This window comes from Hordeum vulgare, chromosome 1H (assembly GCF_904849725.1).
Source record: "Hordeum vulgare subsp. vulgare chromosome 1H, MorexV3_pseudomolecules_assembly, whole genome shotgun sequence".
Lineage (NCBI taxonomy): Eukaryota > Viridiplantae > Streptophyta > Magnoliopsida > Poales > Poaceae > Hordeum > Hordeum vulgare.
In genome coordinates, this window is record NC_058518.1 from 367,554,925 (window position 1) to 367,627,013 (window position 72,089).

The following is a 72,089-nucleotide window of genomic DNA, read 5'->3' on the forward strand; positions in this document are numbered from 1 at the left end:
TTGTGACGTTTGATACACATAAGGCATTCGTCTGGTGCCAGTGAGTTATATGATCTCATGGTCATAGGAATAAATACTTGACACACAGAAAAACAGTAGTAACAGAATGACACGATCAACATGCTACGTTCATTAGTTTGGGTCTAGTCCATGACATGATTCTCCTAATGATGTGATCCCGTTATCAAGTAACAACACTTGCCTATGGTCAGGAAACCTTGACCATCTTTGATCAACGAGCTAGTCAACTTGAGGCTTACTAGGGACAGTGTTTTGTCTATGTATCCACACAAGTATTGTGTTTCCAATCAATAAAATTATAGCATGGATAATAAACGATTATCATGAACAAAGAAATATAATAATAAATAATTTATCATTGCCTCTAGGTCATATTTCTAATAGTCTCCCACTTGCACTAGAGTCAATAATCTATGTCACATCACCATGTGATTCTAACGAATCCAACACCCATATAGTTCGGGGGTCTGATGACGTCTTGCTCGTGAGAGAGGTTTTAGTCAATGGTTCTGAAACTTTCAGATCCGTGTGTTCTTTACAAATATTTATGTCATCTTATAGATGCTGCTACTACGTGCTATTCGGAAATACTCCAAATATCTACTCTACTATACGAATCCGTTTCACTACTCATAGTTATTCGGATTAGTGTCAAAGCTTGCATCGACGTAACCCTTTACGAAGAATTCTTTAACCACCTCCATAATCGAGAAAAATTCCTTAGTCCATTAGTTACTAAGGATAACTTTGACCGCTGATCATTGATTCAATCCTGGATCACTCTCTATACCTCTTAACAGACTTGCTGCAAGGCACACACCAGGTGCGGTACTCAGCATGGCATACTTTAGAGTCTACGGCTAAGGCATAAAAGACGACCCTCGTCTATTCTCTTTATTCTGTCGTGGTCGGGTTTTGAGTCTTACTCAAATTCACACCTTACAACACAATCAAGAACTTCTTCTTTGCTGATCTATTTTGAACTCCTTCAAAAACTTGTCAAGGCATGCATCTTGTTGAAACTTCTATTAAGCGTTTCGATCTATCTCCATAGATCTTGATGCTCAATGTTCAAGTAGCTCAATCCCGGTATTCCTTTGAAAAACTCCTTTCAAACAACCCTTTTATGCTTCATAGAAATTCTACATTACTTCTGATCAACAATATGTCAACCACATATACTTATAAGAAACTCTATAGTGCTCCCACTCACTTCTTTGGAAATACAAGTTTCTCATAAACCTTGCACAAACCCAAAAGCTTTGATCATCTCATCAAAGCGTATATTCCAACTCCGAGATGCTTACACCAGTCCATTGAAGGATCGCTGGAGCTTGTATACTTGTTAGTATCCTTAGGATCAACAAAACCTTCTGATTGTATCACATACAATCTTTCCTCAAGGAAACCGTCGAGGAAACAATGTTTTGACTTCCTATGTGCAATATTTCACTAATAATGCAGTAACTACTAACATAATTCCAACAGACTTTTAGCATCGCTATGAGTGAGAAAGTTACATCATAATCAACTCTTTGATCTTGTCAAAACCATCTTTGCGACAAGTCGAGCTTTTCTTAATAGTGACTTATCACCATCATCGTCTGTCTTCCTTTTAAAGATCCATCTTTACTTAATAGTCTTACTACCACCAAGTAGTTCTTCCAAAGTCTACACTTTGTTTTATACATGGATCCTTTCTCGGATTTCATGGCCTCCAGCCATTTGTCGGAATCCGGGCCCACCATTGCTTCTCGATAACTCGTAGGTTCATTGTTGTTCAACAACATGACCTCCAAGACAGGGTTACCGTACCACTCTGTAGTAGTACGTGACCTTTGTCGACCTACGAGGTCTGTAGTAACTTGATCTGATGCTCCATGATCACTATCATCAGCTTCCACTTCAATTGGTGTAGGCGCCACAGGAACATCTTCCTGCGCACTGCTACACACTAGTTGAAGTGATAGTTCAATAACCTCATCAAGTTCTATCAATCTCCCACTCAATTCTTTCGAGAGAAACCTTTCCTCGACAAAGGACCCGTTTCTAGAAACAAACACTTTGCTTCCGGATCTGAGATAGGAGATGCACCCAACTGCTTTGGATATCCTCTGAAGATGCAGTTATCCGCTTTGGGTTCGAGCTTATCAGACTGAAACTTTTTCAAATAAGCGTCGCAGCCCCAAACTTTCAAGAAACGACAATTTAGGCTTCTCCAAACCATAGTCTATAATGTGTCATCTCAACAGAAATACGCGGTGCCCTATTTAAAGTGAATGCGGTTGTCTAATGTATAACCCATAAACGATAGTGGTAATTTGATAAGAGACATCATAGTATGCACCATATCTAATAGGGCGTGGCTATGACGTTCAGACACATCATCACACTATGGTGTTCCAGGTGGCATGAATTGCGAAACAATTTTCACTTTGTCTTAACTGCGTACCAAAAACTCGTAACTCAGATATTCATCTCTATGATCATATCATAGACAGTTTATCTTCTTGTCACGACGATCTTCAGTCTGAAAATGCTTTGAACTTTTCAATATTTCAGACTTGTGATTCATCAAGTAAATACTCTTGTATCTACTCAAATCGTCAGTAAAGTAAGAACATAACGATATCCACTGCGTGCCTTAGCACTCATTGGACTGCACACATCAAAAATGCATTACTCCCAACAAGTTACTCTCTTGTTTCATGTGGCATGTTTTGCATGTCTCAAGTGATTCAAAATCAAGTGAGTCCAAATGATCCATCTCTATGGAGTTTCTTCATGCATTTTATACCAACAGGTATGGTTTGCATGTCCCAAACATTTCAAAAATGAGTGAGTACAAAGATCCATCGGCATGGAGATTCTTCATGCATTTTATACCAACATGACTCAAGTGGCAGTGCCACAACTAAGTGGTACTATCATTATTACTTTGTATCTTTTGGCACCAATATTATGAACATGTGTAACACTACGATCGAGATTCAATAAACCATTGAGGGTATTTATTCAAGCAAATAGAATAACTATTATTCTCTTTAAATGAATGATTGTATTGCAATAAACACGATCCAATCATGTTCATGCTCAACGCAAACACCAAATAACAATTATTTAGGTTTTACCACCAATCCCGATGATAGAGGGAGCATGCGATGTTTGATCACATCAACCTTGGAAACCCTTCCAACACTTATCGTCACCTCGCCTTTAGCTAGTCTTCGTTTATACCGTAGCTTTCATTTTGTGTTACTAATCACTTAGAAACCGAACCGGTATCCAATACCCTCGCGCTACTAGGAATACCAGTAAAGTACACATCAACATCATGTATATCAAATATACTTCTGTCGACTTTGCCAGCCTTCTTATCTACCAAGCATCTAGGGTAGCTCCGCCTCAGTGACCGTTCCCCTCATAACAGAAGCACTTAGTCTTGGGTTTGGGTTTAATCTTGGGTCTCTTCATTAGTGCAGCAACTGTTTTGCCGTTTCATGAAGTATCCCTTCTAGCCCTTGCCTTTCTTGAAACTTAGTGGTTTTACTAACCATCAACTATTGATGCTCCTTCTTGATTTCTACTTTCGCATTGTCAAACATCGCGAATCGCTCAAGGATCATTGTATCTATCCTTGATATGTTATAGTTCATCAGGAAGCTCTCACAGCTTGGTGGCAGTGACTTTGGAGAACCATCACTATCCCATCTGGGAGATTAACTCCCACTTGATTCAAGTGATTGTCGTACTCAGACAATCTGAGCACACGCTCAATGATTGAGCTTTTCTCCTTTACTTCGTGGACAAAGAATCTTGTCGGAGGTCTTATATCTCACAACAAGGGCACGATCATGAAATCTCAATTTCATCTCTTTGAACATCTCTTATGTTCTGCGACGTTTTCAAAACGTCTTCGGCGCCTTGCTTGTAAGCCATAAAGTATTGCGCACTGAACTATCACGTAGTCATCAAGAACGTGTATGTCAGATGTTCGCAATATCCACAGACGACGCTCGAGGTGCAGCACACCGAGTGGTGCATTAAGGACATAAGTCTTCTGCGCAACAATGAGGACAATCCTCTGTTTTACGGACTAAGTCCGCACAGTTGCTACTATGAACTTTCAACTAACTTTTCTCTAGGAACATATAAAAACAGTAGAGCTATAGCGCAAGCTACATCTTAATTCGCAAAGACCATTAGACTATGTTCATGATAATTAGTTCAATTACTCGTATTACTTAAGAACTCCCACTCAAAAAGTACATCTCTCTAGTCATTTCAGTGGTACATGATCCAAATCCACTATCTCAAGTCCGATCATCACGTGAGTCGAGAATAGTTTCAGTGGTATGCATCTCTATGCTAATCATATCAACTATATGATTCATGCTCGACCTTTCGGTCTCTTGTGTTCCGAGGCCATGTTTGCACATGCTAGGCTCGTCAAGTTTAACCCGGGTGTTCCGCCTGTGCAAATGTTTTGCACCCGTTGTTTGTGAACGTTGAGTCTATCACACCCGATCATCACGTGGTATCTCGAAATGACGAACTGTCGCAACGGTGCACAGTGGGGGAGAACACAATTTGATCTTGAAATTTTAGTGAGAGATCACCTCATAATGCTACCGTCGTTCTAAGCAAGATAAGGTGCATGAAGGATTAACATCACATGCAATTCATAAGTGACATGATATGGCCATCATCATGTGCTTCTTGATCTCCATCACCAAAGCACCGGCACGATCTAGTTGTCACCGGCGCCACACCATGATCTCCATCAACGTGTCGCCATCGGGGTTGTCGTGCTACTTATGCTATTACTACTAAAGCTACTTCCTAGCAATATAGTAAATGCATCTGCAAACACAAACGTTAGTTTAAAGACAACCCTATGGCTCCTGCCGGTTGCTGTACCATCGACGTGCAAGTCGATATTAACTATTACAACATGATCATCTCATACATCCAATATATCTCATCAAGTCGTTGGTCATATCACATCACAAGCATACCCTGCAAAAACAAGTTAGACGTCCTCTAATTGTTGTTGCATGTTTTACGTGGTTGCCATGGGTATCTAGTATGATCGCATCTTACTTACGCAAACACCACAACGGATATGTATGAATTGCTATTTAATATCTCTCCAAGGACCTCCTCGGTCAAATCCGATTCAACTAAAGTTGGAGAAACCGACACTCGCCAGTCATCTTTGAGAAACGGGGTTGCTCATAGCGATGAAACCAGTATCTCGTAAGCGTACGAGTAATGTCGGTCCGAGCCGCTTCGATCCAACAATACAGCGGAATCAAGAAAAGACTAAGGAAGGCAGCAAATCGCACATTACCGCCCACAAAAACTTTTGTGTTCTACTCGAGATAACATCTACGCATGAATCTAGCTCATGATGCCACTGTTGGTGAACATCGCACGGGAAACAAAAAATTTCCTACGCGCACGAAGACCTATCATGGTGATGTCCATCTACGAGAGGGGATTTCCGATCTACGTACCCTTGTAGATCGCACAGCAGGAAGCGTTAAGAAAGGCGGTTGATGTAGTGGAACGTCCTCACGTCCCTCGATCCGCCCCGCGAACCGTCCCGCGATCCGTCCCACGATCCGCTCCGATCTAGTGTCGTACGGACGGCACCTCCGCGTTCAGCACACGTACAGCTCGACGATGATCTCGGCCTTCTTGATCCAGCAAGAGAGATGGAGAGGTAGTTGAGTTCTCCGGCAGCGTGACAGCGCTCCGGAGGTTGGTGGTGATCTATCTCAGCAGGGCTCCGCCCGAGCTCCGCAGAAATACGATCTAGAGGAAAAACCGTGGAGGTATGTGGTCGGGTTGCCGTGGCAAAGTTGTCTCAAATCAGCCCTAATACCTTAGTATATATAGGAGGGAGGGGGAGGTACGTGCCTTGAGGCTCAAGGGAGCCTCAAGGGGTCGGCCGAAGGGGGGGGGGGGAGGAGTCCTCCTCCAATCCTAGTCCAACTAGGATTGGAAGGTGGAGTCCTTCTCCACTTTCCCTTCTTTTCTCTTTGATTTTTTCTTCTCCTGCGCATAGGGCCTCTTGGGCTGTCCCACCTCCCCACTAAGGGCCGGTGCGGCAGCCCTAAGGCCTATGGGCTTCCCCCGGGTGGGCTCCCCCCCCCCAGGGGGAACATCCTGAACCCATTTGTCACTCCCGGTACATTCCCGATAATGCCGAAAACTTTCCAGTAATCAAATGAGGTCATCCTTTATATCAATCTTCGTTTCCAGACCATTCCGGAAACCCTCGTGAACAACATTAGGTAACCAACCATATAACTCAAATACGCATAAAACATCGCCGAACCTTAAGTGTGGAGACCCTGCGGGTTCGAGAACTATGTAGACATGACCCGAGGGACTCCACGGTCAATATCCAATAGCGGGACCTGGATGCCCATATTGGATCCTACATATTCCGAAGATCTTTATCGGTTGAACCTCAGTGCCAAGGATTCATATAATCCCATATGTCATTCCCTTTGTCCTTCAGTATGTTACTTGCCCGAGATTCGATCATCGGTATCCGTATACCTATTTCAATCTCGTTTACCGGCAAGTCTCTTTACTCGTTCCGTAATACAAGATCCCGTGATATACAATAAGTCACATTGCTTGCAAGGCTTCTGTGTGATGTTGTATTACCGAGTGGGCCTAGAGATACCTCTCCATCACACGGAGTGACAAATCCTAGTCTTGATCCATACTAACTCAACGGACACCTTCGAAGATACCTGTAGAGCATCTTTATAGTCACCCAGTTACATTGTGACGTTTGATACACACAAGGCATTCCTTCGGTGCGAGTGAGTTATATGATCTCATGGTCATAGGAATAAGTATTTGACACACAGAAAAACAGTAGCAACAAAATGACACGATCAACATGCTACGTTCATTAGTTTGGGTTTAGTCCATCACATGATTCTCCTAATTATGTGATCCCGTTATCAAGTAACAACACTTGCCTATGGTCAAGAAACCTTGACCATCTTTGATCAACGAGCTAGTCAACTAAAGGCTTACTAGGAACAGTGTTTTGTCTATGTATGCACACAAGTATTGTGTTTCCAATCAATACAATTATAGCATGGATAATAAACGATTATCATGAACAAAGAAATATAATAATAACTAATTTATTATTGGCTCTAGGGCATATTTCCAACAGTCTCCCACTTGCACTAGAGTCAATAATCTAGTTCACATCACCATGTGATTCTAACGAATCCAACACCCATATAGTTCTGGGGTCTGATCACGTCTTGCTCGTGAGAGAGGTTCTAGTCAACGGTAAATCACCGCCACCTCACCGACATTACCCAATCACCGGCAAACCACCGCCACCTCTGTTGCGACCTCTCCCTCTCCCACGGCGAGGCCGGCTAGCCTGATGCAGCCGGCCGGCCCGGCAAGCCCGACACTGGCAAGCCCAACACTGGCAAGCCCCGCACCGGCAAGCCTGGCACCAGCAAGCCCGGCAAGCACGGCAAGCCCAGCAAGCATGGCAAGCCTGGCACCGGTCCAATTACCCCTCCCACCCAACTCCGTACCCATTCCACCACCCACAAATGATCATGTCATGTGTACTCATGGCAAACATGGTTTCCATCTCCCTACTCGTCGTCTTAATCTCACGGCCACACCGACTACTCCCCTCTACCCACCTCATACAAACAAGCTCTTCTTGATCCCGTTTGGTGCCGATGGTTCTCTTGCTGTTAATATTGTCTCTGGCAAATGGGTTTTTCGCCACAAGTTTCATGTCGATGGTTCTCTTGGCCGCTACAAAGCCCGCTGGGTTTGTCGTGGTTTTTCACAGCAGCACGACATTGATTTTGATGAGACCTTTTCTCCTGTGGTAAAACCTAGCACCATCCGTGTTGTTCTTAGTCTTGCGGTCTCCTCTTCATGGACCATTCTTGAATTGGATGTCAAAAATGCTTTTCTCCATGGAACACTGAATGAAACTGTGTACTGCCAGCAACACTCTGGTTTTGAAAATCCCTCCTCCCCGAATCTCGTTTGTCTTCTTAACAAATCGTTGTATGGTCAGAAGCAGGCTCCTCGAGCCTAGTTCCAATGTTTTGCTACCTTCGTTCATACCATTGGCTTTGTCCCTTCTAAATCTGACTCCTCTCTCTTTGTTTTTCATTCCTCCAATCACACCTCCTATCTCTTATTATATGTAGATGATATTATTCTAACCGCTTCTTCCAATACTTTCCTATACCAAATAATATCTTCTCTCAATCATGAATTTTCTATGACTAATCTTGGTCCTCTACATCATTTTCTTGGTATTAATGTTTCTCGTACTCCCTCTACTCTTTTTATCTCCCAACGCTAATATGTTATAGATTTTCTCTCCCGTGCCGGCATGTCTGATTGTCAACCTTGTCGAACACCTGCTGACAATGGTGCCGAATTATCGGCTGATGGCGACCACGTTCCCGATCCCACTTATTATCGTAGCATTACCGGTGCCCTTCAATATGATACTCTCACTCGTCCTGATATTCCTACTCTATTCAACAAGCCTGTCTTTTTATGCACGACCCTCGTGCTCCTCATCTTGCTCATATTAGACGCATTCTTCGCTATCTCAAAGGTACTCTAGACCACGACCTCCTTATTAAGTCTTCCTCTCCAACAGTATTGACAGTATATTCTGATGTAGAATGGGCAGGTTGTCCCGACACTCGATGATCCACATCCAGCTATTGTGTTTATTTGGGTGATAATGTTGTTTCTTGATCTTCGAAAAGGCAGGATACAGTTTCCATGTACTCCGCTGAATCTAAGTATCGGGCTGTTGCACATGCTGTAGCCAAGGCCGTCTGGCTTCAACAACTCCTCGTGGAGCTTCATCGACCACTCGAGCATGCTACCATTGTTTACTGCGACAACATTTCAGCAGTCTATCTCGCATCTAATCCACTTCAGCATCGTCGCACGAAGCACATTGAGATCGACATCTACTTTGTTCATGAGAAGGTGGCTGTTGGCGAGGTTCGAGTTCTACATGTTCCAACGAGTGCGCAATTTGCTAATATCTTCACGAAAGGGCTCCCCAATGCATCCTTCACCGACATATGCTCCAGTCTCAACATCGTCACGCCCGAATTTCCTTCTACCTACCTTGGGATGACGTTTTCTGTCAAGAAGCTACAGAAAATTCATTACCTCAACATCATGTCCAAGTTTGACAACAAAATGGCGGGATGGAAAGGCAAGCTAATGTCCAAGGGGGATAGGATGATCCTAGCGAAAGCGGTTCTTCAATCCCTGCTTGTCTACATGCTCTCATCGCATAAACCTCCAAAATGACTCCTAAACTGGTTTGACCAGCACACTAGGGCTTGGTTTTGGTGTGCCGAAGAAAAATGCAATGGAGGGCAATGCAGGGTAAGATGGGACGTCATCTGTCGCCCAAAACAGCTTGGAGCTCTTGGGATGCATGACATGGAAAATTTTGCACGTGCACTCAGGTTAAGATGGATTTGGCTACGATGGACCGATGCCAAAATTCCGATTGCTGGCGCGGGAGGACTATGTGATGATAGAGATTTCGCTATATTTTCCGGTGCTACTAAAGTCATCATAGGAGATGGAAAAACAACACTTTTCTGGAAGGATGCATGGCTACATGGGATGGCACCAAGGGATGTTGCACCAAAATTGTTTGAGGGCTCATCCAGGAAAGGAAGAACTGTCCATGATGCACTGTCGCGGGATAACTGGGTCCACGATCTCGAGCGCAACTGGCGTGATGATATGATTGATGAGCTTATTAACCTCTCCAATATTTTAAATCAAACTCATCTGAGCCCGACGGTTAGTGACTCCATTGCATGGAAGTTGACAACTGATGGTACATACTCTGCCAGGTCAGCCTATCACTTTCAATTCGAGGATATGATCAACTACAAACTATACACCTCGGTATGCGGACCTGGGCGCTTCCCAAGTGCAAGATATTCCTCTGGATGGCCATGCAAAACAAGATCCTCACCGCAGACGTGTTGCTTTTGCGAGGTTGGGACAATAATTATTTCTACCCTCTTTGTATCCGTTGTCTCGAGACAACCGCGCATCTCCTCTCTGAATGATTATGGTCGAGGAAGGTTTGGGATGCAATGGCTGTCTTCACATGTTTGCCATCCTTAAAATCTGCTACCTGGATGGCTGAGGGATCCCTCAGCGAATGGTTTCAAACTCTAAGTCCTCCTGGTTTAGACGCAGGACGAAGGAAAGGAGCACATGCACTTGCAATGTTGATCTGCTTGGAGCTTTGGCTTGAACGAAACCGTAGGATTTTTCAGAAAAAAGAGCTTCCGGTTTCAATGTTGATTACCCCTATTAAATATGAAGCTGCAGCCTGAAAACTTGGGGCTGCCCAATTATTTTTGATCTAGGCTGAAATCACACTATTCGATCCCTTTGTTGCGTGACAAAGCCGGCAACAGTTGTCTTTTTTCCAGTGTACACTTGATCTGACATAACATTGTATTTGGCCGTCGGCCTTTCTCCTTCTTAATAGAATCAGAGCAGATCTCCTGCTGTCTTACTAAAAAAAGACCAGTGCAGATCGTGTACGCAGTGGAGCTGTGCGAACAGAAATTTCCGTGTTCGTGCATGCTAGTGCAGTATCCGAACTACAATAAAAAAAAGACAGGGGAAAGCATTTTATTACGCTTATTATTACACGATTCAAATGATCTTTCGACGGCAACAGCAGGAAGGCAGGGGCGAAACACCCATGCCGATGAAGAAGAACGCAACGTATACGAGATTATTCAGAACAACGGAAAGGGCAAAGATATCAATCGAAACTGTGAAGCGCAGGAACGGAAATGCCACGGATATGGTGTTGATGGAGCTGTGGGCAGCACCTTCTCGACGGCGATCGCGCATGGAGATCAGAATGGCGCCTCGGCGGACGACGGGCGCTGCAGGCTCTTGACGTACACCCAGGACCCGCGGCTCGAGACGGCAGTCCACCAGCGGCTGACGTTCCTGCGGGACTGGATGAGGCGGGCAGTGCGCTCGTCGGAGGCGAGGCGGTCGGCGTTGGGCATGTGGGAGAGGTCGGCGAGGGTGAACTTGTCGCCGGCGAGGTACTCGGCCTCCTCAAGCCGCTGGTCGTAGATGTCCAGCACCTTGCTCAGATCCCTGCTGCTCTTCTCGAACAGCTGCTTCATCTCCTCCACCTTCTGCATGTGGGCCGGACTCATCATAATGTCCCGCTGCTGCTGCTGCTGCTGCCTGGCAGAGTCGCGGCCGGCGCCGGCGCCGCCGTCCTTTCTGCCGTCGAGCGGCATGGTGCGCGGCAGGTAGGCGAGGCTGTAGATCATGTCGGCGCTGGGCACGTCGAAGCTCTGCGCCTCCGTCTGCAGCCACTGCTCGATGGACGAGCGCTCCAGCGCCCCCATCCCGATCAGGTCCGGGTTCCCCTGCCTCTTGTACTTGTCGGCGATGTGCCTCAGGATCTTCCTCGACTCTACGCCCACGCGCATCATCCACACATGACACATTTCATCAACATATACTAGTGTGCGTCACGGAGATCAAAATCTACTGACATTGTTGCGTTGCTTACCAACGAGGGTGACGTTGCCGTCCTCGAAGGTGAGCGCCTCGCCGTGCGGCTGCAGCTTGAGGTACTGGGGCATGCGGTTGGGGCCGCGGAAGGAGTCGACACGGATGAGCTGGAACTCGACATCCTTCTCGAAGAGGCACGTCAGGACGCGGGCGACCTCCGACGACGTCGGCGACCCGAACACCTTCACGGCTCCCGGCATCGTCGTCGCCGGTCACTCCCTCTACTCTGCTGCTCAGTTGATCGTTGATCGATGGAGGACGGGTGATGTGTGGCAGATCTCGTTGTTGTTTTTTAGGACCGGTCTATAATGGCCATATATATAGCAAATGCTGGAAGGTTGTGTAGCCGGGAGCGTGGGACTGGGAGCAATACCTTGCTTCGCGACAGGTTCATGCAAAAGAGAAAGCAAAAACTAAAGAGCAAAAGCGCTCAAAGTGTGAGTATGTATCATGTCGTCCACAAGGAATCCTGGGAGAAGAAACTGAACTAGCATTAAAGCGTAATCTCTACCATGTAAAGAGCATTAACAACTGGATATTAGTCCCGAACTGAGAGTAGATCAGATGGTTAGCTTTTTTTCTAGAATCAGCCCATTGTGGTTCAAGTCCTAGACTTGCACCGGTGCTCGTTTTTATCTTGTAGCCGTCTGCCTGCCCTAACTTCATCAATCTTAATATGTTACTAGGCTCAATATCAATACTTATATAGAGTTAAAGTATGCGTATGTGCATTCATAAAAAAATGTGTCTATGTACATATGTAAACGTCTTCGATTGTGCTGTGTTGGAACAACTGACGATTAGTCAAAAATATATTCATGGTAATTAACCATATATATCCCTAGCATATCTTTGGATAGATTTTTCGTTCCAAAAAGATCAGATCTATTATAAAAACTCATCGGAAGTACAAAGCTTCTCAGACATAATAAAAATGCATTGAGATTCAAGACTATCGAACCCACTACTGTCATGTGAACGAGTCGCCGATGCACCGCTGTCATGCTCTTCTATCGGAGTCGATTTGATCATGTCGATGACAGCCGGAAAGTCTACGTGCATGTGCCCCTTGTTAGAATTTTGCTAATAGGCCTTTGGCCCAAAGCCCAACTAAAATCTAAATTCCATTTTTGCTAGGTTTTGTGTGTAGTGTGAGTGAAACTAATGTTTAGTCTCATACCGTTAGTTGCAAGAGAGTTGCATCATCTTATAAGGTGGGCTCTTCTAGCACTTGTACGAGCATGAGAAGAGGAGACCTACATGCGCGCTCCTTCTCCTCGCTCGCCTCGTCACAGGATTGAGCCGAACCGAACTCATACCTACGCGCTTATTTTTGCTGGTCAGGAATGAAGAATCCGTAACAGACACGCCATGATCTGAGACATCGGATCGTGGGCTATTACCGACTCGGACGTGGGTCCAGTCCACATCTCTCCATCCAGACGCGCATGTATATACGTGAGGTCCCTGCCAACCATAGCGGACGTCACATCATATGACTCCGCACCGTTCCAGGTCATTGCGCCGCCACCCAAGTCTTCTCCATCCCTCCTTTTGGCATGCTCCATGAGAAAGGATAGCAGGCCTCCGGAACCCCACCTCTCATGGTCCTGTACGGGAGAGGGGAGATCGGGTTTTTGGGGAGCGCACTCGTGCGACTGCTGGCAGCAACTACTTCCCGGACGACGACTTCTTCCCCGATCTCGCAACCTCTTTATCATGGCAGACAACACCAACACTGGCGGTTCTGCTCCCGCTACACCATATGCAATCTTATCCTCTTTGTTTGAGGTAATGCTAGAATTTTTGTATCTAGTTTGTGTCGTAGATTTGATCTATTCATCTACTATGCTAGTCCGCATGATTAGTTCAATCTTTGTTATTGTCGTCATGATTTATTTACTGTTAATTTGGATTAAATCTTGTAGTAGTTTGCTCATATACTCAACAACCCTAAGGACAAGCGCCCTGGAGCCACAGTCTTTTTCATTAAACCCTTGCATAAACCTGAAGCATGTGACACCAAATCCGTCCACATGACAAAAAATCCTAACCTCATCGTCCAAGGAGATGACATAAATCTACGCTAGAGCACCGTCAACTATGTCCAGACGGACAACCTCAAAAAGAATCGAAGCCTAGAAAACAAACTCAAAGCAGAAGCGTCACCATCCATCAAAACGTTGCACCCGCAAGGACTAAAAAATCCTAACCTAAATTACTAACCAGAGAGAGAACAAAAGGATTTCCTTCGCGCCACCGGCCGTCGAAACCACAGGCAGAGGTGAGACGAATCTACGGACTTACTTGTGAAGTTTGGAGGAAAAGTTTGCCCTAGCATCTAGGGTTAAGGAAGAAAAATCCTCCAAACTTCTAGACAAGTCCTAATAGTACAGATGTGACACTTCTGCTTTTTGTAGGTAAACCTATCGTGAGCAAGATCTGAAACGGGTAAAGAATGTAGTAGCAACAAATAGACAAGTCATACAATACCACATTAAAGATATTGGCTACGTTATACTAATCCTATGATTGTAAGTTCTGAATATATTCGTGTCGTAGCACTAGCTGCCCCGAATCTGCATGCACGCTGACAGGTTTTTAGTATCAGATGCAGTGGCGTCCATCAAGGTAAAGCATCATCGTGTACTGTACTGTACTGACTAATGACTGATGTTTGACAGCTCTTTACTCTTTCCGTGGATCTGCCTGCAGTCTGACGAAAGGCCTGGACCATATCGCGGCCACAGCTTTTCTTGGGGGCGCACCGGCTGCTCTCGGATACGGCCCGCGTCAAAGCCTCTCTGCTCGGCATAGTTACATTACATATCGCCCGTATCGATTTTTAATGGGAGTCGCTTACGAGCGATGCATAACGGGCTCCATTAGTCCGGTTCCTAGCTAGGATCTAGTAGGTTCGAATTGTTTCGGTGTCGGGGTTTTCTCCTTTTTTTCCTATGGTTTTTCTATTGTTCTTCATTTTACTTTTCGTGGGATACTTCATTGTTTGGCTTCTTTGTTTTCTCACTGGTTATTTCGTTCTTACTTTCATTCTCTGTGTACTTTGGTTTTCTTTGTTTTTTTTCTTGGTTTTCTTCTCCCTTTTTCATTTTTTTTGTTTCATGTCAGGCATTTTTCAAACAATTTATAGGTTAACACATTTCTACTTTTTCATAGTTTTTCATTTTTAGAGCATACCTGAGACATCTCTCTGATTCATATTGGGCATTTTCATTTCTTTCAAAAATACCTGATTTGAACACTTTTTAATACACCATAAAAAATAAAATACATGTTGTACAATTTTAAAATATTATTCAAAGATTTCTAAACTAGTAAAACATGTTTTACATTTTATAAATAGTTTTATAAATTAATGGACTTTTGTTTTGCTACGCATGGTTATTACTTTATGATTTCACGTACATTATTTTAAGAGATAAATATGTTTTTAACTTACGTGAACAAATTTCTAGTAGAGTATAGAACATTTTTTAAAATATCATAAATATTTTTTTGGAACTTGGTAGTCTTTTTATAAAATTTTGCTTACATTTTTAGTTAAATTAAAAAATCTATATTAATCAATCATTTTGTTACATTATATTCAAAAAAAATTATAAGTTGCATACATTTTTGTGAAATACATGAACATTTTTTGATTGTCACGAACATATTTTATGAAACATATAAAAAGATTAGAACTGCGCTAACAATTGTCTAGTGCGATCAAAGCCCCTGGAATAATTGAGAACAGCGATCAACACACAAAAAGGAAAACATTTTCTTTGAATGGGCTAGCTAAGCCTTAATCTTAACTAGTCGCAGCCAGCAGCAGACCCCCTTAGTTTGATGTTTGCTCCATGAGATCATCTACAACAGAACCCCTCAAACCCGAAAGCAACTAGTTAGCGAGCGCTACTTCAAAAGCCTTTTAACGAGCATTCTCACGTGACACCACTTACGCGTTTTCAACCACCACCACATGTCGAGTTATAAGCGCTTCCCTTCGATTTTTTTCGCACGTGTTTTTTGGCTTTTTAGATAGGTTTTTTCGATTCTTTTTGGTGTTTCGGTTTTTCACCGGTCTTTCTGAGCTTTTTGATGAAAAAATTGCGTGAAAAATGTGTTTTCTGTTTTTTTTACGTAAGAGACACAATTTTGCTTTCGCGGGAGGCACAATTTTACCTTCACGAGAGGTACGCCCGTGCCCCTCGGGAATTAAAAAAAAAGTGTTTTTGCGAGAGGCACGATTTTTCTTTAGCGAGAGGCACTGTTTTGCTTTCGAGAGAGGCAAGGTTTTTCCTTCGCGAGGGGCACGGTCATGCCTCTTGGTAAGGCAAAAACGTGTTTTCTGTTTTCTTTGTGAGAGGCGCGTTTTGCTTCTGCGAGAGGCACGGTTTTGCCTTCATGAGAGGCATGCATGTGCCTCTCGAAAAGGGAAAACGCGTGTTTTTTTCGCCAGAGCTACGACCATGCCTCCCGGAAAGGGAAAACGCAAAATAACACTTTTTTTGTTTTTTTAACGCGAGAGGCACGGTTTTTTGGTCCGTTTTTTCGTGAAAAAAAGTTCGCCAAAACCTATCAATATGGGATCTAGTTTTGAAGATTTCGACGCGAGAAGCCCAACGATGAAAACGGTTCGAGATTTGGACACATAGTGTAGTAGATTAAACGGTTTTAAAATACGGATCTACAAAAAAAGGGAAAACTCGCGGTTGTGACAACTCGCACGCATGCAATGAGTCACGTGTCGCAACCTAGGAGGTGGGAGTGATCTTTAAAAGGTGTACTCCTCAATTAATGATTTCGCTCAAACCCTCGTCAAACGTCCGGACAAGCCGCTCGATTACTGATCGGTCACGAAAAAGCGACCCAGACGGACCCCTCAAACCGGCCTCAAACACCTGTGCTGGTCGGCACCCCTCATTTCCAGCCCAAATATGGGGCGGATATGGGGGAGCCGGGTGCGCCCAGGCACGACCGTCTGGCCCGCATCTATCCCACATATATCCGTCCTCATCCGCTCGGCAGACCAAACCCTAGGCACTTCACTCCCCTCTCCTCCACTCCCCCCACTCTCATTCGCCACGTGTAAGTGCATCTAGTGCCCCTTAGTGATTTTGATGTATGGAAGACTTATAGGTTAAGAGACTAATGTGTTTGTGAGTGTACATAGGCTCTATAAGTCGTTGAGGAGTTTGAGTTATTCAAAGAATATCTATCCCTAAAAATGAATGTCTTCAAGTGAAGACTTTGATACTTTCGTGAAGATTTTGAAAGTGAGAAAATTGGTGTGTCCTTGAGGATATTGATGCAATGACTTTGAAGCGTGAAGACTTTTGTTTTCGTATTTTCATTTCCTTTCTTTTGAGTCATAGGAACACCGTATTGCTAAAGGGGGTCGAGGTAATACTAAGGAAAAGTTTTCAAGTGATGCTCACCTCAAAGCCTACACATACCCAATCCTTCGAGTGAAGCCTTTGGAAATCTTTTACAGTTTAGTCAATTTCTTGAGTGACAGAGACGAAGGTCTTATGTTCTCTGAAGTGAGAAGTTAGGATTTTGCCAAGGAAAATTGCCTACAAGTGAGGAAGATGTGAGACATGAGGACTTCCATAGCTTGAAAGTGCCGACATTGCCGCGCCAAGCGCGAGCTGTCCCCAAACCTTATCCACATAACGGTCATATCATTGGGGCATTTATGTCAAATCAAGCTAGGATTGCTCCCTGGCTATAAATAGCCGCCCCCATAACCACTAGCTGGTTGGTTGCTCCGAGAGAGATCTTGACAGTTCTCATTTAAGGGCATCCCATCCTATGAGGACTTTGAGAGAAAATCATCAGTGAGGAAAAATCCAACTGATGGTCCTGGGAGGCGGTCGCACTACGACAGCGCTCGGACTTGCAACACCGGGAATCCATTGCGTCCACACAAATGGTCCTTGGATCCGGTGTCGCTGCCTCACCGGAGGCGGTGTGGCCCGTCTGGCATCCGAACACCGTGGCGGAAGCGCAACCCCTCTGTTGGCGCATCGAGCACGAAGCATGGCTGTCCTCGGACAATGTCATGGCGTGGCGTGACTGCTGGGCGAGGTAGCGGGCATGGATGCGGCAGAGGCCCTCGTGACAGTGGATGTTGGAGAGGCAGAGTCACACTCTCCAACGCCTCGTAGGGTGCACCAGTGCGGGAAACACAACCGCGTCATGGTGGAAGTCGGCTCCTCCGAGGAAGTATCTGTCATAAGTCTCATGTTGACTATCAATGTCTGGGTTATGGGCTTCGATGAGGAAGAGTGGGGAATGGGAGACGGCAGGAGCTCGACTCCCATGAGCCAGCTACTGTCACATGTCCTACTCTTCCTCGCCGACGACCAGACCGGTATTGTGAGGGGCGCAGCTGCTACCTCTTGAGCTTGCGTTGGTTTTTCCCTTGAAGAGAAAAGGGTGATGCAGCACAGTAGAAGTAAGTATTTCCCTGAGTTTGAGAACCAAGGTATCAATCCAGTAGGAGTATCAAGCCAAGTTCCTAAAGTACCTGAGCAAAAACAGCAAACTTGCACCCAACGCTACAAAGGGGTTGTCAATCCCTTCACGATTGATTGCAAGGCGAGATCTGAAGGCGGAAGGTGCAACAAAGTAAAAGTGTAGGGTTGAAAATATGATGTGAAGTAGACCCGGGGGCCATAGTGTTCACTAGAGGCTTCTCTCATGATAGAAAATATTACGGTGGGTGAACGAATTACTATCGAGCAATTGATAGAACCACGCAAAGTCATGACGATATCTAAGGCAATCATCATACATATAGGCATCACGTCCGAAACAAGTAGACCGATACTTTCTGCATCTACTACTATTACTCCACACATCGACCCCTATCCAGCATGGATCTAGTGTATTGAGTTCACGACAAACAGAGTAACGCCTTAAGCAAGATGACATGATGTAGAGGGATAAATTCATGCAATAGATATAAACCCCATCTTTTTACCCTTGATGGCAACAACACGATGCGTGCCTCGCTACCCCTTCTGTCACTGGGTGAGGTCACCGTAAGGTATTAACCCAAAACCTAGCACTTCCCCCATTGCAAGAATCATAGATCAAGTTGGCCAAACAAAACCCACAACTCGAAGAGAATTACAAGGATATGAAATCATGCATATAAGAGATCAGAAGAAACTCAAATAAGATTCATAGATAATCTGATCATAAATCCACAATTCATCGGATCTCGACAAACACACCGCAAAACAAGATTACATCGGATAGATCTCCATGAAGATCGTTTAGAACTTTGTATTAAACATCCAAGAGAGAGAAGAAGCCATCTAGCTACTAGCTATGGACCCGAAGGTCTATGTTGAACTACTCACGCATCATCGGAGAGGCAATGGTGTTGATGAAGAACCCCTCCGTGTCCGAATCCCGCCTCCGGCAGGGCACAAGAACGTGCCCGAGATGGGATCTTGCGGAGACAGAAGCTTGCGGCGGCGGAAAAGTATTTTCGTGGCTCTCTCCCGTGGTTTTGGATTTTTCGGGGATTTATAAGCGGAATAAGTAGGGCAGAGGAGCCACAGGGGGCCCACAAGCCTGCTAGGCGCGCCCCCCAGGCCGCGGATAGGGGTTTGTGGCCTCCCCTGGTGCCCTCTGCCTTGGTTCTCAAGCTCCCTGCATATCTTCTGTTTCGGAAAAAAAATATTTTCGAAGGTTTTATTCTGTTTGGACTCCGTTTAATATTCTCCTCTGAAAAAGGTCAAAAACACGGAAAAAACAGGAACTGGCACTTGGCACTGAGTTAATAAGTTAGTCCCAAAAAATATATAAAAGGCATACAAAGCATCCAAAGTTTGACAAGATAATAGCATGGAACCATCAAAAATTATAGATACGTTGGAGACGTATCAAGCATCCCCAAGCTTAACTCCTGCTCGTCCTCGAGTAGGGAAGTGATAAAGACTGAATTTTTGATGTGGAATGCTACCTAGCATATTTGTCCTTTGTAACTTCTTTCATGTGACATGAATGTTCAGATCCGTAAGATTCAAAACAATAGTTTGCTATTGACATGAAAACAATAATACTTCAAGCAAACTAGCAAGATAATCATGAACTTTCGAAATAGTAAGGCCAAAGAAAGTTATTCCTACAAAATCATATAGTCTGGCTATGCGCCATCATCCCCACACGACGAATTTAAATCATGCAGAACCCCGGTATTGGCCAAGTAATTGTTTTCGCACTCTTACTTTCTCAAACCTTTTTCAACTCTCATGCAATACATGAGCGTGAGCCATGGATATAGCACTATAGGTGAAATAGAGTGTGGTGGAGGTTGTGAGGCAAAAAGGAGGAGATGGTCACATTGACTCGGCATATGAAATGGCTATGGAGATGCCCATTAATAGATATCAATATGAAAGAGTAGGGATTACCATGCAATGGATGCACTTAGAGCTATAAGTGTGTGAAAGCTCAAAAAGAGAACTAGTGGGTGTGCATCCAACTTTCTTGCTCACGAAGACCTAGGGCAATTTTGAGGAAGCCCATCATTGGAATATACAAGCGAAGTTACATAATGAAGATTCCCACTAGTATATGATGGTGACAAAACAAGAGACTCTCAATCATGAAGAACATGGTGCTATTATGAAGCACAAGTGTGGAAAAAGATAGTAGTATTGTCCCTTCTCTCTTTTTATCTCTTTTTTTGGGCTCTTTGGCCTCTTTCCATATATATATATATATATATATATATATATATATATATATATATATATATATATATATATATATATATATATATATATATATATATATATTTGTGGGCAACTTTGGCCTCTTTTTTTTATTTCCTCACATGCGACAATGCTCTAATAATGATGACCATCACACTTTCAATTACTAACAGCTCAATGCTTAGAACGATGATGACTCTATAGGAAATGCCTCCGGCAGGGTGCCGGGATGTGCAACGATCGAGCTTGGCGTATGACGTTGAAACATCTCGCTAGCTATCTTACAATCATGCAATGGCAATATGTAAGTGATGGCACAAGTCATGAGACAGAACTGTGGGAGTTGCATGGCAATATATCTCGGAATGGCTATGAAAAGGCCATGATAGGTAGGTATGGTGGCTGTTTTAAGGAAGATCTATGGTGGTTTTGTGTACCGGCGGAAGTTGCGCGGCACTAGAGAGGCTAGAAATGGTGGAAGGTGAAAGTGCATCTATACCATGGACTCACATGAGTCACTAAGAACTCACATACTTATTGCGAAAGTTTTTATTAGTAATCGAAACAAAGTGCTAAACACATACTCCTAGGGGAAGGGTTGGTAGGTGTTAACCATCGCGCGATCTCGATCGCAACACAAAGGATGACAATCAATAAATCAATTATGCTCCGACTTCTTAACATAGCGGTTCACCATACGTGCATGTTACGGGAATCACTAACTTTAACACAAGTATTTCTAGATTAACAACACCTTACTTACATGACTCTTAATATTACCAAATCCATGTCTCAAAACTAATTGAGAGGAATCAGATTTCTCTTTATAATCAATGCACAAGAATATGGAAGTTTTATTGTATCCTCTTTGGACGCCTATCATCTTTAGGACTACTTTCGTAGCACAAGCCAACTACCAAGTTACTCAGAGAGAGCACTCTCAAAAAGATATAAGTGAAGATCGAGAGTTCTTATTTCTCCAAAATATGACACCTCCATTCTCTAAAAGATCTAAGTGAAGCACATAGAGCAAAGTTATCTAGCTCAAAAGATATAAGTGAAGCTCAATGAGTATTCTAGCAAATTCACAATGAGTGCATGTCTCTCTCAAAAGGTGTGCAGCAAGGATGACTGTGACACAACAAAAAGAAAATACTCCTATAATACACGAACTCCAAGCAAAACACATATCATGTGGTGAATAAAAATATAGCTCCAAGTAATGTTACCGATGGATTTGAAGACGAAAGAGGGGATGCCTTCCCGGGGCATCCCCAAGCTTAGGCTTTTTGGTGTCCTTGAATTTGGCTTGGGATGCCTTGGACATCCCCAAGCTTGAGCTCTTTCCACTCTTTATCCCATTGTCCATGAGAACATCACCCAAAACTTGAAAACTTCACAACACAAAACTTAAACAGAAACTCGTGATATCATTAGCACAAGAAAACAAACTACCACCTCTTTAGGTACTGTAGCAAACTTGATTTGTTTTTATATTGGTGTTATATTACTGTATTCTCACTTTTCCATGGCTATTACCCCCCGATACTATCCATAGTTTCATCAAAATAAGCAATCAACACACAAAAAAACAGAATCTATCAAAAACACACCAGTCTGTAGCAATCTGTATACTTCGTATACTTCTGGTATCCAAACAATTCTGAAAAATTACGAAAATTTGGTAAATTGGCATATCAACCAGCATAAAAAAGAATCAATTCAAAAGTTCTTTCTGGATAAAATGAAAAATAATTTCGTGAGCGAATAGTTTCTGTCTTTTTCCAGCCTGATCAAACAACCATCACCAAAAGTAGTCATAAAGGTTTTACTTGGCTAAAACACAAAAAACACAATCATAAAAGAATTATGATGTGTGGACGCAACAAAACAGAAAGCAAAAAGCAAAGATAAATTCATTGGGGTGCCTCCCAACAAGCGTTTTGTTTAACGCCCTTAGCTAGGCATAAGGCGAAAGAATCACGTATCGTCGTCTTTGTTACTCAAACTATAAGTAGCCCTCATCATGGATTCATAAGGCAATCTTATTTTCTTTCTAGGAAAATGTTCCATGCCCTTCTTTAATGGAAATTGAAATCTAATATTCCCTTCCTTCATATCGATGACAACACCAATAGTCCTTAGGAAAGGTGTACCAAGAATGATAGGAGATGTAGGATTGCAATCAATATCAAGCACAATGCAATCTACGGGTACATAGTTCCTATTTGCAATAATAAGAACATCATTGATCCTTCCCATAGGTTTCTTAACAGTAGAATCCACAAGATGCAAATTAAGAGAGCACTCATCAATCTCATCGAAGCCTAGAATAGCACATAAAGACTTTGGAATCGCGAAAACACTAGCACCCAAATCACACAAAGCATTGCATTCATAGTTTTTGATCTTGATTTTGATAGTAGGTTCCCACTCATCATGAAGTTTTCTAGGAATAGAAATTTCCAATTCAACTTTCTCTTCAAGATGTTTCATCATAGCATCGACGATATGATCGGTAAAGGCCTTGTTTTGGCTATAAGCGTGTGGAGAGTTTAGCATGGATTGCATCAAGGAAATACATTCAATCAAAGAGCAACTATCATAATTGAATTCCTTCAAATCCAAAGTACTAGTTTCATTACTACTCAAAGTTTTGATATCCTCTACTCCACTTTCAATGCTTTTAGCATCAAGATAGATGGACTCCGAATCATTGGGGCGTTTTTCAACCAAAGTGGATTCTTATCCGGCCCCATCATCATTAGGTTTGACACTAGAAAACAAGGATTTAATGGGAGTCACACCAAGCACTTTAAGATCTTCGTGATTCTCATCACGAGAACCTGCCTTTTTAAGCCATTCATGTCTAGCACAAATTTGGGCGGCTCTTTCTTTACTCTCATTCATGGAAACACGCATAGCTTTCAAAGTTTCATCCATATTGATCTTGGGAGGAGCACATCTAACTTTCAAAGAATCAATATCAAGAGACATTCTATCAACGCTCCTAGGCAAATCATCAATTTTGAGTAGTTTTTCTTCTATGGACGCATCGAAAATCTTTTGCGAGTTAATAAACTCTTTAATATTACTCTCTAGATCAGAGCGTAATTTATTGTAATTTCCATGAGCATTGTTGTAGGAGATGCCAAAGTTATTAGAGGGATTTCTTGGAAAAGGCCTAGGAATATAGTTTCCTCTAAAAGCATTTTTGTTGCCAAAATTATTCCTACCAACAAAATTAACATCCAAGCTTTCATTACTACTATCAATCAAGGAGGACAAGGGCATATCATTTGGATCTAAAGGAGCACCTTTACTAGCAAACAATTTCATTAACTCATCCATCTTAGCACTCAACGAGTTAATTTCTTCTATAGCGTGTAGTTTTTTACTAGTAGGTGCCTTTCAGTGTGCCACCGAGAATAGCTTGTCATGATATTGTCTAGGAGTTTTGTGGCTTCTCCTAATGTGATTTCCATGAAAGTTCCACCGGAGGCGGAGTCCATGATATTTCTAGAAGCAAAATTCAAACCATCATAGAAGATTTGTATAATCACCCAAAGACTCAAGCCATGTGCGGGACAATTTCTAATCATCAATTTCATTCTCTCCCAAGATTGTGCAACATGTTCATGATCTAGTTGCTTAAAATTCATGATATCATTATGGAGAGAGATAATCTTAGCCGTTGGAAAACACTTGGATATATAAGCATCTTTGCACTTGTTCCAAGAATGAATACTATTTTTGGGCAAAGATGAAAACCAAGTTTTTGCTCGATCCCGCAATGAGAAGGGAAATAGCTTCAATTTAATCACATCATTATCCACATCTTTCTTCTTTTGCATATCGCATAACTCAATGAACGTATTAAGATGGGATGCGTCATCTTCACTGGGAAGGCCGGAGAATTTCTCTTTCATATCAAGATTCAACAAAGCAGCATTGATTTCATATGATTCCGCACTAGTGGCGGGAGCAATCGGAGTACTAATAAAATAATTATTATTAGTATTCGAGAATTCACAAAGTTTGGTGTTTTCAGTCATGGTGACTTCAGCAAGCAGACAAGCACACAAGCGAACAGAGAGCAAGGGAAAGAAAAGGGCAAACGAAAAAGGCAAATATTTTTGTAAATTTTTGTTTTTCAGAAGTGGGGGAGAGGAAAACGAGAGGCAAAATAAATAAATGCAAGAGATGAGTTTGCAACGGTTACTTGGATAAGCTTCACCTCATGCTCCCCGGAAATGGCGCCAGAAATTCTTCTTGTTACCTCTTGAGCTTGCGTTGGTTTTTCCCTTCAAGAGGAAAGGGTGATGCAGCATAGTAGCACTAAGTATTTCCCTCAGTTTGAGAACCAAGGTATCAATCCAGTAGGAGTATCAAGCCAAGTTCCTAAAGTACCTGCGCAAAAACAGCAAACTTGCACCCAACGCTACAAAGGGGTTGTCAATCCCTTCACGATTGATTGCAAGGTGAGATCTGAAGACGGAAAGTGCAACAAAGTAAAAGTGTAGGGCTGAAAATATGATGTGAAGTAGACCCGGGGGCCATAGTGTTCACTAGAGGCTTCTCTCATGATAGCAAATATTACGATGGGTGAATGAATTACTGTCGAGCAATTCATAGAACCGCGCAAAGTCATGACGATATCTAAGGCAATGATCATACATATACGCATGACGTCCGAGACAAGTAGATCGATACTTTCTGCATCTACTACTATTACTCCACACATCGACCGCTATCCAGCATGTATCTAGTGTATTGAGTTCATGACAAACAGAGTAACGCCTTAAGCAAGATGACATGATCTAGAGGGATAAATTCATGCAATAGATATAAACCCCATATTTTTACCCTTGATGGCAACAACACGATGCGTGCCTCACTACCCCTTCTGTCACTGGGTGAGGTCACCGCACGGTATGAACCCAAAACGAAGCACTTCTCCCATTGCAAGAATCATAGATCAAGTTGGCCAAACAAAACCCACAACTCTAAGAGAATTACAAGGATATGAAATCATGCATATAAGAGATCAAAAGAAACTCAAATGAGATTCATAGATAATCTGATCATAAATCCACAATTCATCGGATCTCGACAAACACACCGCAAAAGAAGATTACATCGGATAGATCTCCATGAATATCATGGAGAACTTTGTATTGAAGATCCATGAGAGGGAAGAAGCCATCTAGCTACTAGCTATGGACCCAAAGGTCTATGGTGAACTACTCACGCATCATCGGAGAGGCAATGGTGTTGATGAAGAAGCCCTCCATGTCCGAATCCCCCCTCCGGCAGGGAACCAGAATGTGCCCCAGATGGGATCTTGCGGAGACAGAAGCTTGCGGCGGCGGAAACGTATTTTCGTGGCTCTCTCCCATGGTTTTGGAATTTTCGGGGATTTATAGGCGGAAGAAGTAGGGAAGAGGAACCACAGGGGGCCCACAAGCCTGCTAGGCGCGCCCCCCCAGGTCGCAGCTAGGGGGCTTGGGGCCTCCCCTGGCACGCTCTGCCTTGGTTCCCAAGCTCCCTGCGTATCTTCTGTTCCGGAAAAAAAATGTTTTCGGAGCTTTTATTCCGTTTGGACTGCGTTTAATATTCTCCTATGAAAAAGGTCAAAAACACGGAAAAAACAGGAACTGGCACTTGGCACTGAGTTAATAAGTTAGTCCCAAAAAATATATAAAAGGCATACAAAACATCCAAAGTTTGACAAGATAATAACATGGAACCATCAAAAATTATAGATACGTTGGAGACATATCAAGCATCCCCAAGCTTAACTCGTGCTCGTCCTCGAGTAGGGAAGTGATAAATACTGATTTTTTGATGTGGAATGCTACCTAGCACATTTTTCCTTTGTAACTTCTTTCATGTGACATGAATGTTCAGATCCGTAAGATTCAAAACAATAGTTTGCTATTGACATGAAAACAATAATACTTCAAGCAAACTAGCAAGGTAATCATGAACTTTCGAAATAACAAGGCCAAAGAAAGTTATCCCTACAAAATCATATAGTCTGGCTATGCTCCATCATCCCCACACAACGAATTTAAATCATGCACAACCCCGGTATTGGCCAAGTAATTGTTTTCGCACTCTTACGTTCTCAAACCTTTTTAAACTCTCACGCAATACATGAGCTTGAGCCATGGATATAGCACTATAGGTGAAATAGAGTGTGGTGGAGGTTGTGAGGCTAAAAGGAGGAGATGGTCACATTGACTCGGCATATCAAAGGGCTATGGAGATGCCCATTAATAGATATCAACGTGAAAGAGTAGGGATTACCATGCAATGGATGCACTTAGAGCTATAAGTGTGTGAAAGCTCAAAAAGAGAACTAGTGGGTGTGCATCCAACTTGCTTGCTCACGAAGATCTAGGGCAATTTTGAGGAAGCTCATCATTGGAATATACAAGCCAAGTTGAATAATGAAGATTCCCACTAGTATATGATGGTGACAAAACAAGAGACTCTCAATCATGAAGAACATGGTGCTATTATGAAGAACAAGTGTGGAAAAAGATAGTATCATTGTCTCTTCTCTCTTTTTCTCTCTCTTTTTTTTGTTTGGGCTCTTTGGCCTCTTTCTATATATATATATATATATTGTGGGCAACTTTGGCCTCTTTTATTTATTTATTTCCTCCCTTGGGACAATGCTGTAATAATGATGATCATCACACTTTCATTTACTCACAGCTCAATGCTTAGAACGATGATGACTCTATAGGAAATGCCTCTGGCACGGTACCGGGATGTGCAACGATCTAGCTTGGCGTATGACATTGAAACATCTCGCTAGCTATCTTACGATCATGCAATGGCAATATGTAAGTGACGGCACAAGTCATGAGACGGAACGGTGGGAGTTGCATGGCAATATATCTCGGAATGGCTATGAAAAGGCCATGATAGGTAGGTATGGTGGCTGTTTTGAGGAAGATCAATGGTGGTTTTGTGTACCGGCGAAAGTTGCATGACACTAGAGAGTCTAGCAATGGTGGAAGGTGAAAGTGCATCTATACCATGGACTCATATTAGTCATGAAGAACTCACATACTTATTGCGAAAGTTTTTATTAGTAATTGAAACAAAGTGCTAAACGCATACTCCTAGGGGAAGGGTTGGTAGGTGTTAATCATCACGCGATCCCAACCGCAACACAAAGGATGACAATCAATAAATCAATTATGCTCCGACTTCCTAACATAGCGGTTCACCATACGTGCATGTTACGGGAATCACTAACTTTAACACAAGTATTTCTAGATTCACAACACCTTACTAACATGACTCTTAATATTACCAAATCCATGTCTCAAAACTAATTGAGAGGAATCAGACTTCCCTTTCTAATCAATGCACAACAATATGGAAGTTTTATTGTATCCTCTTTGGACGCCTATCATCTTTAGGACTACTTTCATAGCACAAGCCAACTACCAAGTTACTCAGAGAGAGCACTCTCAAAAAGATATAAGTGAAGATCGAGAGTTCTTATTTCTCCAAAATATTACACCGCCGTGCTCTAAAAGATATAACTGAAGCACATAGAGCAAAGTTATCTAGCTCAAAACATATAAGTTAAGCTCAATGAGTATTCTAGCAAATTCACGATGAGTGCATGTCTCTCTCAAAAGGTGTGCAGCAAGGATGATTGTGACACAACAAAAAGAAAAGACTCCTATAATACACGACACTCCAAGCAAAACACATATCATGTGGTGAATTAAAATATAGCTCCAAGTAATGTTACCGATGGATTTGAAGACGAAAGAGGGGATGCCTTCCCGGGGCATCCCCAAGCTTAGCCTTTTTGGTGTCCTTAAATTTGTCTTGGGATGCCTTGGGCATCCCCAAGCTTGATCTCTTTCCACTCTTTATCCCATTGTCCATGAGAACATCACCCAAAACTTGAAAACTTCACAACACAAAACTTAAACAGAAACTCGTGATATCATTAGCACAAGAAAACAAACTACCACCTCTTAGGTACTGTAGCAAACATGATTTCTATTTATATTGGTGTTATATTACTGTATTCTCACTTTTCCATTGCTAGTACCCCGATACTATCCATAGTTTCATCAAAATAAGCAATCAACACAACAAAAACAGAATCTGTCAAAAACAAACCAGTCTGTAGCAATCTTTATACTTCGTAAACTTCCGGTATCTCACAAATTCTGACAAATTACGAAAATTTGGGAAATTGGCATATAAACTAGCAGAAAAAAGAATCAACTCAAAAGCTCTTTTCTGTATAAACATGAAACATAATTTCGTGAGCGAAAAGTTTTGTCTTTTTCCAGCATGATCAAACAACCATCACCAAAACTAGTCATAAAGGTTTTACTTGGCTTAAACACAAAAAGAAACACAAAAAACACAATCATAACAGAATTATGATGGTGTGGACGCAACAAAACAGAAAGCAAAAACAAAATATAAATTCATTGGGTTGCCTCCCAAAAAGCGCTATTGAAATTTAATATTCCCTTCCTTCATATCGATGACAGCACCAATAGTCCTTAGGAAAGGTCTACCAAGAATGATAGGACATGTAGGATTGCAATCAATATCAAGCACAATGAAACCTACGGGTACATAGTTCCTATTTGCAATAATAAGAACATCATTGATCCTTCCCATAGGTTTCTTAACAGTAGAATCCGCAAGATGCAGATTAAGAGAGCACTCATCAATCTCATCGAAGCCTAGAACATCACATAAAGACTTTGGTATCGCGGAAACACTAGCACCCACAAAGCATTGCATTCATAGTTTTTGATCTTGATTTTGATAGTAGGTTCCCACTCATCATGAAGTTTTCTAGGAATAGATACTTCCAATTCAAGTTTCCCTTCAAGAGATTTCATCATAGCATCGACGATATGATCGGTAAAGGCCTTGTTTGGCTATAAGCGTGTGGAGTGTTTAGCATGGATTGCATCAAGGAAATACATTCAATCAAAGAGCAACTATCATAACTGAATTCCTTGGAATCCAAAGTACTAGTTTGATTACTACTCAAAGATTTGATATCCTCTACTCCACTTTTAATGCTTTTAACATCAAGATAGATGGACTCCGAATCATTGGGGTGTTTTTCAACCAAAGTGGATTCATATCTAGCCCCATCATCATTATGTTTGACACTAGAAAACAAGGATTCAATGGGAGTCACACCAAGCACTTTAAGATCTTCGTGATTCTCATCACGAGAACACGCCTTTTTAAACCATTCATGTCTAGCATGAATTTGGGCGGTTCTTTCTTTACTCTCATTCATGGAAACACGCATAGCTTTGAAAATTTCATCCATATTGATCTTGCGAGGAGCACATATAACTTTCAAAGCATCAATATCAAGAGACATTCTATCAACACTCCTAGCCAAATCATCAATTTTGAGTAGTTTTCCTTCTATGGACGCATTGAAAATCTTTTGCGAGTTGATGAACTCTTTAATATTACTCTCTAGATCAGAGGGTAATTTATTGTAATTTCCATGAGCATTGTTGTAGGAGTTTCCAAAGTTATTAGATGGATTACTAGGAAAAGGCCTAGGAATATAGTTTCCTCTAAAAGCATTGTTGTTGCCAAAATTATTCCTACCAACAAAATTAACATCCAAGGTTTCATTACTAGTCTTAATCAAGGAGGACAAGAGCATATCATTTGGATCTAAAGGAGCACCTTTACTAGCAAACAATTTCATTAACTCATCCATCTTAGCACTCAACGAGTTAATTTCTTCTATAGCGTGTACTTTTTTACTAGTAGGTGACCTTTCAGTGTGCCACTGAGAATATTTTGTCATGATATTGTCTAGGAGTTTTGTGGCTTCTCCTAATGTGATTTCCATGAAAGTTCCACGAGAGGCGGAGTCCAAGATATTTCTAGAAGCAAAATTCAAACCATCATAGAAGATTTGTATAATCATCCAAAGACTCAAGCCATGAGCGGGACAATTTCTAAACATCAATTTCATTCTCTCCCAAGATTGTGCAACATGTTCATGATCTAGTTTCTTAAAATTCATGATATCATTACGGAGAGAGATAATCTTAGCCGGTGGAAAATACTTGGATATATAAGCATCTTTGCACTTGTTCCAAGAATCAATACTATTTTTGGGCAAAGATGAAAACCATGTTTTTAATCGATCTCGCAATGAGAATGGAAATAGCTTCAATTTAATCACATCATTATCCACATCTTTCTTCTTTTGCATATCGCATAACTCAATGAACGTATTAAGATGGGATGCGACATCTTCACTTCGAAGGCCAGAGAATTGCTCTTTCATAACAAGATTCAGCAAAGCAGCATTGATTTCATATGATTCCACACTAGTGGCGGGAGCAATTGGAGTACTAATAAAATCATTATTATTAGTATTCTTGAAGTCACAAAGTTTGGTGTTTTTCGTCATGGTGACTTCAGCAAGAAGACAAGCACACAAGCGAACAAAGAGCAAGCGAAAGAAAAGGGCAAACGAAAAAGGCAAATATTTTTGAAATTTTTTGTTTATCAGAAGTGGGGGCGAGGAAAACGAGAGGTAAAAAAATAAATGCAAGAGATGAGTTTGCGACGGTTACTTGGATAAGCTTCACTTGATGCTCCCCGGCAACGGCGCCAGAAATTCTTCTTGCTACCTCTTGAGCTTGCGTTGGTTTTTCCCTTGAAGAGGAAAGGGTGATGCAGCACAGTAGCAGTAAATATTTCCCTCAGTTTGGAACCAAGGTATTAATCCAGTAGGAGTATCAAGCCAAGTTCCTAAAGTACCTGCGCAAAAATAGCAAACTTGCACCCAACGCTACAAAGGGGTTGTCAATCCCTTCACGATTGATTGCAAGGTGAGATCTGAAGACGGAAAGTGCAACAAAGTAAAAGTGTAGGGATGAAAATATGATGTGGAGTAGACCCGGGGGCCATAGTGTTCACTAGAGGCTTCTCTCATGATAGCAAATATTACGGTGGGTGAACGAAATACTGTCGAGCAATTGATAGAACTGCGCAAAGTCATGACGATATCTAAGGCAATGATCATACATATAGGCATCACGTACGAGACAAGTAGACCGATGCTTTCTGCATCTACTACTATTACTCCACATATCGACTGCAATCGAGCATGCATCTACTGTATTGAGTTCATGACAAACAGAGTAACGCCTTAAGCAAGATGACATGATGTAGAGGGATAAATTCATGCAATAGATATAAACCCCATCTTTTTACCCTTGATGGCAACAACACGATGCGTGCCTCGCTACCCCTTCTATCACTGGGTGAGGTCACCGCACGGTATGAACCCAATACCAAGCACTTCTCCCATTGCAAGAATCATCGATCAAGTTGGCCAAACAAAACCCACAACTCTAAGAGAATTACAAGGATATGAAATCATGCATATAAGAGATCAGAAGAAACTCAAATAAGATTCATAGATAATCTGGTCATAAATCCACAATTCATCGGATCTCGACAAACACACCGCAAAAGAAGATTACTCCGGATAGATCTCCATGAAGATCATGGAGAACTTTGTATTGAAGATCCAAGAGAGAGCAGAAGCCATCTAGCTACTAGCTATGGACCCGAAGGTCTATGGTGAACTACTCACGCATCATCGGAGAGGCAATGGTGTTGATGAAGAAGCCCTCCGTGTACGAATCCCCCCCGGCAGGGCACCAGAACGTGTCCTAGATGGGATCTTGTGGAGACAGAAGCTTGGGGCGGCGGAAAAGTATTTTCGTGGCTCTCTCTCGTGGTTTTGCATATTTCGGGGATTTATAGGCGGAAGAAGTAGGACAGAGGAGGCACAGGGGGCCCACAAGCCTGCTAGGCGCGCCCCCCAGGTCGTAGCTAGGGGGCTTGTGGCCTCCCCTGGAGCCCTCTGCCTTGGTTCTCAAGCTCCGTGCGTATCTTCTGTCCCAGAAAAAAAATCTTTTCGGAGGTTTTATTCCGTTTGGACCCCGTTTAATATTCTCCTTTGAAAAAGGTCAAAAACATGGAAAAAACAGGAACTCGCACTTGGCACTCAGTTAATAAGTTAGTCCCAAAAAGATATAAAAGGCATACAAAACATCCAAAGTTTGACAAGATAATAGCATGGAACCATCAAAAATTATAGATACTTTGGAGACGTATGAGCAGCGAGCCGTCGAACATGGGCACGGCGGAGCCGGACGAGCTCCGTTTAATATTAGGTTTACCCTGCATGTAATAGTATGGATTTGAGGTATCCGGATGTAGAATGCATTTTGTTTTGTGGTTGCATGTGTGGCTTAGATCACGAGCGCATTTTGTCATATCGCTCTAACTGCGTGCCCTAGCAGGGACCGACCGAGCACCGCCAGCCGGCCGGGGAGAGGCCAAGAGTTAGGCCCTACTTAGATTGTCGGTTTGCTCCTAAATACATCCCTAATAAATACAAAACTCGTGTCGTCATTTTCATTCCAGACAGAAATAATGCAGCGGCCGGTAATATACACCTGTAGATCTAATTCGGGTGTAAAAATTTACAACAAAGTCTCAAACCCCACTACCAAGAGGATAATGCCCCCTCGTCGCTCCCAGGAGCGGCATGGCTGGAACCTCACTGTCGGCGCCTCCTTGCCGAGATCCTCCCCTTTACTCTTCCTGCCGCTGACGCACGCCAGCGAGCAAAGCCCCGTAGTGGCCGCCGCCGGCGGGATCTATTCCCCCCGCGCGCTTTGATGGTGGAGAAGGGCACGAGTGCTTTGTGTCGGTGGATGCTCCGCGACCCTCCCACGCGTAGATTCATCCTCTGGCGGCGCTCCGATGGCTCCTTGCAGTGCGGATCCAGTAGGTGGCAGTCGAGTGGGCGGCTACCTACTGTTCGACATCGCCCCCTTGTGTTGCAGTGCTTCGATGGGACGCGCGGTCCTCAGCCAGCTTCTCTGCTAGACGGGATGGGGTGGGGTGTCAACCCTCCCTCCTATCTTGGTGTTGTGGTTCTAGTCGGCATGCTGGCCCGGCGTGGCTGGTGGTATGGTGGATGATGGGGGAGGCTCAGCTTCCATCGGCTATGCTAGTGGACATCTCCGCAGATCTTGGCAGCGCTTCTTGCGACATCGATGGGCTCGAGAGGCTTCTGCCACGCGTTCTCTCCGGCGTGTACTAGTGGGGTGACAGCCCACCTTCCTGCTCTTGTGAAGCTTGTTTGTTTCTCTAGCAGCACAATGGTGGGCGCTAGATCTGGTCATTTTGACCTACTCCGGCTCACTGGAAGTTGTTGGCGGTGAAGATGGTGACTCCTACGTAATGACGACATTGTCGCCGCGTAGGAGGTGTATGGGCCAGCAGGTTTGCGGACTGGTGTTGTTGCACCACTGGTTGCATGGGGGTGTTGGACAGGTGGCTCCGAGAGAAAGCCTAGATGACATGGCGTCCGTGGACTTCATTTTCCTCCTTGGACGCATTGTGGAGCTTCTCTTCGCGCGGCACCTTTTGACCATGACCTTCAAGCGAAAGCCTAAGACTCCGACATGAGTCAGGGCGTCGTTTACTATGTTGCTACTGATACGTCCATTTTGCATCATGTTTTCATGTTGTTATTTATCGCTTTTTGGACTGTTATTTCACTTCACGGTACAATACTTATGCCTTTTCTCTCTTATTTTGCAAGGTTTACATGAAGAGGGAGAATGCCGACAGCTGGAATTCTGGCCTGAAAGTGGAGCAAGTTTGAGATACCTATTCTGCGCAACTCCAAACGGCGTAAAAATCAACGATGATTTTTTTCGGGAATTATAGAAAATACTGGGTCGAAGAAGTGCCAGAGGGGCGCCAGCAGGTGGCCACAAGACTGCTAGGCGCGGCCACCCTCTCTGGTCGCGCCTAGGGGGCTTGTGGGCACCTAGCTGGCCCTCTGGCCCCCCTCTTCTGCTATATGAAGGGTTTTGTCCGAAAAAAAATTAGGAGGAGGCTTTTTCGTGGATCCGCTGCCGCCACGAGGCGGAACTTGAGCAGAACCAATCTAGAGCTCCGGCAGGACGATCCTGCCGGGGAAACTTCCCTCCCGGAGGGGGAAATCGTTACCATCGTCATCACCAACACTCCTCTCATCGGAAGGGACTCATCACCATCAACATCTTCATCAGCACCATCTCATCTCCAAACCATAGTTCATCACTTCTAAACAATCTCCGTCTAGCGACTCCGATTGGTACTTGTAAGGTTGCTAGTAGTGTTAATTACTCTTTGTACTTGATGCTAGTTGGATTACTTGGTGGAAGAGTTTACGTTCAGATCCTTGATGCTACTCATTACCTCTCTGGTCATGAATATGATTATGCTTTGTGAGTAGTTACTTTTGTTCCTGAGGACATGGGATAAGTCTTCCTAATAGTAGTCATGTGAATTTGGTATTCGTTCGGTATTTTGATGTGAACGTCGACTAGATAACACTTCACGATTATTTGGGCCTAGAGGAAGGCATTGGGAAGTAGTAAGTAGATGATGGGTTGCTAGAGTGACAGAAGCTTAAACCCTAGTATATGCGTTGCTTCGTAAGGGGCTGATTTGGATCCACTAGTTTAATGCTATGGTTAGACTTTGTCTTAATTCTTCTTTCGTTGTTGCGGATGCTTGCGAGAGGGGTTAATCATAAGTGGGATGCTTGTCCAAGTAAGGGAAGTACCCAAGCACTGGTCCACCCACATATCAAACTATCAAAGTAACGAACGTGAATCATATGAACATGATGAAAACTAGCATGAAGGAAATTCCCGTGTGTCCTCGGGAGCGTTTTTCCTCCTATAAGACTTTGTCCATGCTTGTCCCTTGCTACAAAAGGGATTGGGACACTTTGCTACACCATTGCTACTTTTTTTACTTGTTGCTTGCTACGAATCATCTCACCACATGATACGTCTCCATCGTATCTACTTTTCCAAACTCTTTTGCCCTTGTTTTGGACTCTAATTTGCATGATTTGAATGGAACTAACCTGGACTGACGCTATTTTCAGCCGAATTGCCTTGGTGTTATTTTTGTGCAGAAATCAAAGTTCTCCAAACGTCCTGAAAATCTACGGGGAGCAGTTTTGGAAAATATAAAAAATATCTGCGCCAAGTTCCACCTGAGGGGGTGGGCCAGTGGGCCACAAGCCCTGGCTCCGCCACCACCCCTGGTGGCGGTGGGCAGGCTTGTGGGGCCCACACGGCTCTGTCGCCCCTAATCTCAGGTCTATAAGTTCCCTTTTGTCCCAAAAAAAATAAAAAGAGAAGTTTTCGTCGCGTTTGCGATACGGAGCCGCCGCCAGCACCTGTTCTTCATCTGGAGGGCAGATCTGGAGTCCGTCTTGGGCTCCGGAGAGGGGAAATTGTCGCCATCGTCATCATCAACCTTCTTCCCTCTCCAATTCCATGAAGCTCTTCGTCGTTCGTGAGTAATCTATTCGTAGGCTCGCTGGGCGGTGATGAGTAGGATGAGATCTATCATGTAATCGAGTTAGTTTTGATGGGGATTGATCCCTAGTATGCACTATGTTCTGAGATTGATGTTGCTACTACTTTGCCATGCTTAATACTTGTCACTAGGGCCCGAGAGCCATGATTTCAGATCTGAAATTATTATGTTGTCACCAATATATGTGTGTTTTAGATCCGATCTTGCAAGTTGTAGTTACCTACTATGTGTTATGATCCGGCAACCCCGGAGTGACAATAACCAGAACCACTCCCAGTGATGACCATAGTTTGAGGAGTTCATGTGTTCACCAAGTGCTAATGCGTTGGTCTGGTTCTTTATTAAAAGGAGAACCTTAATATCCCGTAGTTTCCTCTTGGACCCCGATGCCACGGGAGGGATGGACAATGGATGTCATGCAAGTTCTTTTCCCTAAGCACGTAGGACGACACATGGAATGCATGCCTATATCACATTGACGAACGGGAGCTAGCCACATATCTCTCCGTGTTATAGCTGTTGCATGATGAATATCATCCAAACAAATCACCGGCCCATTGCCTACGAGTTTGTCCTACTGCTCCTGCTACTACTGTTGCTACTGCTATTACTTGTCTTGCTCTGCTGCTGCTGCTACTACTATTGCTACTGTCATTACTTGACTTGCTCTGCTGCTACTGTTGCTACTACTATCGCTTGCTACTGTTGCTACTTGCTACTGCTGTCACTGCCGTTGTTCCTTGCCACTGCCGTTACTCGCTACTTTGCTGTTACTACTTTGGTTGCAGATACTAATCTTTCAGGTGTGGTTGAATCTAATAAATTCAGCTGCTAATACTTGAGAGTATTCTCTCACCTCCCGTCGTGTGAATCAACAAATGTGGGTCAAATACTCTACCCTCGAAAACTGCTACGATCCCACGCGCTGGTGGGCGTCAACAACATTCCTCTAGTTTCGATTGCCGGAGAGTGCTAGCAGCATTCTTCTGGTGCCGTTGCAAGGGGAAGAACAGTTGACATCAAGCATTTTTCTGGCGCCGTTGTTGGGGATTGCAATCAGCATTTTTCTGGCGCCGTTGACAGGAATTGCAATCACCACACAACTACTTGTTACCGATAATTTTAGTGCTTGCAATTTTACCTTGCTGAAAACCACTTGTCAGATCCTTCTGCTCCTCGTTGGGTTCGACACTCTTACTTATCGAAAGGACTACGATTGATCCCCTATACTTGTGGGTCATCAAGACTCTTTTCTGGCGCCGTTGCCGGGGAGTGGAGCGCCTTTGGTAAGTGGAAATTGGTAAGGAAACATTCATATAGTGTGCTGAAATTTATTGTCACTTGTCACTATGGATACTAATCCTTTGAGGGGCTTGTTCGGGGTATGTTCACCACGAACGGAAGCAAAAAGAGTTTCTCCTCAACCTGCTGCACCTACTGAAAATATTTTCTTTGAATTTCCTTCGGGTATGCTTGAGAAACTGCTGGCTAATCCTTTTACAGGAGATTGAACATCACATCCAGACTTGCATCTAATCTATGTATATGAAGTTTGTGGTTTATTTAAGCTTGCAGGTTTGCCCGAGGATGAGGTCAAGAAGAAGGTCTTTCCTTTATATTTGAAGGATAAGGCGTTGACATGGTATAGGCTATGTGATGATACTGGATCATGGGACTACAATCGGTTGAAATTGGAATTTCATCAAAAGTTTTATCCTATGCATTTAGTACATCGTGATCGGGATTATATTTATAATTTTTGGCCTCGTGACAAAGAAAGCATCGCTCAAGCTTGGGGGAGGCTTAAATCAATGTTATATTCATGCCCCAACCATGAGCTCTCGAAAGAAATTATCATTCAGATCTTTTGTGCTCGGCTTTCTCCTGATGATCGCACCATGCTTGACACTTCTTGCACCAGTTCTTTTATGAAGAGAGATATTGACTTCAGCTGGAATTTATTGGAAAGAATTAAACGCAACTCTGAAGATTGGGAGCTTGAAGAAGGTAAGTAGTCAGGTATGAATTTCAAGTTTGATTGCGTTAAATCCTTTGTTGAAACAAATACTTTTTTTTATTTTAGCGCTAAGTATAGACTTGACTCTGAGATAGTAGCTTCATTGTGTGAATCCTTTGCTGCTCATATTGATCTCCCCAAAGAGAAGTGGTTTAATTATCATCCTCCTTTAGAAGTCAATGTAGTTAAACCCAATCTAGTTTAAGAGAGAGTCATTGCCTATAATGATCCTGTTGTTCCGAGTGCTTACATTGAGAAACCACCTTTCCCTGTTAGGATAAAGGATCATTCTAAAGCTTCAACTATGATACGTAGAGGCTACATTAGATCGTCTACACCCCCTAAGCAAATTAGAGTTGAACCTAGCATTGGTGTCATCAAAGATCTTCTGTCTGACGATGTTGAGGGACATAATATTCACTTCTGTGAAGATGCTGCTAGAATTGCTAAACCTCACGCTAGAGACAAACATAGGCCTGTTGTTGGCACGCCTGTTGTTTCTGTTAAGATAGGAGATCATTGCTATCATGGTTTATGTGACGTGGGCACTAGTGTTAGTGCAATACCTCAATCCTTATACGATGAAATCAAAGACGAGATTGCACCTATTGAGATAGAACCTATTGATGTCACTATTAAGTTTGCCAATAGAGATACTATCTGCCCTGTGGGAATTGTTAGGGATCTTGAAGTCTTGTGTGGTAAAACGAAGTATCCTGCTGATTTACTCATTCTTGCTAACGCTCAAGATAGCTTTTGTCCCATCATATTTGACAGACCCTTCCTCAATACCGTCAATGCTCATATTGAATGTGAGAAGCAAACTGTCACTAATGGCTTTGAAGGTGTGTCACATGAGTTCAACTTCTCCAAGTTTGGTAGACAACCTCATGAAAAGGAGTTGCCTAGTAGGGATGAAACTATTGCCTTAGCTTCTATTGCCGTGCCTCCTACTGATCCCTTAGAGCAATACTTGCTTGAGCATGAAAATGATATGCATATGGATGAAAGGGATGAAATAGATAGAGTTGTCTTAGAACAATATCCTATCCTTAAGAATAATTTTCCTGTTGAACTGCTTGGGGATCCACCACCACGAAAGGGTGATCTAGTGTTTGGACTTAAACAGTTGCATGATACTCTTAAGTATGCCTATCTTGATGAAAAGGAGATATATACTGTTATTATTAGTGCTAGCCTCTTAGAGCGTGAAGAAAAGAAGTTACTAAAAACTCCGAGGAAGCACCGTGCTGCTATTGGATATACTCTTGATGATCTTAAGGGCATTAGTCCCACTCTATGCCAGCACAAGATTAAAACTGAACCTGATTCCAAAACTGTTGCTGATCATCAAAGGAGATTAAATCCTAAGATGAAAGAGGTAGTAAGAAAGGAAATACTAAAGCTCCTAGAAGCAGGTATTATCTATCCTGTTGCTCATAGTGATTGGGTGAGTCCGGTGCATTGCGTCCCTAAGAAGGTAGGTATTACCGTTGTCCCTAATGATAAGGATGAATTGATCCCACAAAGGATTATTACTGGCTATAGGATGGTGATCGATTTTAGGAAATTGAATAAGGCCACTAGGAAAGATCATTACCCTCTGCCTTTTATCGACCAAATGCTAGAAAGGTTGTCTAAACACACACACTTCTGCTTTCTAGACGGTTATTCTGGTTTCTCCCAAATACCAGTTGCACAATCTGATCAGGAGAAAACCACTTTCACCTGCCCTTTCGGTACCTTTGCTTATAGACGTATGCCTTTTGGCTTATGTAATGCACCTGCCACCTTTCAAAGATGTATGATGGCTATATTCTCTGACTTTTGTGAAAATATTGTTGAGGTTTTCATGGATGACTTCTCCGTTTACGAATCTTCTTTTGATGATTGCCTTAGCAACCTTGATCGGGTCTTGCAGAGATGTAAAGATACCAATCTTGTCTTGAATTGGGAGAAGTGGCACTTTATGGTTAATGAAGGCATCGTCTTAGGACATAAAATTTCTGAAAGAGGTATTGAAGTCGATAAGGCTAAGGTTGATGCAATCGAGAAAATGCCATACCCCACAGATATCAAAGGTATAAGAAGTTTCCTTGGTCATGCTGGTTTCTATAGGAGGTTCATTAAAGACTTCTCTAAGATTTCTAGGCCTCTTACCAATCTCTTCCAAAAGGTTATTCCTTTTGTCTTTGACGATGATTGTGAGGAAGCCTTCGAAATACTTAAGAAGGCTTTGATAACTGCATCTATTGTTCAACCACCTGATTGGAACTTACCTTTTGAAATCATGTGTGATGCTAGTGATTATGCTGTTGGTGTTGTCCCAGGGCAAAGAGTTGATAGGAAGTTGAATGTTATTCACTATGCTAGTAAAACTCTAGACGGTGTCCAAAGGAACTATGCAACTACGGAAAAAGAATATTTAGCAGTCGTGTTTGCATGTGAAAAGTTCAGGTCTTACATAGTTGATTCCAAAGTCACTATTCACACTGATCATGCTGCTATTAAGTACCTCATGGAGAAGAAAGACGCTAAACCTAGACTTATCAGATGGGTTCTCCTGCTACAAGAATTTGATTTGCACATTGTCGACAGGAAGGGTGCTGATAACCCAGTAGCAGATAACTTGTCTAGGTTGGAGAACGTTCTTGATGACCCAAAACCTATTGATGATAGCTTTCGTGATGAGCAATTGAATGTCATCAATGCTTCACGCGGTGCACCGTGGTATGCTGATTATGCAAACTATATCGTTGCCAAATATATATGTCACGCCCAAGATGCGACCCGATCCTCAATTTGGCACGAGGGCCTCGTCAGGGATAGAAGCGCATCTCGTCGTGTCGCAAGAATGGATATCGTTACAAGTACATGTACTGAAAAGAAGAGATATATATATAGAATTGGCTTACACTCGCCACAAGCTACATCAGAGTCACAGCAGTACAGTACATAATCATCCTGAATAAGAGCAGGGTACGACTACGAACGAAAACAAACGAGAAAAGGAGAACGACGTCCATCCTTGCTATCCCAGGCTGCCAGCCTGGAACCCAGCCTAGATCGATGAAGAAGAAGAAGAAGAAGCAACTCCAAATGAACAATCAACACGCTCACGTCAAATAACCTTTACCTGTACCTGCAACTGGTGTTGTAGTAATCTGTGAGCCACAGGGGACTCAACAATCTCATTTCCAAAGGTATCAAGACTAGCAAAGCTTAATGGGTGAGGTATGGTTAAGTGGTGAGGTTGCAGCAGCGGCTAAGCATATATTTTGTGGCTAACTTACAAGTTCAAGAAATAAGATGGGGAAGATCTACGCATAACGGACGTGAACTACTGATGATCAAATGAATGATCCTGAACACCTACCTACGTCAGACATAACCCCACTGTGTCCTTGATCGGAGCAGGAGCTCACGAAAGAGACAATCATGGTTACACACACAGTTGACAAGTTTTAATTAAGTTAACTTCAAGTTATCTAGAACCAGTGTTAAACAAAGTTTCCTCGTTGCCACATAACCACGGGATGGCTTTCCGAAAAGATTTAACCCTGCAGGGGTGCTCCAACTAGTCCATCAGAAATTACCACAAGCCGCATAGAAATCCTCAATCACGAAGCTCGCGATCTCGTCGGATTCCCTAGTGGAAAACCTCAACTTTGAGATTACTCAAAGCATCACCGGAATCCCGATGCACAAGATATCTCGTCAAAGGTAAAACTAATCCAGCAAGGCTGCCCGGCGTGTCGACGATCCCGATAGGAGCCGCGTATCTCGTTCTTAGGACACGACGGATGAGCGACGCGTACGGTGGCCTGATAGAAATCACCCAAGTTGCCCTGGGTTGGCCCGGCACAATGCTCTATTTTGGACCAGCACCATCAGCACTGGCCCTCCCTGTATTATGTGAAATTACTCCTGAGGTTCATGACGCCCTATGCTTTCAGTATTAACAAAATTATTATGTTGGGGAAATGTAGTACCAATGTTGGGCCTTGCCAGACCAGCTTTAATCTAAAACGAATTATCAAGGGGGTCCCCATAACAACCCCTATCGTGTTAGGAGCGCTCGTTTATGGAATATAACACCTGTAGACGAAACTAAGGGGGCAAAGGTGGAACAAAACACTAGGCTAGAAAGGCCGAGCCTTCCACCTTTTACCAAGTCTATAGGTGCATTAAATCAAATAGCAATTAATATGGTGATATGACAAGGAACCCATGTAATCACATGGAAGCAACTACACCTGCAACTAGCAACGCTAACAACATGGTTAGGCAAGCGGTAACATAGCCAATCAGTGGTTTGCTAGGTCGAACAGGTTGAAGGTTATCATGGCATTGTTGAGAGGCTGATATTTAACATGTGGTAGGCAACGAGACATAAACGATAGAAGCGATAAAGCTAGCATGGCAATGATAGTAATGGTATCTGGGGAAATGGTCATCTTGCCTGAGATCTCGCTTGGAAGAAGAACAACTCGGTGAAGCAGACGAACCAACGTAGTCGAATGGGTCCTCACATTCCGACACGCTTGCGGAACTCTATCGAGATGGAGTAAACCGGAAACAAACATCAACACAGATATTCACCACACGATGCACAACATGATGCACAACCTAATATGATGCATGAACAGATCAATGATGCAAGGGATGGCATGGCAATTCACCTCACACAAATTCTACACATTAAGTGAAGCTCGATATGCAATGAGTTACATATCGACGAAACTTCACGCTTAATTGTTTAATTCACTCCTGTTTATTTACACGCCAATGTTTAATGTTGTTTAACATGGCAAGGGTGAAGCGGGGATCCTACAAGTCCTCCTAGTCGGTTAGCACGCGGAGCCTAGAATGGAGCTACGTTACAAGAGACAAGCAACACAAAAATATTATGCCATGAATGCCTCATGCATGCGAGTTCATAACACGGGCAAGAAGGGAAAGAAATAGGTGTTGCCACGGCGAGCGAGAGGGAACCTTGGCGGCAAGACGGAAATGAAGCCACGACAACGTTCCTATCTCGATACTCCTCGAGATATCGTGCCAACGTTTAGGAAGCGCGTGCGGGAACGTTAAATAAAGATGGGGTGATCCCGCTACCGGGTTCCCATGTGTCGAGGGCACAAAGAAAAGGAAGACAACAAACAACGGGCAACATAAGGCGCAAACAGACAATACATCTCATACATCATATGCGTTTGTTACACAACACGTCTCATCGGTATACCTTCGAAGCGTGCAAATTGGAGCGGTTCGGTGAAGGTGAAGTGGAACAACGGTCGTCGTGGACGTCGTGGAAGTCGTGGTACCGGTCTCGTCGACGGTAGTCGTTCGCTCGGCGTCGTGGTTCTCGGGTCTTCGGCGTCGGTAGTCGATCATGTCTCCGTCGATGTTCGGGGTTCGTCGACGACGTCGTTGTACCCATCGATCTTGTCGGTCCCATGAAGGAGGGGATGGTCCTTGCGAACTTCGGCGACGGCAAGCGGCAGCAACAACTAGTCTAGCAGCTACCTCGGCAAGCAGCAAGCACGACAACCTAGCCTAGCAGCAGCAACTAACTACAGCAACACTCAAGCAAGCAAAGCAAGCTAGCATGCCTCAGCTAGAAACCTAGCAACAATAGCTAGCATCAACACATCTATTAGCAAGCAAAGCAAAGCAACAACAACAACACTAGCTATAGCAGGATCAACACGGCGACAATAAACAACCAGGAGCAGCCTAGCAGATACAGCTAGCAGCAGCAAAACGCAATGCGGCAACGGGCAGCAGGTAACTCGGCAGCGGCAGGCAGCAACAAGAGCATCTCCAAGCAGCAACCCGCAACAGCAATAAGCAACGACAACCAGCATGCACGCAGCTATACGACACAACAACCAACAGCACTAGCAGCAACTAGCGGCGGCTAGCATTAGCAGCAAGCAGCTAGCAAAGCAATCGGCAGCAGGAGCAGGAGCTTAGCAATGCAACAGCAGGGCAGCAGGCTACAGCCTTCGACAACGACTTCAAGCAAACAACAACAAAATGGCACGCAAACAGCAACAACAAGCTAGCATCGACGACAGTAGCTAGCAGGCACAGCGGCGATGGCAGCGGGCAACATGCATCGGCGGAAGCAGCTTGGGGGAGCTCCATGGCGCGCAGGGCAGCGCGGGAGGCCAAGGGCGCGGCGCACCGAGAGGAGCACGACGTCGCCGGGGAAGCCACGGGGCGGCGCTGGAGAGGCTACAACAGGGGCGACCTCGGGCCGGCGCAGAACCTGGGCGATTGGGGGGTGCGCAGCTCGGTCCAGCGAGGCCCCACGACGGCGTGGCGAGGGGATCCCTGGCGAAGGTCGCGAGGGTCGCCGGTGGCGAGGGCACGCGGGGAGGCGGCGAGGCGGCGCGGCTCGGGAGGAGCAGCGGCTATCGGGAGGAGGTGCTCGAGCCCGGGGAGGAGGACGACGCGCAGGGGACCGAGGAGGGGATCGGGCGAGGCTCCATGTCGCTAGGTCTAGGCAGGGGTCGGCTGGGCCTTGGCCCAAGTGGGCCTCCTCCTCTCTCTTTATATTTTTTATCCCTTTTTAAAAACAGAAATCACACTCTAAAAGAAAATGATTTTAACAACATAAAAAAATGATTTTGGCTCCTTGAAAAAAAAACCCCAACTATAAAATAGATTGGGCATTTTTAAACAAATGAAAATGAAACCTTTTTTAAAGAATCAAAATAAAACCCCTTTTTTACAAAAGAATAAAATCAAACCCCTTTGAAGAATAAAATAAAACCTCTTTCATTTAAAGAATAAAATAAAAGCTCTTTAAAAGAGAAAAGAAAATGAGACGGTTTTAAAATAAAACACAAGGAGAAATAAAATAAAACCCAAGGGTTGCCCCCACATTTAATAAAAGGACTTTTATTAAAAGAAGACGAACCTTTTTAAATAGGGGTTTAAACAAAGACTTTAGCACAACCACAAAAACGAAATAAGTGGAAAGAGAGGGGGAGTTCCTATCGCACTAAGACTCGGTGAGCACTCGAAGCACACACACTCAAAACACCACATGCGACAGATGATGCAAGATGCCATGCATGATGCCATGATGCAAACTACATGATGATGCAACCAATAAAAATAACACACGACGGAAACATAATAGAAGGGGGAATCTTCTGGAACGTCGGTCTCGGGCTGTCACAATATACCTCCTAGTTTTCACATACCAGCAAAAGAAGAAATTCTTCTTTGACTTGAGACATTACTTTTGGGATGATCCTCACCTTTATAAGGAAGGAGTAGATGGTGTTATTAGACGTTGTGTACCTGAACATGAACAGGGACAGATCCTACAGAAGTGTCACTCCGAGGCCTACGGAGGACACCATGCGGGAGATAGAACAGCACACAAGGTATTGTAATCAGGTTTCTATTGGCCCACTCTCTTCAAGGATTCCCGTAAGCTTGTATTGTCTTGAGACGAATGACAAAGAATAGGTAATATCGGTAAACTCAAGAAATGCCTATGAACCATTCACTTGTCATTGAACCATTTGATGTGTGGGGCTTTGATTATATGGGACCTTTTCCAAAATCAAAAGGGTATACTCATATCTTAGTTGTTGTTGATTATGTCACTAAGTGGGTAGAAGCTATCCCCACTAGTAGTGCTGATCACAACACCTTTATCAGGATGCTTAAAGAAGTTAATTTCCCTAGATTTGGAGTCCCTAGATATCTAATGACCAACGGTGGTTCACATTTCATTCATGATGCTTTCCGTAAAATGCTTGCTAAGTACGATGTCAACCATAGAATTGCGTCTCCCTACCACCCTCAGTCCAGTGGTCAAGTAGAGCTAAGCAATAGAGAGATTAAACTGATTCTGCAAAAGACTATCAACAGGTCTAGAAAGAATTGGTCTAAGAAGCTTGATGATGCACTTTGGGCTTATAGAAATGCCTATAAGAATCCCATGGGCATGTATCCATACAAAATGGTGTACGGAAAAACATGTCATTTACCTCTTGAGCTAGAGCATAAAGCTTATTGGGCAATAAAGAGCTCAACTTTGGTTTCAAACTTGCTGGTGAGAAGAGGTTATTTGACATTAGCTTGCTTGATGAATGGAGAACTTAGGCATATGAGAATGCCAAGTGGTTCAAAGAGAAGGTTAAGAGGTGGCATGATAAGAGGATACAAAAGCGTGAGTTCAATGTAGGTGATTATGTCTTGCTATATAACTCTCGTTTAAGATTCTTTGCAGGCAAGCTTCTCTCTAAATGGGAAGGTCCCTATATTGTTGATGAAGTATATCGTTCCGGTGCTATCAAGATCAACAACACAAAAGGTAATTGTCCGAGAGTTGTAAATGGGCAGAGAATCAAGCATTATATCTGAGGTACTCCCATAAATGTTGAAAGCAATATTATCAATACCATAACTCCGGAATATTTATCAGCCTGTTTCAGACTCCGAAAAAAAAGAGGTATGTGATTCTATTAGAAAACAGACTCCAAAACTTTTCCAGTAGGAATTTTTCTCCGTTTTGGAATATTTGAAAAATACAAAAATTGGAAGTAGTCCGGAAAGCATGCGAGGAGGCGACAAGCCTGCCAGGCGTGGGCCCACCCCCTGGCCGCGCCTGGGGGGCTTGTGGCCACCTTGTGAGCCTCCTGGACTCCGTTTTCGTGCGGAGTACTCCTTCTGGTCTGGAAAAAAATCATTATATATTCTCCCGTGATGTCTGACCCTTGTATGACGTATATTTCCTCTGTTTTCGTTTCGAGCCTGTTTCTGTTGCAGATCTAGATCGGTATGACTTCCCCAAAAGCTCCGAAGGATAAGATCTTCGAGAAGGTCATCAATCCCTACCTCACGGGAGTGCTGAAACACCCTCAATCTATTGAGATGCGTGAGGGGATGTTGCACATCCGTGATGTTGAGGGGCCCAAGAAAACCAGAAGCATGGAGACGAGACTCGAAGCAATGGAGCAACATTTCTTCAAGTGCCAAGGGATGGTGGAGCGTGGACTCAACGCCAACCACATGATAATCACGGAGTTCACCAACAAGCATAGGATTGATGCCAATGACATTGGGAAGCACCTCTCCAGGCTCTATGAAACGATTGATCAACTCGAGGCCCAGATCTATGAGCTGCAAAACCAAAACTGTGAGTATGAGTATAGATTTAAATCAATACGGTTGGCTGCAGATTTGAGGATTCCGAAGACTCGTTCATCTTTCCATGATGGAGCACCTATGCCTTGGAAGACGGAGGATCAAACTCATGTTGCAACAACTCCACCACCATCACCTCCAAAGGAAGACACCTGAGCATGTGTATGGGCAATCCCCTTGGCTTGTGCCAAGCTTGGGGGAGTTGCCCCGGTATCGTATCACCATCACATCTTTTGCCTTTACCTTTGCTTTAGTTTGTTCCTTTTCAGTTTTCTCTTTCTCTGGTAGATTAAAAGTCTTAGTGTTTTAGTCTTGAGTTTTGCTTTGTGTCACCCCCGATGTATTCGAGCTCGTGAGCCATATAATAAATAGTGTCTTAGTTGAAGTGCTTTGCCTCTTGCCATGATTAAAATATTGAGAAAAGAACAAAAGCATGAAAGATCATGTAATGATCTTATGGAAGGTGATGGCTTCAAATATAAAAAGAATGATGATTGAAACTTGTTGAGGGTAGACAAACGTAGACCTTGGTCATGGTTGCAATTAATAGGAAGTGATAAAGAAGGAGAGGTTCACATATAAATATATCATCTTTGACACCATCTATGATTGTGAACACTCACTAAACTATTACATGCCTAGAAGTAGATGTTGGACAAGGAAGACAACATAATGAATTGTGTTTGCTTGGTTCCAAACAATGTTATATGATTAGAGATCCCTTAGCATGTGACAATTGCTTCCACCTCATATTAGCCAAAAACTCCTGCACCAAGTAGAGATACTACTTGTGCATCCATAAACCTTCAACCCAGTTTTGCCATGAGAGTCCACCATACCTACCTATGGATTGAATAAGATCCCTCAAGTAAGTTGTCATCGGTGCAAGCAATAAAAATTGCTCTCTAATATGTATGATCTATTAGTGTGTGGAAAATAAGCTTTGTACGAACCTGTGATGAGGAAGACATAAAAGCGATAGACTGCATAATAAAGTTCTTCCTCACTAAAAGGAGGCAATATAAAGTGACGTTCCTCCGCACTAAAAGGACACGCATCCAAACCTCAAAAGCGCATGACAACCTCTTCTTCCCTCTGCGAAGGGCATATCTTGTACCTTTACTTTTTTCCCTTGAAAGAGTCATGGTGATCTTCACCAATTTATTGTTTTGCCTTTATCTTGGCTAACGTCATATGCTTGGGAAAGATCTATATTCATATGTCAACTTGGATGTAAGTATTCATGACTTATTATTGTTGACATTACCCTTGAGGTAAGCAGTTGGGAGGCAAAACTATAAGTCCCTATATTTCTCTGTGTCCAGCTGAAACTTTGATCTCATGAATACCACGTGAGTTGTAGCACTTGTAGAGAACGAAAGCATGATTGAGTATGTAGATTTGCTTGACAAGCTCTTATTTGACTCTTTCTGATGTTGTGATAAATTGCAATTGCTTCAATGACTAAAGGCTATCGGTTGTTACTTCTCGGTAAGGTTCTTGATCCATGCTTTACTTTGTGAAGGAATTATCACTTTGGAATGAGAGATTATATGTTGGTATTGCTGTTCTGATCATGATCATGATGCCTGCATGTTTGTATCTTCTTTTGTCGACACCTCTCTTCCTAAACATGTGGACATATTTATTGAGCTAGGCTTTCGCTTGAGGACAAGCGAGGTCTAAGCTTGGGGGAGTTGATACGTCCATTTTGCATCATGTTTTCATGTTGTTATTTATCGCTTTTTGGGATGTTATTTCACTTCACGGTACCATACTTATGCCTTTTCTCTCTTATTTTTGCAAGGTTTACATGAAGAGGGAGCATGCCGGCAGCTGGAATTCTGGCCTGAAAGTGGAGCAAGTTTGAGATACCTATTCTGCGCAACTCCAAACGCCGTAAAAATCAATGATGATTTTTTTGGGAATTACAAAAAATACTCGGCCGAAGAAGTGCCAGAGGGGCGCCAGTAGGTGGCCAGAAGCCTGCTAGGCACGACCACCCCCCTGGCTGCGCCTAGGGGGCTTGTGGGCACCCAGCTGTCCCTCTGGCCCCCTCTTCTGCTATATGAAGGGTTTCGTCCGGAAAAAAATCAGGAGGAGGCTTTTTCGTGGATTCGCCGCCGCCACGAGGCGGAACTTGAGTAGAACCAATCTACAGCTCCGGTAGGACGATCCTGCCGGGGAAACTTCCCTCCCGGAGGGAGAAATCGTCGCCATCGTCATCACCAACACTCCTCTCATCAGAGGGGACTCATCACCATCAACATCTTCATCAGCACCATGTCATCTCCAAAACCTAGTTCATCACTTGTAACCAATCTCCGTCTAGCGACTCCGATTGGTACTTGTAAGGTTGCTAGTAGTGTTAATTACTCTTTGTAGTTGATGCTAGTTGGATTACTTGGTGGAAGAGTTTATGTTCAGATCCTTGATGCTACTCATTACCTCTCTGGTCATGAATATGATTATGCTTTGTGAGTAGTTACTTTTTTTTCCTAAGGACATGTGATAAGTCATGCTAATAGTAGTCATGTGAATTTGGTATTCGTTGGGTATTTTGATGTGTTGTATGTTGTTTTTCCTCTAGTGGTGTTATGTGAACATCGACTACATAACACTTCACCATTATTTGGGCCTAGAGGAAGGCATTGGGAAGTAGTAAGTAGATGATGGGTTGCTAGAGTGACAGAAGCTTAAACCCTAGTTTATGCGTTGCTTCGTAAGGGGCTGATTTGGATCCACTAGTTTAATGCTATGGTTAGAGTTTGTCTTAATTCTTCTTTCGTAGTTGCGGATGCTTGCGAGAGGGGTTAATCATAAGTGGGATTCTTGTCCAAGTAAGGGCAGTACCCAAGCGCCGGTCCACCCACATATCAAACTAACAAAGTAACGAACGCGAATCATGTGAACATGATGAAAACTAGCATGACAGAAATTCCTGTGTGTCATCAGGAGCGTTTTTCCTCCTATAAGACTTTGTCCAGGCTTGTCCCTTGCTACAAAAGGGATTGGGCCACTTTGCTGCACCGTTGCTACTTTTTTTACTTGTTGCTTGCTACGAATCATCTCACCACACAACTATTTGTTACCGATAATTTCAGTGCTTGCAGATTTTACCTTGCTGAAAACCACTTGTCAGATCCTTCAGCTCCTCATTGGATTCGACACTCTTACTTATCGAAAGGACTACGATTGATCCCCTATACTTGTGGTTCATCAGCTACCCTCTTGGAGGCGTTGCCTTAAAGGTCATCGATTCCCATCGCGCTTTCCTCGGCTGGACGTGCACTGCTTCACGGTAGGCAGGTGCATGACTAGCGATGCTAGTGCAGGTGGTGGGGCAACCGCCTCGCTCTCGGTGGAACGAGGAGCAGAGTCGCGGCTAGAAGTTTATCATCGACTGTTCGACATGTATTTTAGTGTGAAGTCGGAGTTATAGTGTTGTGGGGCAATGTGGCGGGAACTACGCCGACTGATGTGAACGTTTGGCCATGTTGGTGCACGACGTGCTTCTTTCTTCTGCGAGTCTGCGGCCAAAGTCGTAGCTGCCTAGTCCTTGATGCTTTTGGCCAACTCTTTGGCAGAGGCCGACTTGGTTCTGATGTGCCGTTCGTTCGAAGTGGTCTTGTTGGGTTGCTCATGAAGAAGTCGGAGTCGCTTGCTCGAGGAGAAGTGATGACGATGACATTGTAGGCAACTTCGATGGTGTCCTCTCCTCGACGGTGTGTGTGGGTCATGTGGGTAGCCAGGTCGGTGTGTGTCATTTCCTGTGGACGTGTTGTAATGTTTTTTGCCCGGGATTCCATTAATTAACCGAGCAATTCTCTTTGACATTTTTAATGAATCAAGCCCTAAGGAACCACGCTTCAACTTTTTTTACACTGAATTCAAGCGGGGCCTTAGTTGTTGCTTGCAATCTTTTGGTCCTAATCCTGTGTAAATTGGATCCTCACGACCACCGATGTTAATCGAACAAACGATCCATTGCCCACCGAGAATAATTCCCTCGAGAGTCACTCGCGAGGATCCTCGTCGCTACCGCTTGCAGTAGCAGCCTGATCGGAATCCCAACCGCATACGTAGACAAAAAAACCGATGACGCAAGACAAAGGTTAACATTCTAAGTAATCTTCTATTTTTAAGTAATTGTAACCCACTAACTATATTTTCTAAGCATAGAGAGCTTCCACATCAACCAACCATGCTTGTGCGTTACGTCATTAATCTACCATCCCACTAACTATTTTATCCATGAATGCAACCCATTGACATCAACAAATTATGCATGGCTACCATTTCCATTAGATCGTAATTAATTCGCATCATTATTCATGCCATCAACCGAATTATCCGTATTTTCATCCTACTATCCCGCCTCAAAGCACGGGTTATCTTCTAGTTTATTGAAAAAATCTGCAATAAACACTGATTTTGTCTCGTTTTATTTATCACAATTAGTGAGACTTTTATTTGATACTAGGAATTCTAGTTCTTTATTATTGCAACTCGCATTTTGTACATTTATAATTTATGAAAAATAGTACATATATTATACAGTATTTAATTAAATATTTTTCTTGGTCGATCATACTGAACTACTTTAGTTTACAGGTTGCCCAGGCTTTGAAAGTTCGCTAGCTTCGCCCCATTTAAATGTATAATCTTTTTAATGATTTGGAAATTCATTGAAATACATGACTATTTTTTATTCTACAAACACACCTTAAACTTGAGCACTTTTTAAAATTTCATGAACGCTTCTAAATATGATGTACTATCAATAAACTTCATTAACACTTCAAATTTCTCTGAACATTTTTCAGAACATGTGACCACTTAAATAAATTAATGAACAGTGTTTGAAAATATTATGAACATCTTTCAAAACACTTTGTAAAATTCTCTTATTTAGAAGATATAAATAAAAATGAAAGGAAAAGGTAAAAGAGAAAATGCAATTGTATATTATTCAAAAGAGTAAAACAGAAGAAAATTACAATGTTTTCAAAAAAGTGTTCCAAAGATGTATTTATAAAAAATGTACTTAATGTATTTGAAAGCTGTCCACCAATTCATTATTTCTGCATAAGCTTGTGTTGATCCCACTATAATATACTTATTCTTGTATATTATAAATAATAATAATTTTTGTGTAAATTGTATGCTCTTCTATTAATTATTTGCTTAATTTGACTTTCATTTTCTCTCTCCTTGAGGAGTAACACCAATGCCACTAATTCATTCTTACAAAAAAAACTTTTGCGGTATATTTTGACTTTTCTTTTAATTATTTTGACTTTTTGTGTGCTATTCTTTTAATTATTTTGACTTTTTCCATTTTTGTTTCATTTTCTTTCTTCTTTATTAAGGATAGTACAAATTCCACTTATTCAACTTTTTTTATTCTTTTTGTGAAATTCCACTATTAGTATTAAGTGCAATGTGCAAATTGTGTGCAAATTTTGCCATAATTTATTTAATTTCTTTTCATTATTTCGATTCTGTTTTAGTATTTATTTCATTTTAATGGTAATTCCAATGACATTGCTTCTTTCCTACTTGTGAAATTACATTTTTGCGATATTTCACTATTATATGCTTATGTTGAATATTATTAAAAAGTGCAATTTATGTGTAACTTGTTTGCAAATTTTGACTTTATTTGTATAAGCATTTTTTAGTTTCTTGTTTAATCAAAGCGTAAAAGCCATACCAACAATTTTTTTCCTTAGAAAACTTCATTATTTTGATTCTATTTGAGTTTTTATATATTTTTCTTTATTATTTGGGTAATACTAATACCACTAATTCATTCTTCCTTTGAAATTTTCATTATTCTAGTTTTATTTTAAATTTGTGTCATTTTATTTCTCATTTAAGGTTGATAGCTATAACACTTATTCATTCCTTCTTACGAAAATTATTTTCTGCAAAATTTCAGTATTATTTGCTTATTGTTGCTTATTTTAGGAAAACACAATTTCATAAAAAATTGTGTGCAATGTTTTTTGTCATTTGATTTTTTCCTTTCTTTTCGTGTAAAAATTATACTAATGCCTTTGATTCATTCTTCCTATAAAACTTTATTATTTTATTCTATTATTTTTTTTCTTTTTTTCTTTTTATTGGTAGTATCAATGCAACTAATTCATTTCTTCTTACAAAACTTTATGTTGTGAAATTCAACCGTTATATGCTTTTCCTTGAATATTATAGATAAATACAATTTATGTAAAAATTAGGTGTAATTTTTTGCATATTTCTGTGAATATGTTTTTAGATTCTTTTTTCTTAAGTACTAATTCATTTCTTCTTACAAAAATTATTTTTTGTAAAAATACACTATTATATCCTTAATCTTGCAGATTATAAAAACGGTATTTTTTGTGTACTAATTTTTTCATGAATTTCATTTTTCTTCTTAATTGGTAGTACCAATTCCACTAATTCATTCTTTTAAAAAAATGTTTTTTATTTTACCCTCGATCGAATAGTAATGTGCATGATTACCACTTGAAATCGGAGAACTGTAACGTTACATATGTATGATGCCACCATGAGAATAAGACTGGATACATACAATTTTTCATAAAATAACTTTGACTCGACGCTAACGGCATAGAAGGGCATTTCTCTAAACAAACCTAACGAGAGAGTGGCAAATTGGAGCATGGTTCGAAATTAGGACAAATCTGAGTAGTGACTTCAAGTTAGGGACACAAATATAAAAGTCTCATAATTTTAATAGTAGGTTCACATTCATCACTTAACTTTCTAGGTGTTGATACTTCTAGATCAAGCTTTTCTCTATGAGCTTTTATCATAGCTTCCAAAATAAGTTAAGGGCTTGTTTGGATCTCCTCTAGCTTCTCAGAACTTCCCATATCCAGCTTCTCCTCCTTGCTTCTAACTCTAGCAGCGATCGCAGAAACGGTCCATCGAGAGCTTCTGGTAGCTTTGCATCCCAACTGGAGGCAACCCAACTCAGCGAACAAGGCAGAGAGGAGAGAAAAACGGTTCGATTGAGTGATTCTTTTCTGTACGTGGAGGAGCTCAACTCAAACGTTTTCTTAGGCGGTGGCATATTGGTTGTAATATATGTGAACTCCAGATTCTTGTTTTAGTGGAGCTGGACCAAAGCTGCTCCAGATTTTTGCACTACCAACCACCAGAGCTTCCCGTAGCCAGCTTCTTGGTGCTTTTTTGTTCGGCTCGACTCCACTCCAGGAATTTGTGAAGCGTGGAGCGGGAGGAGATCCGAACACGCCCCTAGTAAAAGCTTTATTTTGTTAATAAGCATTAGGTGAATTTATCATGGATTGCAACAAGGGAATACATTCAATCAAAGAACTATCAGTATTAAAGTCCTTGCTATCCAAAGTAGTGGGCATATCACTATTAAAAGTTTAAACCTCTTCAAACCCACTTTTATTAATTTTATCGTTAAGATCGTCACCCGGTGAAAATTAGGGACTCATTCTATCTAAAGTTTACTTATCTTCTATCCCTTCTTCATCAAGCTTTATATTAGTAAACAACGATAATAGGTGAAACATCAATCATTTTAATATCTTCATTATGATATGGTAAAAATTAGATGGAATTGCCTTTTCTAGGAATTCTTGCTTAGCTCTAAACCTAGCGTTTATATCCTTGCTTTTATTAATGGATACTTGAATAGATTTAATGCACTCACTTATATCATGCTTATGTGAATTTTTTTACTTCTAAGAGTTTTCACATCATGCGCAATTCCATCCATGTTTCTAGCCAAATCATTAAATTTATGTACTTTTTATTTTAGCATAGTATTGGAAGTATTTTGAGAACTAATAAATTCTTTAATTTGGTTCTAAAGATCAAAGGGCATCCTATTAATATGGCTCTATGAATTACCATAGGAATTGCCATAATTATTAGAGGGGTTACGTGGATATGGCCTAGGATTGAAATTCCCTCTATAAGCATTGTTGTTGAAATTATTCTAGAGACAAAGTTCACATCTATAGCATCATTATTTGTCTTAATAAAAATAGATAGTGGCACATCATTAGGATTTCTTATAGAAGTGGAGGGAGATGAAAAAGAGATGCAAATAAAAAGGAAAATAAGAGAAGCAAATAAAAGGTAGAACAAGTGGATGATAGTTTTTATGTAAGTACGTGATAAAAATAAAAGTAAACACAACGTAATGAAATTGCAGCAAGGTGTTTAGGTTCTTAGCAATATGATTAAGTAGACCTCGGGGGCATAGTTTTCGCTAGAGTTTTCTCTCTCTCAACACATAGCATATGGTGCGTTGACAAATTATTGTTGGACAATTGTCAGAAAAGCACATAGTTATGATGTTCTTCACGACAATGATCATGTATATATGCATCACGTCCATAAACAAAGTAGACTGTCTCCTGGCTGCATCTACTACTATTATTCCACCAATCGAGCGCTATCTAGCATGCATCTATGGTACTAAGTTCATAAAAAAAACAGTAACGCTTTACGCTAGATGACATGATGGAGACAAAGTAAACCCAATCAATATGAATAAACCCCATCATTCTACCCTTAATGGAAACAACAAAAATACTTTTCTTGTCTCCTTTTGTCACATGGATGTAGAGCACTACAAGATTAAACCCATTACAACGCACCACTCCCACTGAAGATAAATCAATCTAGTTGGCCAAAACAAATAGATAGATCGGAGAGAAATATGAAGCTATAAAAATCATGCAAAATAAAGTTCTGATTTGATTTACTTTCAATGAATAATCTGATCGTAAATCCACAATTCATTGGATCACAACAAACAAACTACAAAAGAAAATTACATCGGATAGAACTCCAAGGAGATCGAGTAGAACATTGTATTGAAGATTAAAAAGAGAGACTAAGTAATCTAGCTACTAACTATGGACACATATAGGTCTATGGTGAACTAGTCACACATCATCATGGAGGCAACAAAGTTGATGAAGAAGGCCTCCGTGATCGATTCCCCCTCCGACAGATTACCAAAAAGGCGTGCATATGGGATCGCTACAGAGCAGAGGCTTGCGAGGGTGAAAACGGTATTTTTGGTGGATCTATGTTGGTTTTAGGGTATTTGAAAATATATAGAAGTGGTATATGGTAAGGAGGGTGGCCAAGGGACTCACGAGCCTGCACGACACACCCTAATCCACCTGGACATGCCATGCGGGCTCGTCGCTCCCTCATGGCTCTTATGGACACCTCCCAAATCGTCTTGGATATTTTCATGTACAAAAATAACCCCCGTAAAGTTTCATCGTGTTCGGACTTCGTTTGGTAATATTTCTTTGAAAACGTCAAAAACACGCAAAAAAACAAGCTAGCACTCGACATAGAGTTAATAGGTTTGTTTTAGAAAATGATATAAAATAACATATAATTGCATACAAAGCATCCAAGATTTATGATATAATATTGGAGTAGCATGAAACAACCAAAACTTATAGATATGTTGGAGACATATCAGTGGTTCAAAGAGGAAAGGAACGGCGAATAGGAGTACAAACTGGCTATCGAACCGCTATGTTGGTCGAAAAGGGGGGGAAGGTGCAGCGTGGTCCACACATTTGTAATGAATTCATATCTTTGTTCAAAATGTAAATAAAACGGGGGGTGCGGGACAATACAGTAGAGTTTGTGTAGGACTAGATTTGTTGCCCTTGCCTATGAAAGAGCAGGTGGAAAGAGAACAAAAATGGGACCAGTACTGATATGTTGCTTCGTTCCTTGTTGCAATAGTCCCCGCTTCACCCCTTTATACGTGTGGAGGCACATGGTGTTCTTGTGTCCCCTGTGGCATACCGAAAAATGGAGTAAACGAACTTCTATTCAATCAACTAAGTTTGAAATGGGGTCGTGTTCATCGGCGGGGATGTGGCGTACCGCAAACTGAAGGAGATTGACTTCAATTCAATTGCCTATGTTTGAAAGGGGACCGTGTTCATTGGGAGGTCTATAACGTACCACAAAACAGAGGAAACAAAATTTTGTTCAATTGACTACAATCTAAATGGGTGTCCATGGGTGTGACGTACAAGAAAACGGACACCAGGGCTGCTGTTCATCCATCGTCGACTTCCTCCAGCCTCCACGATCTACTGTTGTTACACCGTCTACTTCCTCCAACCTCCACGGAGTCCTGTTCATCCACCCCACCACTGGATGAGGTATGGCGTACCACAACATGGCCGGCCTCCTCGGGGTCCTGTTCATCCAGCACCAAACCCAACCGGCTGTGGTGGGGTGTACGAGCAAGCGAAAATAAAGGGAACTATTCATACACAGGCAACCAATCTCTCTTTCAACTCACCACGTCTCGCACAAGGGTCTCGTTCCATCAATGCAAGTCTAGACTTGTTCTACTACATGTATCGCACACGCGTCAACAACAGATAATGTTCATTGAGAGGCAACCAACCGACTAGCTCAACTCATGGCTCGCACGGGGTTTGCATCGATCAATTGGTTGGGTTTGGTGATAAGCTGCAGCTAAGAGATTGATCGCCCAGGTTAAGTTAGCAGAAAAGGAATTGCTCAGGTTCAGTTACGAGCGAAGGGCATCGATTGGATCTTCTACGTGTGCGAGGGATCGATCGCTTGTGTTCAATATGTAGTGTGAGGGATCGATCAATCTCTTGGGTTCAGTAAGTGAACACCTCACTCGAGTTCAGTTAGCAAGCTAGCGAACGTATACGAGAGAAACACGCAAACCACACTGCAACAGTTGGCCCCGACCACCCACCAATTGCCCACATATCTTAGAAATCCCCGAAAATTTCTTCGCCCTCACTTCTTCCACTTTTTTTTACGTCATGGACATCCCAAAGAATGTCATGTAGGTGCATCTCCGGCCTGCCCAGGACGAAAAGCCCATTTTGTGTCATAATGTTTTTTTATGGATGTAGTAACCCACCACATATATGATGATATGTGTTTTTTCACAATTACCGTCATGGTAGTGTCATATCCATGACAGAAGAAGTGTTCATTCATGCCACAATATCACGGAAGTTTCTTTTTTGGTAGTGATCCTTAGCTTGAGCATCCATCTGAACTATCCTTTTCTCCCATCGTGTAAGGTAGGTAGGGGCGTCTATCATGTAGCCATGTTGAACAACATGCCACATGTCATCATCAATAGCTCGGAGACAGATCTTCATCTTGTCATTCCAGAAGGGATAGTCCATCCCACAAAGATGGGAATCTTCAACTTGGATTTGTAGTTCATTGAAAACATACTTAAACTCCAAGATGGTTAGACCTTAAATGCAGAGACAATGAGAACTCCGTTCTGATAACAATTCTAGGAATGAACTACGTCTACCAGAGGCGGTTACTGTGAGATTTGATATTTCTTTCAGAAACTTCAAATCTTTCAAAACCAAGCATGAAAAAGATAAAAAAGAGTGAACTGATCATGGAAAACTACTATTGAAGGGAAACCAGAATGTGTATCTAATTACAATCACATGGTCGAAGCATAATTCTTGATAAAGAACTGAAAGTAAATGAGGTGCAAATTTAACCCGCGATGCTCGATCCCGACAGAATATTTGTTTGACCAGTTCAGTCTTCTAAAAAAGACCTATATCTCATTGGGGGCACTTTCGATTGAACACATAATATAAACAACTAATTTGTCAAGCAAGGTTGATGGTAGATGCTTGAGGAAATCTCCAAACCTCCACATAATTCTTCTTCATGAAGCACAATTACCCTTGGTCACTCAAGAACTTGTGTAAGTTCATCTACTGCCCCTTAGTGATTTTGGTGTATTAAAGACATATAGGTTAAGAGACTGATGTATTTGTGAGAGTACACACGCTCTATGAGTCGCTGAGGAGTTTGAATTATTCAAAGAATATCGACCCCTAGAAATGCATGTCTTCGGCTGAACACTTTAGTATTTCCTTGAATACTTTGAAAGTGAGGACATTGGTGTGTCCGTGAAGAATTTTATGAGAGGTCTTTGAAGGATGAAGACGTTCATTTTCATAGTTTCATTTTCTGTATTCTGTGTGATAGGACCACTATACTATTAAAGGGGGTCGAGGTAAAACTAAGGAAAGGTTTCCAAGTGATGCTCGTCTCGAAACCTACACATACAAATCCTTAGAGTGAAGCCTTTGGAAAGCTTCAACAGCTTAGTCAAATTCTTCAGTGACAGAGACGAAGATCTTCTAGTCTCTGAGGAATTTTCTCTAACTAAGGAGTTAGGTTTTCACCAGTCTGAATTACCTAGGAGGGAGGAACATGAGTGACATGAGGACTTTCACAGTTGAAACATTCCGATCATTGCGGCGCCACGAGCCACCTATCCCTAACTTTATGTCCATTCATATCGGGATTGCTCCCCGACTATAAATAGCCGCCCCCATAACCAATAGTTGGTTGGCTGCTCCGGGAGAGAAACTCACACTTGTCATTTGAGAGCAAATCATTCCTTGCCTAGAGAGAAAATCATCAGTGCGGAAAAACCCCAAACACCCAAACCAAAACCAAAAAACCCCAAAGTGATTGGGCATCACTGAAGAGATTGTTCCTGTGTGGAACCGATGCTTGTTACCTTTGAGGAGTCTGCATGCTCCAAACGGTTAGGCATCATGGTCTAGAGCATCCAATAGTGAATTGTGGATCGTCGGGTGACCAAGTTTGTGAGGGTCTCGAAGTCTAGCCTGAAGACTTACCACGAGTCTTGGGCGAGGACTGTGTGTCCTTAGCTCAAGGAGAATATGGTAAGGACTTTTTGTCATTTGGTTTAAATATCAACCTGCTCCAAACGGGACGTACAACTGTCACAACAGTTAGCACTGGGTCATCAAACCATTGTCTTCATCGAGCACCTGGTTCTAATTCCTCAACTCTTTCATTTCCTCAGTTGTATGTTGATGACTTTGGTCATTACTGTTTCAAGAATTTGATTGAAGACCTTTTCAGTTTCCTCACCCAAATTACTCACTTAACGTGTTCTTCATCTGCATGTCCTAAACAGACTATCTATGCAAACCGAATGTTGCATTTCACTCTGACGACTATGCTATCGCTGTTTTGCACACTTGCATGAGTACTTATTCCACTTCACTCAGTTCGTGACCGAGGACTTTCCTCACAAGGAATTTCCTTAGTGACGAATTTATAAAAATCGTCTATTTACCCCCTCTAGTCGATATAACGCATTTTTAATTGGTATCAGAACAAGTTACTCCCTTGTTCTGTGTGCTTTTGGTTTAACCACCTAGAGTTTTAATTTTGTCGACCGCAGGTATGATCAAGGTCATTGTGGTTTGTCCTACCTTTGAAGGAAAGGACTTCCCCTACTGGAATAACAAGATGTGCATGCACCTTGAAGCAATTGACAACAATCTCTAGTATATCATGGACAGAGGTGTTCCCATTGTGTCTGAAACTGTCAATACTGCTGAAGTGAAGAGATTCAAGCAACTCGACTCTCAAGCGAAGAATATCATGTGTGGCCATGTGAGCAAAGATAAGTATGGCAGAGTGAGTGCTTTGGGCTCTGTGAAGAAAATCTTGGGAAGGTTGTCCAAGGTCAATGAAGGAGTGTCCACTTAACGTGACTCTTGAGTTGATGTTCTTTGCAATCTCTTCAACCGCTTCAAGGGACTTGATAATGAAAGCTGCCAAGAAATCTTCGATCGCCTCACTAACATGTCCAATGAGTTACATGCTCTTGGAGCTAGAGACATCACTGACTATGAGGTGGTGAAAAAACTGCTGAGATATCTTGATTCTTCATTCGATACACTAGTTGTGATGATTCAAGAACGAAGAGACTAATAGGCACTTGATCATGCTAATATTCTTGAGAGACTCAATAGTCATGAATTCCATCAAGCTGAGAAAAGTGAACTTTACGGATCAAGATATGGAAGACCTCGCGCGCTGAAGGCAAAGGCCGTTTCCCCATCTAAAGAAAAATGCACTAATTGCAGTCTAGGTGATCCTAAAGAACTTGGTCAGGAACTCGCTATGCTCGTGAGGAAATTCCACAAGTTCTCAAGACGAGGCTGATTCGTCTGAAACGTATCTATAATTTTTGATGGTTTCATGTTGTTATCCTGTCATCTTTGGATGTTTTATGTACCTTCTATATCTTTTTTGGGACTAACTTATTAATTCAGTGCCAAGTGCCAGTTCCTGTTTTTTCCGTGTTTTTGACTCTTTTCAGGTCTGATTTTGGAACGGAGTACAAACGGAATAAAAACCCCAAAATGATTTTTTTCCCAAACGGGAGAAGATGAGGTGGCCTCTGGGCCAAGCCAGGTGGGCTCCAGGGAGCCCACAAGCTCCCACTCCGCCACCAGAGGGGAGGCGGCGGTGTGAGGGCTTGTGGCCTCCCTGGCCGCCCCGTGACCTAGATTATTGGCCTATATATTCCCAAAAATTCAGAAACAAATCAGGGGAGCCTTGAAAATACTTTTCCGCCGCCGGAAGCTTCCGTTTCCGTGATATCTCATTTGGAGACCCTTCCCGGCGTCCTGGCATAGGGGACTTTGGAGTTGGAGGGCTTCATCATCATCATCATCGCCCCTCCAATGACTCGTGAGTAGTTCACTTCAGACCTACGGGTCCGCAGTTAGTAGCTAGATGGATTCTTCTCTCTTGGATATTCAATACAAAGTTTTCCATGATCTTCATGGAGATCTATCCGATGTAATCTTCTTTGGCGGTGTGTTTGTCGAGATCCGATGAATTGTGGATTTGTGATCAGATTATCTATGATATATATTTGAGTCTTTGCTGATTTCTTATATGCATGATTTGATATCCTTGTAAGTCTCTCCGAGTCTTGGGTTTTGTTTGGCCAACTATATCTATGATTCTTGCAATGGGAGAAGTGCTTGGTTTTGGGTTCTACCATGTGGTGACCTTTCCCAGTGACAGTAGGTGCAGCAAGGCACACATTAAGTAGTTGCCATCAAGGGTAACAAGATGGGCTCTATCGTTGATATGAGATTGTCCGTCTACATCATGTCATCTTGCTTAAGGCGTTACTCTGTTCTTATGGACTTAATACACTAGATGCATGCTGGATAGCGGTCGACGTGTGGAGTAATAGTAGTAGATGCAGAAAGTATCGGTCTACTTGTTTTGGACGTGATGCCTATAGAAATAATCATTGCATAGATATCGTCACGACTTTGCGCGGTTCTATCAATTGCTCGGCAATAATTTGTTCACCCACCGTGTACTTGCTTTCATGAGAGAAGCCACTAGTAAACACTACGGCCCCGGGTCTATTCACATCCATCGTTTACACCTCCGCTTTTACTTTGCTTTGTTACTTTGTTGCTTTCAGTTCTCACTTGGCAAACAATCTATAAGGGATTGACAACCCCTTCATAGCGTTGGGTGCAAGCTTTTGTGTTTGTGCAGGATCTTGTGATACTCCTCCACTCGATTGATACCTTGGTTCTCAAACTGAGGGAAATACTTACTACCGCTATGCTACATCACCCTTTCCGCTTCGAGGGAACACCAACGCAAGGCTCCAAGGCCACGGGGGAAATCCTTTGCATACTTGCCTAGGAAGTCCCTTAAGGCGTAGCCGCAGCAGAAGTATTTCTGGCGCGGGAGTATCAAGCAACACTCCTATTTCTGGTGCCATTGGAAGATCTTTTGTTGCAGTAGCAGAGGCCAGTTCGAAAAGTCTTCAAGAAGAGATATAGGGAAATCAGAATCTTCATCTGAGGACTACAAGAAGAGAACCTGCCATAAATGTAAGAAATCTAGACACTATATTGCTGATTGTCCTCACTGGGTGAAGGAATCAAAGAAGAACAAATATAAGGATGAAAATTCTGATGACCGAAGAAAAAGAATAAATCTTCAAAGTCCTCATCATCAAAGTTTTCAACGCACAAGAAGAATAGCTTCAGAAAGGCTCGATCACTTATTGGCAAGGAAATGGATTTTGAGTAAGAATTGGAAGAATGTGATGAAGAGGAATCAGAGTCCAATATCATAAGATTAGCTCTTGCTACCACATTCGTCAGCAAGTCCATCTTCGACCTTGAAGAAAATGACAACGTCAACAACACTGATGACTGTGATGACTACTTTGCTCCCACCTATTGCTTCATGGCAAAAGGTTCTAAGGTACCCATCCACTCTTCCTCTTCTTACTCTAGTGACCGTGAACCTAATGACTATCAAAAACCCACGTACTACAAGCTTGATAAAATTTCTACTAAGCAACAAACTGCTATTGAAAAGCTTCAGAAACTGCTAGACAAATGTGATGACCTGTTGAATGAGGAAATGGATCAGACTCAAATATTGACTGATGATGTCAAAAGTATTTAGTCTATATTTGATAGTCTTCAAGATCATCATGTTACCCTCTTGGCCGATCATGAGAAGCTTTCTTGTGAATTTCTTCAAAGAAAGCAAGATCTTGAGAAGGTAAGGGCGTCTCACGATGATCTTAGAATTGAAAATGATTCTTTGCTTTCTCAACAAATCAGTACCGCTCAGGAAGAATTCATTCCACCATGCTTGAAATGCATCGAACGCGAATCTGCTAATTCTTCACCTGAAACTTCAAATGCTTCTGTTGCTACAAATTCTTCAACTCTATGTGTGGTTACAAATTCCTCACTTCAGGAAACCACAAATGTCACTGACGAAAATGGAGGGTTGAAGGAATTTTATGTGAGAAATGTTTACAAAAGCCTCAAAGGGCATCAAACCCTTTTGTGGGGATCCGGGAAACTTCCGTGTCATCCACGACTCGCGGTATATAACATACCCGAGGTAAGTACCCGATCAATGCCTTTCCCCTTGCGATACTAGACAAAGAGGTCCACTCGATTGGTACCCAGCCCACATGTTGTATGTCTTACGAGCACCGACTCTGGAAAGTATCAACCATGCGGGGACCAACGGTGTGCCTGGAACTCATAAAAATGGCATAGTCGTCCTACCTGGCACGACCCCATCACGAGAGTGACCACACATCACTCCTGACACTAGTAATGTGGCTCTTTGCTAGCACCGACCAGAGTAATCAACATAGCCTCATCCCATAAGGGGTAACGTGGTCGTACTGGTAAGGTTGGGACAGTCGACACATCATAAATCTAATCCCATTTCTGAAACCATACTTACTCAAAATACCCGGTGCACCACTTCACCAAAAGTGGCCACCTAACTCATCATCACCCTCGGGCTTTAGTGGCACCGAACAGGGTTTTATGACAACAACATGCTCATGCTTGTTTACTCTACCATTACTTGTCAACATGATACTAGCATGATCCTCAAAAGGGGTAGGATCAAGCACAATGCATGTGCTCCGGAGGAGCCATCGGTAACATCACATCGAATGATTTACCGACACTTATGATCATATGCAACGGAAATACTTGCTATTTTAATATGCAATATAACATGTGCTCAATCATGGTCAAAGGGCTGCTTGCCTTGGTTAGCGAGGTATCCGGGGTCTTCGAGGTCTTCCGCTCCGATTCCCTCGTCACACGGATTTTCTATCATCGATAGAACAATAAATAAGAAATAGCTCACACAGAAACATCTCACAAAGTCATTTTAAAAATGTTCTTTATTACTGATAAATCAAAGTTGTCATTTTGAAAAATATTTGCCTTAATTTCTCTTGAAGGAACATTTTTAAAATTAACCAAACAGAAGCAAAATTATTCCAATTTAGTCCTTTTTATTATTGCAAAACATAATAGTTGTTGAAAAATTCACCCAATCATATTATTAAATATTACATATTTTTAGAAGAATAACAGTGCAAAAATTATATTTTTACACTTATTAAATGTTTTTATAAAAATCTTAGAAATCAGGTTTTAAAAATAAAAGAAAAACGGTCTAAGTTCCTGGCCTGGCTTGGCCTGGAACTGGGCTGGCCCATGGCCAGCCGACGGCCTGCCCAGGTGCCCGCGCCGTCAGGTTTGAACCTGACGTGCGGGTCCCTGCAGTTAGTGGATGTGGACAATGCGGGGGGGGGGGGGAGGATGGGCCACCGACAGGTGGGGCACACCTATCGGGGTCGTCTCCTACCTCTGGCCAAAGAGGAGGAGGAGCACGCCAGCGAGGCTGCCGATGCTCTCAAGCCCCAACAAGGACTGGAATGGGTTTGCCATGACGTCGCCTGCCTGCTAGTAGTTGGAGCAACGTGAGAGAGACACGGGTTCGCCTGCGACGAGGAGGCTGTGGCAGAGGAGTTTCGGGAGTTGGTCGAGTAGGTGGCTAGAGGCACGGAAATGCTCTGGCAAGTTGGGGAAAGCTTCCTGGGGTTAAGGGGATCAGTTTGGTGGGTCGAGGGGCGCAGGAGCCGTCGTGTAGCCGGAGATCGACCGGAGCTCCGAGGCGGAGGGGCCTAGGTCGATCTCGAGCACTGGGCCCTGCTAGCTTGCTGGGGTGGCTAGGGAGATGCTAGTGGTCGTGGTGAAGCTATCTAAGGGGTGCTAGAGCGAGGGGGGGGCTATTTATAGGCCCGCGAAGGTGAGCCGATTCGGGAGCGCCGGTGACTCAACGTGGCACGCATGGGGGGTGCAGGGAGGAGCTGGGGTCGAAACCACGGTATTAGGACATGGTTTTGGACCGCTAGAACCATCTGCTGCAGAGGGAGAGAGGGAGGAGTCGAGCATCCGTGGCTGCGCAACCTTGGCCGGTTCTGTTGCGCGCGGGCACGCGTCGCACGAGCTCTAGCGTGGGGAAGGAGGGGCCCTGAGGGTTGCTCGATGCAGAGGGGTTGTCGGGGAAGAGGTTGGACACCTCGGGGGAGGCTGGAACTCGCCGAGAGCGTCGCCCCCACCTTGGTGGCTTCCTAGCATGCTTAGAGCACAGTTTTGGCATGCCACGGCATGCTGGTGCACTCTGAGGCACTTTGGACGTGTCTAGCATGTCCTGGCTCTGGTTGGGAGTTTGGCTAGCCGTTTGGGTCTCGTGGGAGCTTCGGCTGGTCAAGGGAGACAAGAAATACTGGTGCTGTCACCCTTGAACTGAAGCCTAAATTGATGTTTTTGGCCTTTCCACTTTGAATGAGTGAGGGGCCCGTTGACTGGGGTTAGATATGTATACTGGCCACGTAATCTATGAGTTTGGAGCAAAGGGGTTGGGTTTAGCTGTTGCTAACGTGGCTTTTCCCTATCTATCAGAAGGTACTCGACGGTGGTTTGAGGGGGTTGCACCCCACCACTCGTGATGCAACTTAAAAGCTTTTGGTTTGGTGCTAAAACATGGGGTTTCACCAAGTTTGAGCTCCATAGGGCAAGTTTAGCTTTGTAAACTTGAAAACACTTCAATTTGACAAGATCTGCCCCCTCCAAAGAGAGTGTGCGCAAACTAAGTCCCACAAATCCCATTTTTGGTGTGGAACCCTCATTTGAGGTATTAGGCACTCCTGCAAAGTTTCAGCATCATTGGATAAACTTTGCTATGTAGAGTTGCTCTAACTTCAATCTGGACAAAAGGGGTTTTAGGGTTATTTAGGGTACTTAATCACCTTTGATTAAGGTGAAACTTTATGTGGACATCAAATATGGCTTAGGGATACTACTCGAATTTTATAGGATTTTATTGAGAATATTTCCTTTGGAAATATTTCAAAAGGTCAAAACAGACATAAATGGTTTTCAGGGTTTTACTCAAATAATTATAATAAAAATAGGGGTTTAAAATCTTATGTATGGAAAATATATGTCCTACTCATCATCTCCAAATTTAATCAGATTTTTCTAAGGCAGAAAAGTATTTTTCCAAGTAGGAATACCAATTCTGGCCTCACAAATGGACATGTAATTTAATTGGGAAAATAATTATAAAAATAAATATTTTTGTGGTTTTGGAATATAAAGACAAGTTAAAATCAGACCACCAACCTTGAGTAGAAACACTTCTTGCCATTAAGGGCATGTAGTGCAACTCAAAGTAGGGTTTTACCTTGATCGGAAACAAGTAAAGGTTTTTGGAAATAATCAATATTGTGAAATAGGGTTTTTATCATCACCTGATCAAACACACAAGCATACGATGACAATCATGGCACTCACAACATTAGTTTTGAAAAAGTTTGAACAAGCTCATATTTTCACAATACAGAGAAGTGGTAGTAAAAACAGGGTGTGACACACCTATCCCCCTTACAAGAATCTCGTCCCCGAGATTCCTAAGCTAGGTGTTAAAAAGGTCCGTAAACTTAGATCGAAGATAGTCTTCACGCTCCCATGTTGCTTCTGCTTCGGTGTGGTTGCTCCATTGAACCTTGAAATACTTGATGGTGCAGCTTCTGGTGCAATGCTCAGCTTCGAGAATCCGGATCGGCTTCTCGCGGTAGGTGAGATCAGGCTGAAGTCAATGGCTTGATGGTCAATGTCCTTGTAAAGATCGGGACTATTTGGCGCTTGAATACACTACCGGAGTTGTGACACATGGAAGACGTTGTGCGCACCCGAAAGTTCCAGAGGTAGCTCCAACTGATAAGCAACTTCTCCACGCCTTGCCGTGATCTTAAAAGGTCCAATGAACCTTGAGCGAGTTTCCCTTTAACGTGGAAATGCTTGGTTCCCTTGAGAGGTGTGACACGAAGGTACACCAGGTCTCCGGGAATAAACTCCACATCCCTGCGGTGAGAATCCGCATAACTCTTTTGCCGTGATTTGGCTGCCTTTAGATTCTCTCGGACCAGTTGCACCTTCTCTTCTGCTTTGTGCAAAACTTCCAGCCCAAAAATCAGTCCTTCTCCTGTTTCGGACCAGTTGAGCGGAGTGCGGCACTTTTGTCCATAGAACACTTCAAACGGGGCCATCTGGAGACTGGACTGGTAGCTGTTGTTGTATGAAAACTCATCGAACGGCAGACAGTTTTCCCATTTGTCTCCATGCGCCAAGACACATGCACGGAGCATATCTTCGAGTATCTGATTTACTCTTTCCGTTTGTCCGTCCGTTTGCGGGTGGAAGGCAGTGCTGAAAGAGAGCTTGGTTCCGAGGGCTTCTTGGAACTTTTTCCAAAATCTTGAGGTGAAATGCGTGCCTCGGTCAGATACAATCTCCTTGGGAACTCCATGGAGGCTTACAATACGCTCAATATAGAGACTAGCCAACTTGTTTCCATCATAAGTGGTGTTGACAGGAATGAAATGGGCCACTTTGGTCAAATGGTTGACAATAACCCATATAGAGTCATGGCCTCTGCTAGACCTTGGTAAGCCGGTAACAAAGTCCATGCCTATCTTGTCCCAATTCCATTCTAGCACTTTGAGAGGTTCTAGCAGTCCTGCAGGTCGCTGATGCTCAGCCTTGACTTGTTGGCACACGTCGCACTTGGCAACATAAGTTGCTATTTCCCTCTTCATGCCATGCCACCAGAATCTTTCTCGGAGGTCTTGATACATCTTGGTAAAACCGGGGTGAATTGAGTAGGGTGTATCATGTGCTTCCTGTAGGATCATGTCCTTGATTTCAGTCTCGTTGGGTACACATAATCGTTGCCCAAACCACACAACTCCTTGTTCATCCACCGAGAATCCTAGGGCCTTGCCTTCTTGAATCTTCTTCCTGAAGCCTTCAATGCTCTTATGACCCTTCTGGGCCTCCTTGATGTCGTCCACCAGCGTTGGTTTGACTTCGAGGTTATCTAGGAATCCTGATTCCACTAGCTTCAACCCGAAGTTTTCCAATTCTTCATACAAGGCGGGTTGCCTTTCCTTGAGCATGACGTTCAAGGTGCTGGTCTTCCGGCATAAGGCATCAGCCACTACATTGGCCTTACCGGGGTGATATTGAATGCTGAGGTCGTAGTCTTTGATTAACTCCAACTATCTTCGTTGCCTCGTATTCAATTCCCTTTGGGTGAAGATATACTTCAGACTCTTGTGGTCAGTGTATATTTCACATCGCTTTCCAAGAAGGTAATGTCGCCATGTCTTCAGGGCGTGCACTACTACTGCCAACTCGAGATCATGGGTGGCATAGTTCTCTTCATGCGGGCGCAGTTGCCGTGACAGATACGCCACGACTCTGCCATCCTGCATTAGAGCCCCACCGAGCCCGGTCCTGGAGGCATCAGAATATATCACAAAATCCTTGCTGATATCTGGATTGGCCAATACTGGTGCGGTGGTTAATCTCTTCTTCAATTCTGGGAAGCTCGCTTCACACTCCGGCGTCCAGTCGAACTTCTTGCCCTTCTTCAAGAGCTGAGTCATGGGTCGAGCGATGGGGGAGAATCCTTCTACGAACTTGCGGTAATATCCCGCGAGTCCAAGGAAGCTTCTGACTTCCTTCACATCAATTGGCGATTCCCAGTTGGTTACTGTAATAACCTTGGAGGGATCAACTACCAATCCGCTTGCTGTCATGGTATGACCCAAGAATCCAACTTCATTCAGCCAAAATTGGCATTTGCTGAACTTGGCATAAAGTTGGTGCTCTCGAAGCTTCTCCAATACTAACCTCAAGTGTTTCTCATGATCTTCTTCGGACTTGGAAAAGATTAATATGTCATCAATGAATACGACGACAAACTTGTCTAGGTATTCCATGAAGACCTTGTTCATGAGGTACATGAAGTAAGCTGGGGCATGATACATCCATTTTGCATCATGCTTTCGTGTTGATATTTATCGCTTTTTGGTCTGTTATTTCACTTCACCGTACAATACTTATGCCTTTTCTCTCTTATTTTGCAAGGTTTACATGAAGAGGGAGAATGCCGGCAGTTGGAATTCTGGCCTGAAAAAGGAGCAAGTTTGAGATGCCTATTCTGCGCGACTCCAAAAGCCGTGAAAATCAACGTGGATTTTTTTTGGGATTTAAAAAAATATAGGGACGAAGAAGTGCTAGAGGGGCTCCAGCAGATGGCCACAAGCCTGCTAGGCGCGGCCACCCCCTCGCCGCGCCTAGGGGCTTGTGGGCTCCCTGCTGGCCCACTGGCCCCCTATTTTGCTACAAGAAGGGTTTCGGTCTCGAAAAAATCAAGAGGAGGCTTTTCGGAGGATTCGTCGCCGCCAAGAGGCCGAACTTGAGCAGAACCAATCTAGAGCTCCGGCATGACGATCCTGCCAGGGAAACTTCCCTCCCGGAGGGGGAAATCGTCGCCATCGTCATCACCAACACTCCTCTCATCGGAGGGGACTCATCACCATCAACATATTCATCAGCACCATCTCATCTCCAAACCCTAGTTCATCACTTGTAACCAATCTCCGTCTCGCGACTCCGATTGGTACTTGTAAGGTTGCTAGTAGTGTTAATTACTCTTTGTAGTTCATGCTAGTTGGATTACTTGGTGGAAGAGTTTATGTTCAGATCCTTGATGCTACTCATTACCTCTCTGGTCATGAATATGATTATGCTTTGTGAGTAGTTACTTTTTTTTCCTAAGGACATGTGATAAGTCATGCTATAACTAGTCATGTGAATTTGGTATTCGTTCGATATTTTGATGTGTTGTATGTTGTTTTTCCTCTAGTGGTGTTATGTGAACGTCGACTACATAACACTTCACCATTATTTGGGCCTAGAGGAAGGCATTGGGAAGTAGTAAGTAGATGATGGGTTGCTAGAGTGACAGAAGCTTAAACCCTAGTTTATGTGTTGCTTCGTAAGGGGCTGATTTGGATCCACCAGTTTAATGCTATGGTTAGACTTTGTATTAATTCTTCTTTTGTAGTTGCGGATGCTTGCGAGAGGGGTTAATCATAAGTGGGATGCTTGTCCAAGTAAGGAAGTACCCAAGCGCCGGTCCACCCAGATATCAAACTATCAAAGTAACGAACGCGAATCATATGAACATGATGAAAACTAGCATGACAAAAATTCACGTGTGTCCTCGGGAGCGTTTTTCCTCCTATAAGACATTGTCCAGTCTTCTCCCTTGCTACAAAAGGGATTGGGCCACTTTGCTGCACCGTTGTTACTTTTGTTACTTGCTACTTGCTATGAATCATCTCACCGCGCAATCACTTGTTACTCATAATTTCAGTGCTTGCAGATTTTACCTTCCTGAAAACCACTTGTCAGATCCTTCTGCTCCTCGTTGGGTTCGACACTCTTACTTATCGAAAGGACTACGATAGATACCCTATACTTGTGGGTCATCAGGGCATTAGTCTACCCGAAAGACATGAAAGTGCATTCATACAGACCGTATCGGGTCACGAACACAGTCTGGGGTATGTCCTCGGGTCGGATCTTCAGTTGGTAATATCCAGATCGGAGGTCGATCTTGGAGAACACCTTAGCTCCATTTAGCTGATCAACAAGTCTTCAATCTTGGGGAGTGGGTACTTGTTCTTGATCGTGACCTCATTGAGAGAACGGTAATCGACGCAGAGTCTGATGGTTCCATCCTTCTTGGACACGAAGAGAACACGTGATACCCAAGGTGACGCACTCGAACGAATAAACCCTTTCTTGAGTTGCTCATCCAATCGCTTCTTCAACTCCGCTAGCTCTTCAGGTCCCATCCTGTAAGGCTTCTTATAGATAGGCCTCGATCCGGGCATGAGCTCAATGATGAACTCGATGTATCGGTCACGAGGCATCCCTGGTAGCTCATTAAGAAATACGTCCGGGTATTCACACACTATTGGCACTCGATCGAGTTCTACCCGTGAAAGGCTATTAACCCGTGGCACTCGAGCGGGTACTGGCTCAGAGACATACTTGACTTTGACCCCTTGGTCGCTTGTCATGGTAATGGCCCTGTTGGCACAGTCCAAGATCCTTTGATTCTTGGCCGACCAATCCATGACGAGAATTACTTCTAGGCCTTGCGACTTAAGCACAATGAGATCCGCTGAGAAGCTCGTCCCATTGATAACTATCCCGACCTTCCTACACCCTAGGTTGGTCCTCAAAACTGCTCCTGGGGTTTGAATTGCCATATGCCCATGAAGCAAGGTAGGTTCTAAACCACATTTTTCTGCAAACCTTTGCGTAACAAAAGAATGCGAAGCACCACAATCAAAAAATACTGTTGCT

The 72,089-nt window shown here is 42.9% G+C and overlaps 1 protein-coding gene across 1 annotated transcript; it reads right to left on the reverse strand.

Annotated features, from left to right (window-relative positions):
• Nucleotides 1-10,732: 10,732 nt before the first annotated feature.
• On the reverse strand, nt 10,733-11,965 carry LOC123411231 (glutathione S-transferase F10-like). Its single transcript, XM_045104170.1, has 2 exons — nt 11,663-11,965; nt 10,733-11,563 (listed from the first exon to the last, which is right to left on the reverse strand). Exons 1-2 carry the CDS (start codon nt 11,862-11,864, stop codon nt 10,983-10,985), a joined length of 783 nt encoding a protein of 260 aa, XP_044960105.1. The 5' UTR covers nt 11,865-11,965; the 3' UTR covers nt 10,733-10,982.
• Nucleotides 11,966-72,089: the final 60,124 nt, after the last annotated feature.

What these genes read in the sequence shown, in the direction of transcription:
- LOC123411231 (XM_045104170.1), bottom strand. Translation starts at nt 11,864, where the DNA reads ATGCCGGGAGCCGTGAAGGTGTTCGGGTCGCCGACGTCGTCGGAGGTC. An exon ending in CGGCAACGTCACCCTCGTTG is followed by an intron (nt 11,564 to 11,662) that starts GTAAGCAACGCA and finishes GCGTGGGCGTAG; the next exon opens with AGTCGAGGAAGATCCTGAGG.